Consider the following 69,891-nt stretch of genomic DNA (forward strand, 5'->3'; position numbering starts at 1 on the left):
CCTTCGGCACTCTCGCTGCTTGTAATGTATTTCTCGCGTTTTCCCCTCATCCCTATTTGGACTACTGCTTCTTCCTATTCTAGCCAGTTAGTCATCATCCCCACTTCCCATCATCCTCCTGCCCCTCTGGGCCTCGCCCTCCCTACCTCCTTTCGGACATATCACAGGTCCTGCCTTATGACCTTCGGTACCGCTCTGCTCCTTCTACCCTTTGTTCCCGTTCAGACGTCTTCGTTCCAATTCGGTTACCCTTTGTTCTCCTTGTGCTTTTGCCCCTTCCATTATATATATCGGCGCTTGTACATACTCGTTTTGGTTTAGTCCGAAATCGACCTGAAATGCCCCCTAGAGACTTCCTGCTCACCTACTGTGAAATTAAGGACCAAATGGACAAACAGCAATGGCACAGCGCTCCGCTTGAGTCGCTGAGGCCAAGGTCCCTCCACGCTAAGTCTCCGATTCCACTCCGGAGTCGTCCGAATCCGCCCGTTCTAACACCTGCATGCATGTCTTCAGGTTACCAACTTCATGTCCTTATATCTCACTCATTTCTGAATGGTTTTTCACGTTCTCACCATCATAAATTTTCATTTAATCCAACCTTTCTAACGGTACTAAAGTCGTACTCTAACTTTCGGTATTTGTCAAGTTAGCAAAAGTTTGCACACACAATCAGTGTTAGAACTGGGCAAGGGTGGACGATTCCGGAAGGGAACCAGAGACTTAGCAAGGAGGGACCTTGGCCTCAGCGACTCAAGCGGAGCACTGTGCCATTGCTGTTTGTCCATTTGGTCCTTAATTTCAGAGGAGGCATTTCAGGTCAATTTTAGACTAAGGGCCTAAAACGAGTATGTACAAGCGCCGGTATATAATGGAGAGGGCGAAAGGACAAGGAAACAAGGAGGGACTGAATCAGAACAAAGGCAGTACCGAAGGTCATAGGTCAGAACCTGTGGTACATCCAAAAAGAGATAGGGAGGGCGAAGCCCAGAGGGGCAGGAGGATGAGGTGAAGTGGGATGATGACTAACTGGCTAGAATGGGAAGAAGCAGCAGTCCAAATAAGGATGAGGGGAAAATGCGAAAATACATTACAAGTGGCGAAATTGCCAAGTATGATCCATGGAGCTCGGAGCTTACAGAGGTTACAGAGGTTACAGAGGCAGGGTTGGAAGTCCAAGGAATATTGGCAATGGTGTTTACGTAGTATGAGGTCACCAATGCAATGGAGGTGGAGTCAAAGTCCGAGGTCGGAACTATGATGGAATCTTGGAGCGAAGGTACAAGTGATGTCCGAGTACAGGTACGGGACAGCAGTGGAAGGTTGTAACTTGCCGGAGGGTCGGTGGGAGAGGGTCAGAGGAAGGAGAGAGGAAAGGTGTCAGGTCCAAAGGTTAGTATCGGAGCAGATGGGAGAAGGGTAGGAGAGTGACGGAAGGGTGGAGGTGTCATGAGGAGTAAGAGGAGTAAGAGGGGGAGTAAGAGGAGGAGGGTGGTGAGAGGAGTGATGTTCGGTCCGAGGTGAGTATTGGAACGGACGGAGATAGGGTAGGAGAAGGATGGAAGGGTGGAGGTGGCATGGGGGTAAGAGGAGGAGTGGTGTCAGGTCCGAAGGTGAATATCGGAACGGATGGCGGTAGGGTAGGACTCTGCAGGTGGTGGAGATGGGGGTCCGGGAGTCGGATCGGGATCGGGTATGTATGGATATGACAATCAGTAATCATGTGTGTTGTTCTCGCACTCATTTGTATGTGGGTGACGTTTCTGTTTAATTATTTAGGATTTATTTCAGATTTTTCTGTCATGTTCTAAGGTGTTTTCATGTTCTCTGTGCTTTGTTTTGATTGGAGTCTTCCATATTTGGACAGAAATTGCTCTTCGCAATCTGCTGAAGTGCAGATTTCGGTTCCCACAGCCGGTTCCCTTCACATCACCACCCTCATGTGTCCTTTGACATAGTGCAGAATTGTAAGGGGTTGGTGTAGGTTCCAACCCCAGTTCTCCTCAATCCTCAGGTCATCAATAAAGTTGAGCTGTATGGAGCTTTAATTATCAATGATGGGGAGAAAAAGGAGTTCTGTTCCTTTTCCCAAATTCCCACATTATTGTATATACATTGTTTATACTTGTTTAAATTGAGACAAATATACAATAAGATAATGAATAAAGGGTGGGGTTACCACTCCTTACAAGAATACTCTATTCTCATCACTGGTGTAACTTCACAATGGCTGGGCTGATTGGCCTGAAACTTTGCAGAGTGGTAGTTTTTTATTTTTCATATTTTCCATGTAAATTTCTTCAAATATGGATTTTGCGTTGTTGTGGGGACAACTCCGTGTACCGCAAAAAGTCGGATTCTGCGGAATTTGGCCACCAACATATACCACATACCCTCTGACGCTCCCGATGTTCATTCTATCACTATCCAACACTCCATACACTCATTCCTTATTTTTCCTTATTTTCCCCATCATTCCCGACAACCCCAAGCAAAATTCCCACGCCCAACCACGCCGCCAATTTCACCCCCTCTCCACATCTCAAGAACCACTTCACCAATTGGGACGAATAAGGGCTCGTTGGAAAGCTGGAGACGAGGAGGTTGCTGACGGGAGGATAGGAGGGTGCTGTGGCGAACTGTTGTGGAGTTAATCTTCACAATTCCCATTTCGGACCCGTTGTCACATTTTCCCCATTCACTCATATTTCTTTTATTGTTTCTTTGTTCCCAATTGGATATTCATCATTTACGGTTGCCTAACGGCCCGTTTACATTCCCCCAGTCCATTCATTCCATTTCCAACTCATATAAAATAGATAACAGCTTGTACATAACAAGTTAGTATTGAATAGACCCGTGAAGGGACAAGCAGAAGTTGCATCCAAGTGGCAAAGACGCCATCCACGACCCTAACGCCCCCTCTGAGCTAGTTGCTCACGTCTAAGACCCCTCACATCATAATACTCAGCCTTGACGTCCAAGAGAGATGTAGGTGAGTGTTTGTTTGAGGTTTTTGCAGACTCAGTAGCACCCACGGACCAAAACCCGGCCCAATGAACCACACCCGCGCACACTACCACCCTCCCCCTTCTCTCTGTCTCGAGTCTAGGCGATAGACCCGTTACAGCGTAAACATCGGCTTTTCCTGAGCTATGACTTCATTGTTGCAGAACCCATTATTGAATATCTCCATGATGCATGACCCTTTTGCTATAAAATTTCGAGTAGATTGAGAATAAATCCCTTCCTTCCAATGGGCTATCAAACTCGTCTCAATCATTACTGGTTGTCCATTGCACTTTCCTTTCAAACATTGTCCTTGTTTCCTGCAAATTTTGGCCATTTCTCCATCGTCTATTGGTAGCTTTCCCTGAAATCACTTTTATTGAGTTCATCTAAAAGGCATCTACATTCCATATTATAAACACCACATCGAGTTTTTCATCAGTTCCTATGGAATCCTTGTTCTGTGGTACTTCCAGCCTCAGTTACATGTGCAGGCATGGGAAAGAGTTTCCATGGAGGTTTTTCTGGTTGGTTTTATAGTCAGATCTTACCCAATTGACCTCTTTCCTAGTTTGATATTTGCTATAAATTCTGCCGAGCATTCTGTCTTGTTGATGTTAAGCTTGAAGTATTTTATTAATTTTCTATCTTCATATTTGTTGTATGTAGTGTCAGGGACAGCTCCGAAAGCGGCGAGGTCCCGGCATGTGGGACTCGGTGGGATGAATAGCAGCTGTGCGTAGCGGCAATCCTGTTGTGGGGTGAGTGTCCCCGACCACTTAGTCTGAAGTGGGAATGTGAGAAGAAGGCTACTTCTTCAGTTCCCACTCCAGCTGTTATTATATACATGCGGGATTGGTCACGTGGGGTGCGCCACATCACCCTTGCACACAGCTGTGGTTCTCCGGGTGCCTCCGCGGGAGATCCTGAGAGGGCCCGCTGTGGGTGCGGGGCGAGTGCGGCAGCGGTAGCAGCGATGTAGGGATGGTAAGATACAGGAGGGGAAATGGGCATGCGTGCCAGTGGTACATTGAACAGCAGGAAAGGTGGTCCATGTAAGAGAGAGAGAAGGAAAGAAAGAAAGAAAGAAAGAAAGAAAGGAGAAAGGAAGAGGGAGAGGAGGGAAGCGGAGCAGGGGTCGGGCGGGGCGTGCTGGGGCATGCCCTGACATGTAGTCATTGAGGAGAACTGGGGTTGAAACCTACACCAACCCCTTACAGGCCTTTGGCCTCAGCAACTCATGGCAGAGCACTGTGCCTATGTTCCTTATTAGCATGTGGCCCTTAACTTTCTAGGAAGGAGGGCACAATCTCTGGGGGATTTAGCAGTTGTCAATGGTGCCATCAACTATGGTCTATATACATAAAATATGACCAAAGTGGATACAAAGGGAAACGTAACTGTATGCTACCTACAAGCTAGGTCAGTGAGCTTGTGAGAGAATCACCTTATTAGTAACTGTGGAGCAACTACATGAAGGGTGGTATTAGCAACAGGGGGTAATGGGATGGAAACCCCTTTGCAGACAGCAGAGGTTCCTCAGAGGTCCATAGTGATTGAGGGGGGGTAGAAATATTAATAATCATGGATAGGTGGAGGAGGTACCAGAGATGATACTGGAGATGGGAGGTGGAGGTGGACTGGGAGGTAAGGCAGATGTGAGGAGGCAGGAGGGAGTCAAACTGGAGGCAGACTGGAATGATGGCAGAGTAGGTTGGAGGTTGAGTGGAGTTGGAATGGATATGACAGATATGACAATGTCCCAACCCCTTCAACCCTTCCTGAATAGTAGTCCAAATTTCCGGAAAGTTTGTGTGCTACAATAGATATCCTCAAAGTAAATGTTGAGTATTTTTCTGACTTCTGAATTGTGATCCCAAGCATGCCACTCTACTGCCATTACAGTGCCAAGTGAACTAAGAATCAAACATTTCTCCATCAATTCTCAACCATTTGTATCAGGTCTTTTGAAATGAATTCCCCTCAATATCCTCTTTACTTCATACTATTACTCCAACACATGATTCTGCAATTTCTAGGATGTACACAGCTACAGAGGTGGATAGCAACAGACATACATCATCTGTTTGAATTAAGGATGTCCTAGGATGTTGTTGCTAGAAAGTTTGAATTGAAAGTGAATTGTTGGAACGTCTCAGGAGGTCCTTGGATCTTCCTATACAAAAGAGGCCTCTAGGCCATCTTCAAATGTCCCAAGAACTCCCCTCTATAGGCCTAGATATTGGTTGTCCAAGGCAGAAAATGGGAAATGGTTAATTCAAGCATACCCCACAACACTTTCTGGCTTACCCTGCCAAGTGTCAGGCTGGAGCTTCCAGATGAAATTCCTTGGTCAATTGTCATTACACACATCTCCATCACACCAGCGCACATCAAAGTAAATATACATCTGATATTCTCCACATGTCATAAAATGTGCACTGGTGTTATCTGAAGTTGGGTAACATGTTCCACTTGCTCCATCTGAGGAGTTCCAGCCATCAAGTCCATTATGAATCATGATTACAGCACCACAAAGTGTAACAACCAGTGGTGACCCAAGGCGGACTATTGAGAAGTTAGAGCCATGTTGATTTGCATCAAGGCAACCATCTGTTTGGAAAAACATTTGTTAGACAGGAAAAAAGTTCATTTCCCCTTTGGTTTACTATGATTGCTTGGAAGGATAGCCCAATGCACTCCAGCCTTGCCTGCACCAAGAAAGCTGGCAAGGTGGTCTGTCCAAGCGCCTATTCCAATGTGGAAATGAGCCACTGTGACAATTGGAAGTAGAGTGATGAGAATGAAGGTATTCCAGAATCGCATTCCAAAAGTCAGCCAACTGCTACTTATAGAGGTAAGGTATGTGTTGTGGTAAAGATGTTAGCCAAAAAATTTAAGCTTTGGTCTTGAGTGGAACACCTAGAGGACTGAGAAAACAGAGGTTCTTCACAGGCTTTATAGGAGGTTCCAATATCTCCCAATTTTTGAAGAGTGAAAAATAATTATCCCTAACAGTTCTTGTTCCATGAATTTCCTATGGGTTGCATCATCATCAATATTCCAAAATCATGGGCATATATTGCAAACAGGTATGATCATTGCATTTGAGTTGAGAGATCAAGATGCATGTATTCTTTGTGTTGAAAAATTCTTTCAAACCTATTCAATCACAAAATAGATGCACTTCATATGCAACAAGAAATACTGTATATGATATACAACATGAATGAAGCATAATATAAATTGATGTTCAACATGCCTAAAGGAGAAGTGAAGGCACATGTACTCGGTTCTGTGTTTGTGACCATAAGTGGCATGAATTTTCCATCATCCCTGCCATCATTACTCAACCAGATGTGTGGAAGAGTTCAATCACTCCCCTCTGTGATGCATTAGTGGCTGCCCTGCCAAGGGCCTGCATCCAGATTCTAACCATATACACAGCCATACCCTGCTGCAACAAGTGTGATTGCTTTCACCTGTGATGTCAGTGACACAGCATGGTTATGACGATATCCAATGGGTGTCACAGATCACTTTGAACACATGTCCCTTCAATTTGGTGACATTGGGAATGATTTTCCTGCCAGAATTGAGCAATGTTGCACAATGATTGCACATATTTGCAAGCATCTGCACATGTGAGGTCACTGTATGTCTCAATTCACATGTATTTTGGCAATATTAATCATGCACCAGTGAGCAAGAACTATTAGGAGGATTATTTTTTACTCTTCAAGGACTAGGAAGATATCAGAATCTCCAATAAAGCTTCTGAAGAATGGGCTTTCTCTAGGCATTTCACTCAAGATCAAGGTCAGGATATCTTGATTCATGTGGTTGATATATCTATTCACACAAGAGATGTTTCCTGCCCATATAAGAACAGTCACATGTGCTTGAAATGCACACATTACCAAAATGCACACTTTGCCCATTCACCATGAGTTTTTGGCCAATTCTTGTGAGTCTACCTGTAATTTAATTTCCTTATTAAAGTATACCAAGCCTGAACCCATGTCTTTGGGTGGTTGATGAGAAATGGCCAAATTAGCAACAAATTGGGCAAATTTCAACAAGTGTCAAACTTTTTATTTGTCATAGAGCAACTGATCTAAGTAATAATATACCATTAAATGACTTCAGAGTGATAGCAGTGGCTGTCAGGTTGTCCTTTAACAAATTTCAGACCTGTAGCTTATCTCCAGAATGGTAGGCATTGGTTTGAATTAGCAGGGTTGCAGTGCTCTGCCAGCTGTGAAAATTCCTCAATATCCCACATCTGCACACTAGCATGTGACCTTCCTGGTGCCCAGCATCAAGTTAAATTATCCATATCTCAGCTTCCACTGAACCTGTTATAGAGATGGGAGTTTTCCCATTTTTAGCCTCTTATGGGCTCTGTACAGTATATTATATAAACAATAACAACTTATCCATCTATTATCACTGTCATATCTGTACATACTCGATCCCGAACCGACTCCCGGACCTCCATCTTCACCACCTCCAGAGTCCTACCCTACCACTGTCTGTTCCAATATTCACCTTCGGTCCTGACACCACACCTCCCCTCACCCCTCATGCCACCTCCACCCTCCCATCCTTCTCCTACCCTATTTCTGTTCGCTCCGATACTCATCTCGGACCAAACATCACTCCTCTCACTCCTCCTCACGACACCTCCACCCTTCTGTCACTCTCCTACCCTTCTCCCGTCCGCTCCGACACTCACCTTCGGACCTGACACCTTTCCTCTCCTCCACTCCTCACCCCTTTCCTCTCTCTTCTCTCTTCCCTCTGACCCTCTTCTGCCAACCCTCCGCCAAGTTACAACCTTTCACCGCTGTCCCATACCCTGTACTCGGACACCACTCGTACCTTCGCTCCGAGACTCCATCATGGTTCCTACCTCGGACTTTGACCCCACCTCCATTGCATTGGTGACCTCATACTACGTAAACACCATTGCCAATATTCCTCGGACTTTCAACCCCACCTCCGTAACCTCCATAAGCTCTGCAACCTCCGAGCTCCATGGATCATCTTCGGCACTTTCACCGCTTGTAATGTATCTTTCACGTTTTCCCCTCATCCCTATTTGGACTGCTGCTTCTTCCCATTCTAGCCAGTTAGTCATCATCCCCACTTCCCCTCATCCTCCTGCCCCTCTGGGCCTCGCCCTCCTTACCTCCTTTCAGACATATCACAGGTTCTGCCTTATGACCTTCGGTACCGCTCCGCCTCTGTCATCCCTTTGTTCCCGTTCGGACGCCTTCGTTCCAATTTGGTTCCCCTTCATTTCCTTGTGCTTTTGCCCCCTCCATTATATATATCAGCACTTGTACATACTCGTAGGAGGCTCAGTCCGAAATCGACCTGAAATGCCCCCTAGAGACTTCCTGCTCACCTACTGTGAAATTAAGGACCAAATGGACAAACAGCAATGGCACAGTGCTCCGCTTGAGTCGCTGAGGCCAAGGTCCCTCCACGCTAAGTCTCCAATTCCACTCCGGAGTCGTCTGAATCTGCCTGTCTCTAACACCTGCAGTTCTTCTCATAGGGAAGTTGGGGTCAAATTGTTTGTTGATGGGGGTGTTGACTTTGCCAAGCTCATTGATCTCAGCTGTATTGTAGAGCATGTGGACACTTCCCTCTAGGGTAGCTTGCCCATAGGGTGCCATGGTACTCAATGGCCTGCTGCCTCAGCAGTGGTCCCCACTTGAGGGTCTGCTGTTGGGTGCCTGCTGCTCTCCCATCTCCCCTCAACATGGGTTCACCCTCCTAAGGGTGGGCCCTTATGCAACCCAGACAGGGTCACCTGCCCACAGGGTGGTGGGATAGTCAGTGCCCCATCCCTTGGTGTACTAGTCCCCACTCAGGGTCACAGATCAACGTCTCTCTCTCTCTCTTGGAGAGGCATAGATGCCTTTGGCATCTGTGTGTGCTCTATTATATGTGCCTCAAATGGGTGCAATTGTCGCAAGCTGTCAGGGCACACACCCTGATTAGCCCAGATGCGGACCCATGTTGTAGGCAGGCACAGCTGGTACCATGCAAATGAGCTGATTATCGCAATTCTACCACCCACATCAAGCACCCCACCAAACTACATCTACCACTGTTCCAGATACCCCTTCCACATTTCCCATATTTCTTCCGATTTTTTCAAGCCATTCCTGACCATCAGTTTCCAAATTGGGCAACTGTCACCCGCATATTCTGCCGCTTCCTCTGTATCTCCATCAATTCTCCACCAATCTGGACGAATTTGGTATCGTTGGAAAGCCCTTGTCAACACAAATCGAAAAATGTTACGAGTGACGCATTTGGTTCAGCGGTTGAGGCGATCGCCATGTTTCTTTATTTCCTTAACAATGCCAATATTTGGTCATGAAGGTTCATGCCCAGGAGTCGTCCCCTGACAGTCTGCTAGTGCACCCCCACCTCCGCTGGGCAATTCACTTGCTTGCCCTGCAAGCCTACCTTTGGGCCGATCCCTCCTTTCCGTTTCTGGGTTATAGCCCACCACTCCACTAACCCTGTAACCCAACTTGTCAGTAATATTCAGTTGGCTAATGTTAGACACTGGTCCAGGGTCGGCACCGAAGGTTGCCATTGCAGGCTGCTATAGGCCACAATGGCCATGATGCTGCAAACAAGGCCCAAGGGTAGGGCATTTGGCCTCAGCAACTCTAAAGGAGCGCTGTGCCCCCTAGCTGTCTCTTGGCCCTCATTTCAGACTCACTGGGGTTGCCTTGCTGGGGTCAGGACTTGGGGAGTCATGGTCAAATCGTGTCAGGGTTCAGCACCCTGCCCTAGGGTGCCCCAGACTCCCCAACCAATCCCTTCCTTCCATTCCTTCATTGTTGCCTTGTTGTTGCCTTTCTGTGTTGTGTATCTGCGCGCATGGGATAGTGTGGGAACTTTCTGAGTGAGCAGCTTGCCCAGAATGTTCCCACGGGTCACAGCCACAGTTCTGGGCGAGCAACTCGCCCAGAACGTTCCCATGCTTACTGGGCACTGCCACCTGGATGTTCCCTCTGGGTCACACTACACAACTCTAGGAGCTGTATAGTTGTGGGCATGTGACCCATTCCTTTATATAGCAACCATGCAGTGAAGGAGCGGAGCTGGATCACCTTATGTAACCAGTTTCCTACATCCAATAACGATATTAGAGTTTGTGCTGATTTGCGTACTGACCGTGTTTTGGTTGCCAAATATATAATTGTTCACTGTCTAAACAACAATAAACACCCCCCAACGATCTCACCTGACGTATAGATCGTCTACGGATAAAATTCTATATTGACTTTACTATGATTTCTAGTCAATATTACACCTAGATATACCACTTTTCAGTAGGACGTGATTTTCCTGATAATTTACTGAAGGAAAACTACTAATAACATAATTCTGCAATAAATGTTACTCAATACAGGAGTGACCAAACTGCTCTTTCTATCGCTTAGAGTGCGTGCTAGTTATCTAGCAGGTTCAGGATCGCTCACTTTTCTCCTGTGGTGTGATAACCAAGTATTGCTGAGAGATTATTCAATTAAGAAGTCCCTCCACCAAATTCTCACTAATTCTCACTATGACACTTTTGTTCAGCTGTATCTAACTGACCCTAACTCACGCTTAGAGTGACGTGTTAGTTTTATATTAGCTAACAACTAATATTTGCTTTTATCTTTTGGAGCAAATGAACCAACCACTGGTGAGAATTAAACTTTTATTTCTACCTGAGGTTTGAGAGGGGGCAGAAGCGGCGGCCTTTTATGCTTTTTAGAGACCTCTCTACTCCCACGCCTCGCACTAGTTACATGTGCCACATTTGTATTATAGATAGTTCTAGAATGATATAGGGGCTTGGGCTGTGTAAGCTTAATAATGGACTTAGGACATGACTCAGCAATAAGTAATTCATTTCTTTGTCTTTTGGGCCGATCTTAGCGGGATCTTGTAGCGCTAAAGCTATGCTCTACACCGCCTTAATTACGAACGGTTATCTTTAGAAATGACTCGGCTATAAAGGAACTTTCTAGACTGTTCTCTAATTGACCCCTTTTTTGTGAAGCTGCATCATTACTAATGTTCTAGAGCCTTCCCAATTAATTAACTGATGCGCGGACTTCTGAATCACTTCATGCTTATGATCCGAGATCCAGATCATCAATCATTCCTTTGTTCCGATTTATTTGAGCTTAAAATCAAAAAGTTGTGATGAATCATGGGAAAATATACAAGATCCGGTTTTTTAGCATTTTCTCCTCTTCTGATGCGATCAAAAACTGTCCGCCCGCGCCGGGGAATACTCTGTCATATGGTATTCGGTCCGCCAGACTTCCGGGCGCCAATATATTTCCCTTGAGTCACATTACTTTTTGTAAGAATTAGCAAATAAATATATATGAATTATAAGGTGTTTCACCGTTTGAGCAATATCTCCGTCAGTTTTGAAGCGTTTAGAATGAAACAAAACCGTGGATAAAGTTAAGAAACAGTTCTTCCAGATGGTAAAAATATTACATTCAAAAGCTTACTGGTTCCCGAGATATTTACATTTCTTTCCCAATGTTCCTTCTTATTCTGCCGTCTATGTGCTATTTTCTTGTTGTAGGGATATATTCTTTGAATATTACACCTATGCCAGGTTCTAGGCATGCTTGTAGTAGATTAAATCTCATGCTACATGGGTGTAGATAATTTATAATGATCTTCTAATGTCTGTCCAGTCTCATAAAGATCATGAGATCTGTTAAACGTCTGAACTTGTCACCTGTTCGTTGACTATTCTGATAGATCATTGTTTTATTCTTTGAATATTATTTCTCCTACAGCGGGGAGATGAGACCTTTACCCTTCTTCTCATCTCATGCCCCGCATAGTGTGAGGACAGGATAGATGGGGGTTGAGGTCAGGGAGCCTCTGTGTCAGGGCACACCCACCTGACCCGAGTCCACCTGGACCCACCCAACCACACCACACCTGCTCCCCGCTGTCTATCCCCCTCCCCCCTCCTTCCTCCCTCTTCTTTCCCCTTTCTTTATTTCATTCTTCTCATCTTCCTCTTCCTGTTTATTTCTTCCTATCTACACGGACCACCTTCCTTTGTATCGATGTACTATTGACCCGTCCGGCCCACACACCCCGGACGGCTTCCCGCTGTGCCCAGCACATGCGCATGCAGCGGACGCTCTCGGGATCCCCCACGGGGACACCTGGATGCCTGCGGCTGCCTCCGAGGATGACGTGGCACCCATCATGTGACTCAAGCCGCATGTACATAAATGTACCTGAAGTGGGAACCGAAGAAGTAACCTTCTTCTCACATTCTCCACTTCAGTCTGAGTGGCCAGGGACCACTGTCCCGGATCGGGCCCGCCAGTACGCACGCCCGCTCCACACCCCACGACGGCCTCAGTGCCAGACATTACCCCCGGGCCCTCTCAACCCTGGACGCGTCCCTGACAGCAGAAGAAGGTTTTAACCTTATCTCCCCCATCTCCCCAGCCATGGTGTCAGAAGAACAGTATGACGACCTGCTGGCCCGCTTCCAGGAGCTCCAAGCCATTGTGGAGAGCCAAACCCGCAACCACCCCCCACCCGCACCTGCACCCGCACCCGCCCCTGCACCCGCGCCCGTACCCACACTCGCGCCCAGACCCAAACCACCGAAGGTCGCTGCCCCCACTCCCTTCTCGGGAGCCAGTGAAGACCTCGATTGTTTCAAAGCCGAGTGCGGGATCTACTTCCATGTCCGCGCAGCCGAGTTCCCTACCGAACTGTCCCAGATCCTCTTCGTCCTCTCCTACATGAAGGGAGGACCTGCAGGGGCGTGGGCGACACAACGGACGATCACCCTGTTGACAGCCAGCTCCCCCACCATAACCATGGACGAGTTCAACACGGAACTTGACGCCATGTTTCAAGACCCGAACCGGGAGGCCACAGCTCGGCAGAAGTTGGCAGTCATCCACCAAGGGACTGACTCCGTGGATAAGGTCATCCAGGAGTTCGAGATATTGGGACCCGCCTCGAGGCTAGGCGATGTCGGGCTGGTCGACCGGTTTGAGCAAGCGATTAACTCGTGGCTCAGGGAGAGTATATACCGCCTCCGCCCCATGCCCACCACTTGGACTGAGTGGAAGCGCAAAGCCACGCTTCTGGACAACCAGTGGCGACGTTTCCAAGCCACCCAACCATGCGCACCCCCACCTAGACCCCCATTCCCGCCAGCTCGACCTCCGCTGACCGCGACCCCATCCCAGACCCGACCCGCACAGACCCCCCACAACCTGCTCCCGCACCTCCACCCCCCACCCCAGCAGCCCGTCCTACACCAGGGACGGGCCCCCAGCCGATGGATCTCGACAGGTCGAGGACTGACAGAGATGGTGCTACAATTGTAACACCCCGGGTCATCTTGCGCGAGAATGCCCACACCCCAGGGTCAGCCGAGTACGACATCTCCACCCGGAAGACCTGAGAACGCTGATGGAAGGGCTGAAGAGGCAGTTGACCGAAGGGACAGAGACGGTGGAGGGGGAACCAGAGGAAGAACCTCAGAGGGATTTTCAGGCAGGCGACCGGTAAGGGATGCATCCCGGCCGCCCGTAGAAGATAGCTCGTGTAAATACCGCAGCGCGCGTAAGCCAGCGCCAATGCCAAAGTTGCACCGAGTCATCGCGAAGAAAAAGAGGAGAAACGCATCCTCCACCCGTGAGAACGAGAAGACCTCAAGGGCAGCAACGCCCGAGGTAGCAGTCTCCCCCCCCTGCCATTTACGTCCTTTCCAAGCAGTCCCCCAGATCCCTTAACCTCACAGTGAAACTGACCGCCCTAACCTCCCTCGCGTCAGTATCTGTATCAGCCCTCCTGGACTCAGGAGCCACCGGGAACTTCGTAAGCCCCAAGTTTGTCCGAAAGCACAACCTAGAGACAACCCCCCTTCCCCAGCCCATTCCCATCCGTAATGTCGATGGAACCCCGAACGAAAATGGAGCTATAACAGAAGAGCTAGAAGCCCTCCTGACCTTCGGGCGACACACAGAGCGGGCACGCTAGGAGGGGTGGACCGGCGGGGTACCGGGTCAGGTTGGGCCAGGTGGAGCCGGGTCAGGCGGGTGTGCCCTGACACTAACTTCATTTTGGTTCAGCAGTTGTTCCGATCCCCATGGTTCTTTATTTCCTAACAACATCAATATTTCTTTGATATTACTTTTTTCTTACTTGTTCCTTGTGGATCTGTTGTCATCATAAACCCGTCGGATCATTTGGATCTCCACACATACTTTTTTCATATTTATAACTGCCTCTTTCCTGTATTTACAAGAGAGGACTCCCCCAACAGAGAGGTGCTCCCCAACAGACATGAAGTTCTAGCAAAGTTTACCAGCACCCAGAGTGGCGAATACAAAGCCAAAGAGGCTCAAGACATAGTGCAGGGACAGAGTTCCCATTAGTTTGATTTTTAGTGAGATTTATGAGATTTATCATTTTTATCACATTGGACCCGGACCATTTCTCCCCCCCCCCCTTCCTCTTCATCCGAACCTCCCCTGAGCATTCCCAACACTTGGCCCCCTCTCTTTCTTGTTAGGGTGGTAGATCCCTTGCCCCCTTACAATGTCCAGCACATGGTGTGGCTGTCCAGGTGAGTTGCTTGCCCAGAATCTTCCCACACTCTTGGCTGTGGGCAATTGCCCTTCAGCTTCACTTTTTCTGCCTCCATTTTTAGGGGTGTAGTGATGCCGAGAGTTCCCTATCTTCTTTGATAGGGAGATTTTCCGGTTCCCTCACATTTTGTAATGTGAGGTACTTGTCCAGGTGGACGAGGTCATCTAGGGGTTCCCATGTGGTGTCCCCTAGCTCCCATTTGACCTTAAACCAGAGTTTGTTATGAACCCACATGTGGTTTAAGATTTTGTGAACTACTGCTTTGCAATCAGGGTCTTCCCTGAAATTGTAAAATATGTTTACTTCCCTATTTGGGAAGATTTCTTGGTCATTCGGCTCATGAGGCGTGAGCCGAGATACATGGAATCTTGGGTGGACTCCACATTGTTCAAGTTGTGGTGGCAACTTGAGGATGTAGTTTGATGTCTCTGGAAATATTTCCAGCATTTCATAAGGCCCTATATACATTTGCCTGCCCTTCCTTTGGGTAGGTTCAACTTATCTGTAGATAAGTATGTGAGCTTGCTTTTAAAGATAAAAGGCTATGACACATAAAATTCTCAGACTCATACAAGAGTTCGAAAAATTGAATCGTACCTATGACACGTAAAATTCTGTGTCAACATGTACATAGTTAGAAAGGTGTTGATAATAATAAAGTTATAGCTCTCACCTCAGACTCGTACAAGAGTTCTGAGGGAGAGGATCTACAGAGAGAGCACTCTTTATATGTGAGCCATGTCTCTGACATGTCTCACCACATAAAGAGCACACAGAGAGCAAACAGAGAGACTGAGACAAGACCCTCAAAACTCATTCCACTGTCAGCAGTGAGTTATTGATCATGTCTCAGTGTTTGTAGTGACCCCAAAAAGAAAATATCAAATCCCACACTACTCGGGTGCTGGAACCAGTTGTTGAAATTCCAACACTCGCCTCTCCTCAAAGGCGGGTCCGGGCATCTTTTCTTATTCACCTGGATTGTTTGGGCAGTGTCAGGGCACACCCACCCAACCCGCCTCCACCCAGGTCCACCTCAGCCGGTACCTCCTTTCCTCCCCCTCTTCTCTCATCCTGTGTCCTTCTTTCCTGTTCTTCCTCCTTTCTACCTCTCTTCTATATCTGTTTCTATTTCTATTTCTATTTCTATCTTACACAGATGACCTTCCTTTATATCTATGTATTATCGACCTGCCTGTGACATGCACATGACATGCCCAGCCCCAGATGCCCCAGATGGCTCTAGGGTGCAACCTAGTATGTGTGCATGCAGCATATGCCCTCGGGATCCCCCACAGGGACACCTGGGTGACTGCGGCTGTATGCAGGGTGACATGGCAGACCTCATGTGACCCAAGCTGCATGTATATAAATACACCTGGGGTGGGAACTGAAGAAGTAACCTTCTTCTCAACATTCCCACTTCAGGTAAGTAGTATAGTTTCCCTTTTAATAATAACTCAACATTCCCACTTCAGTCTAAGTGGCCAGGGACCATTGTCCTGAGTCGGGCCCATCAGTACACATGCCCATTCTGCACCCTGTGAAGGCCTCAGTGCCAGGCGATACATTCAGGCCCCTTCAACCCTGGATATGTCCCTGAAGGCAGTGCGATTGTGTATTATTGTGTCGTGTGCTGCCATTAGGTTTTCCTTCACCTTTTGGGCAAAGTCGTTCACTCCCAGGTAGTCTGAGGGTGGTGCTGTTAGGCACATCTTTGGCATATGGCCATAGATTAATTTGAATGGGGCAAATCCTGTCGATGCATTTGAGCTCACATTGATTGCGAATTCTGCCATCAGCAGCTTTGCTGCCCAGTCATGTTGATCTGGTCTGACCATTGCACGTAGTATCTGTACTACTTTTTGTATCATTCTCTCCACTTGGCCATCACCTTGCAGATGGAATGCAGTTGTGAATTTCAACTGCACACCGAGTATTCAGTGTAGTTCACGCTAAAATTTTGACATGAATTTTGAGTCTCGATCTGATATAATTGAGTGTGGTAGACCATGAAGTCTTACAACTTCGTGAAGGAATACAAACACTAGTTCTAATGCATTTGTTGTTGTTTTTATCGGGATCAGGTGATGTTGGATGTCAACCTGCAGATGATTACCCAGAGGTAATCATATCCCAAGCTTGTTGGGAATGGACCTGTGAAGTCCATGGCTATTGATGACCACGGTGTTTCCAGGGTTGGGAGTGGGTGAAGCAGTCCAGGATTTCTCCTGGTGCTTCTCTTTGTTGTCTGACGAGTTCTGCAAGACCTGCAGAACTTGTGAGTGTCCTTCCTCATCGATTTCCACCAGAAATATCAATGGAGGGTTTCCACTGTTTTCTTGGACCCTAGGTGTCCAAGTGTTTCATGAATGTTTTCAAGGATTATTCCTCGAACGGACTTCCTTTTGTAGTTCCCTTTCAGGACTACTATTTGGGTCATCCCTCCTTCTCCAAGTTGGGTTATAAGCCCATCTTTTGTGGAGAAGTTTTTGAAATTCCCAGGATTCTCTAGAATTTCCTGGTGGATCTGGCTTCACATGTAGCCAGATTTTATTGCCTCAATGAGGTCTTTTTCTTCGAATTGTTTTCGAAGGTTCTCTTCTGGAATTATAATTTCTTCCAGGTTTTGGGCGCTCCCCCTAGAGGGTATTTCTCACACATATTGCTGCGAGTCTCATTTTCTCTGAGTTTTCACTCAGAGTACTGCTTAGCAGCAGTTCTTCATATTCCTTGACTCTGTCAGGGATGATGTCTTCTGCATTTTTATCCAGATGGGTATCTGCCAACATGTAGTTGTCGAAATGCAGATCCTCGTTTGTTGACAAGTCATAGTACTGTGAAAGTGCATCTGCCACTTTGTTCTTGTGGCCTTCCATGTATTTTATTTCGCAATTAAAGCTTGTGAAAAAGGCTTGCCATCTCAGGTGTCTGTCATATCCATCCCCGGCCATCGACTTCCGGTCCCTCCGATCCCTCCGGTCTAACTCCACTCCTCCCTCACTAACCTCGGAGCCCCCGTATTCCGCAATCCTCTCGGTACCCCTCGATGGTCACCACCCCCTCATTTCAATTTATTACCTACGCCTCCCTAAGTACGGAGCCCCGAGGACTTCCGGACAGCTCCAACGTCCGCTAGCGCACCCCTGCCTCCGCTGGGCAATACACTCGCCTGCCCTGCAGAGCCCACCTTCGGGCCTATCCCTCCTTTCCATTTCTGGGTTATCGCCTGCCTTTCCGCTAACCCCGCGAACCGACTCGTCGGTAATATTCAGTCGGCTAATGTTTAAACCCCATTAGCTCCGCTCCGTTCGGCTCCGCCAATTGCGGACCCGTCTCCACTGTAACCATATATATATCCCACTTGTACATAGGTTACACCCCAGTAGTAAAATCAACTAGAGTTACCCCCCCTAGGTTCTAATTGCCAGTCAGTAAGTTAGGGCACGGACGTGTCACTAGGCACAGCGCTCTTGGCAGAAGTCGCTGAGGCCGAAGCCCTCCGCTACGGAGACATCCCTTCATCTTGAATCTGGTCTCTGACAGTGTCTACCTGAGTTGTGGTTTTTCGCTTTGAAATATTCCAAGGCTTTGTGATCCATGATTACTGTGAATTCACAGCCTCCCATGAGATTGTCTTGCCATCTCATGAGTGCCTCAAGGACACCAAGTGCCTCAAGTTTGTAGGCAAGGTACCTACATTGTGTATTGGTGACATGAATGCAGCAGGGCAGCAGGTCTGCCACTTTTTGCCTTGTCCAATTAGTGCACCCATGCCCACTGGGCATGCATCTGTTATGACCCAGATGTGGAGTTTACTCCTCTCTTCTTCCGAGAGGTTTTCTGGTGGATTCCACTGGATGGGCTTCAGAATTGGAGCCCTACATGCAAGTTGTTTGATCTCATCAAAGTGTTTCTGGTGGAGTGGTGTCCACCTGAATATCTGCTTGTTGGAGCAGATTGATTTCAGTGGCCCTGTGTAGCCACTGATGTTCGGCATGGATATTCTACCATTCCCAGGCATTGTAGGACTCCTGTGTGGTCTACTGGCTCTCGCCAGTTGCGGATTTTCTCCATTTTGTCCACTTGAGCATGGATGCCTTGTTCATCTACATGGCTTCCTAGAACGTCTAGGGTTGGGGCAAACGGCTGGAATTTCTTCTGGCTTATATAGAACTTTGCCCCTTTGAGGCGAGTGAACAACCACAGTAATGCTTTATTGTGGTTCTCCACTGAGCTTGTGCTGGTCATCGAGCCAGATGTGTAGACGTCTGCCTACTTCTCCTCATAGTTCCCAGGTCAACACATGCTGGAAAGTACAAGGAGCATTGCAGTCTCCTTGCTGCATCGTGTTTGAGTTGTATGTTGTTGTGGGGACAACTCCATGCACTGCAAAGAGTCAGATTCTGTGGATTCTACCCAACAACGCACACCACATACCCACTAACACTTCCAATGATCATTCTCTCACTATCCAACACACCATACACCCATTCCTTATTTTTCCATATTTTTCCCATCATTCCTGACAGCCCCAAGCCAAATTCCCATGCCCAACTATGCCACCAATTTCACCCCCTCTCCAGACCTCCATAACCACACATACAACCCAGCTGTTTTTCTACCTGTTGGTGATGCTCTACCTTCCTTCTTCACCCATGGAGCATTTCCCAGAATGGCAACCCCATACTCGGATGGTTCAGCATGCCTCATGTGGTCTTGAGAGCACCTGTCAATGGCCACATCTCAAGAACTACTGCACCAATTGGGACAAATGAGGGTTTGTTGGAAAGCTGGAGACGAGGAGGTTGCTGACGGGAGGATAGGTGGGCGCTGTGGCAAAGTGTTGCGGAGTTAAGCTTTACAATTCCCATTTCGGATCCGTTGTCATATATTCCCCATTCATTCATATTTCTTTTATTGTTTCTTTGTTCCCAATTGGATATTCCTTATTTTCGGTTGCCTAATGGCCCATTTACATTTCCTCATTCCATTTATTCCATTTCCAATCCATATAAAATAGAAAATAGCTTGTACATAACAAGTTAGTACTGAATAGATCTGTGAAGGAGTAAGAAGAAGTTACATCCAAGTGGCAAAGATGCCATCCATGACCCTAATGTCTCCCCTGATGGAAAGTCCGAACTTGGAAGTCAAACTCTGGAATATTGGCAAAGGCAAATAAATGAAATTAGCTAACCAATACAATGGACATAAGTGGAGGTGGGGTCAAAGTCCGAGGTTGGAGCTAAGACTGGAATTCCAAGATGGAGATGTGAACAGGATTCTGGAGCAGAGGTTTGGAGTTGGGAGCATAGATGTTGCATACTTGTCTGGAAGGTGTCAAGGTAGGGGTTGGACCTGGAATGATGTGGAGTCGGACTGAAGGTGGTGTCAGAGCTGGAGGTGGGATAACCTCTTTGGAGTCAGCAGGGGAGAGGGTGATGGAAGGGAAGTGGGGCTCCAGAGTCAGTTTTGGAATTCTGGGAGCCTGGAGTGGAGGTTGGGATTGTATGGATATGGCATTTTGACTCAATGGTGTGTCTGGAAGGGGGTGAGGAGGGCAAAGCCCAGAGGGGCAGGAGGAAGGATGGAAATGGGGTGGATGGCTAACTGGCTAACTGGAAAGAAGCAGTTGTCTGTCAGGGATGGCTTGAGGGAGGTGGGGGTAGTGATGTAGCGCTTTGTCATATCTGTACATACCCGATCCTGATTTGACTTCCAGACCCTCCACTTCACCACCTCCGGAGTCCTACCCTATCCCTGTCTGCTCTGATATTGTAAGGGGTTGGTGTAGGTTTGAACCCCAGTTAGCCTCAGTCCTCAGTTTGTTGTATATTAAGCTGTATAGAGCTATGATTATTCAATGATGGGGAGGAAAAAAGCTTTTTTGCCTTTTCCCAAATTCCCACATTATTGTAATTACATTGTTTGTACATGTTTAATGTGAGACAAATGAACAATAAGATAAGAAAGTAAAGGGTGGGGTTACCACTCCTTACAGATATCCACCTTCGGACCTGACACCACCTCCCCTCCTCACACCTCTCCTCACTCCCTTACCTTCCATCCCTCTTCTGCCAACCTCCACCAAGTTACGACCTTCCTCTGCCATCCCATACCCCATACTCAGACCCCACTCATGCCTTTGCTCTGAGATCCCATGTTATGGAAATGGGAATTTCCCATTTTAGACTCTTATGGGTTCTGTGTCACATGATTTGTATAGTAATTAAGTTTAACCAATCAACAATTACCAAAAAACCTGCTGTGCTAACATCTGTTAAACCTCATGTTACAACATCTGTGAAACTACCTGTAAACCCTTATGTCCAACCCCCTTCCCTATTCCTGTGCAGAACAAACAAAAATGGGCACCTCCAGCCCCATTTTTGTAACATCCCATCATGGTCTTGACCTCAGACTTTGACCCCACCTTGGCTTAAGTCCATTGCATTGGTGACCTCATTCTACATAAACACTGTTGCCAATATTCTTCAGACTTCCAACCCCATCTCTGTAAGCTCCATAACCTCCACCACCTCCAAGCTTCGCGGATCAATCTCAGCACTTTCACCACCTGTAGTATACATTTTGCACTTCTCCCTCATCCCCGTTTGGACTACTGCTTCTTACATTCAGCCAGTTAGTCATCAATCCCACTTCACCTTATCCTCCTGCCCCTCTGGACTTCGCCTCCTTACCTCCTTTCTGTAAGGGAGATAGGCCACATACTCGCGGCCCTCCCTATTCATTCCTTATTTATCATGTCAGGTTTGTACCCGATGCAATACCTTCATTTTACCATGCAGTCCCAAGCCGCACTAATCACATGTAATTACATTATGTATATATAACCTACATGAGAGGGGATAAAGGCTTTCCCAGCCTTTACTCCCCCATTGATAATATAGCTATATACAGTGTATATCTGATGGACTGGGAGTGTGAGGCAACACTTGACTATCGCGAGATCACTCACGAACTCAACTTTAACAACGCTTACACTTTCGGATGTACCATAGAGTCTAACCCTTGACTGTTAGAACGGGTGGAAACGGACGACTCCGGAGTGGAATCGGAGACTTAGCGTGGAGGGACCTTGGCCTCAGCGACTCAAGCGGAGCGCTGTGCCATTGCTGTTTGTCCATTTGGTCCTTAATTTCACAGTAGGTGAGCAGGAAGTCTCTTGGGGGCATTTCAGGTCGATTTCGGACTAAACCAAAACGAGTATGTACAAGCGCCGATATATATAATGGAAGGGGCAAAAGCACAAGGAGGACAAAGGGTAACCGAATTGGAACGAAGATGTCCGAACGGGAACAAAGGGTAGAAGGAGCGGAGAGGTACCGAAGGTCATAAGGCAGGACCTGTGATACATCCGAAAGGAGGTAGGGAGGGCAAGGCCCAGAGGGGCAGGAGGATGAGGGGAAGTGGGGATGATGACTAACTGGCTAGAATAGAAAGAAGCAGTAGTCCAAATAGGGATGAGGGAAAAACGCGGGAAATACATTACAAGCGGCGAGGGCGCTGAAGGCGATCCGCGAAGCTCGGGGGTTGCGGAGCTTACGGAGGTTACGGAGGCGGGGTTGGAAGTCCGAGGGATATTGGCAATGGTGTTTACGTAGTATGAGGTCACCAATGCAATGGACTAAGACCGAGGTGGAGTCAAAGTCCGAGGTAGGGACTATGACGGAGGCTCGGAGCAAGGTACGAGCGGTGTCCGAGTGCGAAGTATGGAACAGCGGTGGAAGGTCGTAACTTGGCGGAAGGGTGGTGGAGGAGTAGCAGAGGGAGGAGAGAGGGGAAAGGTAAGGGAGAAGGAGTGGCGGAAAGAAGAGTAGTCAGGTCCGAAGGTGAGTATCGGAGCGGACGGAGATAGGGTCGGAGAGGTAAGGAGGAGGTGTGTTGCCAGGACCGAGGGTGGGTATCGGAACGGCAGCGGTAGGTTATGACTCCGGAGGTGAAGAGGGTGGAGGTCCGGAAGTCGGGTCGGGGTCGGGTATGCACGGATATGACATTGACCCTCAGTACCATTCTGCTTGTCCTAATTCCCTTTGTCTCCATTTGGATGCCTTTGTTCCATTTCGGACCACCCTTGTTTCCTTGTGCTTTTGTCTCTCCATTATATGTAGGTGCCTGTACATACTCAATTAGACCCTCAGTCTAAAATACGACCAGAAATGCCCCCTAGAGACTTCCTTCTAGCTATGTCTGAAATTAAGGACCAAATGGACAAACAGCAATGGCACAGTGCTCCCCTTGAGTCGCTGAGGCCAAGGTCCCTCCTTGCTAAGTCTCTGGTTCCACTCCAGAATCGTCCGCACTTGCCCCATTCTAACACACTTGGCACTAGCAGCCTGGGTGGTGGCAGGGCAGTGGGAACATATAGTGGACAGCCCTCACTCAGGCTTGCATCCCTGTGTGGCTTCTTAGACTGAAGCAGAGATGAGAAGAAGGCTGCTTCTTCAGTTCTGCTTCGGCTTAGTTTATATACAGGCAGAGACAGGTCATGTGGGGGTGCCATGTCAGCCTCAGACAGGGCCAAGCTATCATGGGTGATTCTGCAGGTGATCCCAAATGCTGGAAAGGAAAGGTACAAGTAGGGATGTGCAGCATGTCCAGTGGCATGGTGCCTGCATGGGGTGCCTGGCATCAGACATGTCTGTGCTACAGGTGTGAGGGAAGGGGGTCATTTGTTTAAAGGTGGGGGGGAGGCAAAGGGAAGAAAGAAAGAAAGAAAAGGAAAAGGAAAGGAAGGAGAGGGGGGAGCGGCATGGCATGGTGTGGCATGCCCTGACATCACCCCCCCTTAGGCCACTTCACCTTGAAGTCTCTTGTTCTCTCCCCAGGGCGTCTGGGTGCACTCTGTAGAACTCCTCAATCCAGTTGTATGCATTGGCCAGGTTATCACAAGGGAGCCATTCATTCTCAGAGTTTGGCCAGCCTGTTAACTTCACTAAATACCAGAGCTTTCTGCAGCACCAGTGAGAGTTGAGGACCTTCTCAACTTTGTACTCTTCTCCTCTGTCTACTGGGGCCTGGGTGGGGGTCAGCAGGTCGTTTGGCAATCTCATCTGGGCATAGGGTCAGATGTTCATTACTGACATCACTGGGTGGACTCCTTTTTGCTGTGCTGTGAGTTGGAGTTTGATGGCTGCAGGGGATATGACCTTAAGGATGGGGCCCATCCATTTGGCCAGACTTGATTGCCTTCCTTGTACTCAGGCGCTACTTCTTGGTTTCAGTTGTAGTAGTGGGCCATCTCCTCTGCTGTGTGCTCCAGCACTTCTTCCTGCATTTTCATCATCTTTGAGGTGAACACATCTGTGGCTTCGACTTTTGATGCATGTGTAGGTTCCATCCCCATCCTGGGGTGTTGGCCGGTGTTGAGTTTGAAGGGGGTGTGGTGGGTCAATGCATGGATGTGGTTGTTGTGGGAGAACTCTGCTAGCAGTAGCCAATCTGCCCAATCGTCCTGGCAGTGGTGGACAAATACTTGGAGGTAGGCTTCTATCTCTTGGTTCACCTGCTCCACCTGTCTGTCTGTCTGGAGGTGGTAAGGCACCAAGGGGTTAGCTTGACTGCTAGCTCTTTGGAAAACTGAGAGACAAAGGTGCTCCCTCTGTCACTGAGAATCTCCTCAGGGAGCCTGTGATGCTTCCAGACATGTTTGAGGAAAAGTCAGGTGATTCCTGCTGAGTCTACTGTGGTGACTGTGGGGATTGTGTGGATGCACTAGGAGAGATGATCCACCACAACCAGGATGGCATTGTAACCTTTTGACTTGGGGAGCTCTCCAACTATATCCATGGAGATTACCAGCCAGCAGCAGGTGGGGACCTTGTTTGGCATGAGTTTCCTCACTTTCCACAAGGGAAACAATTTGACTCGGTTGCAGGCATCGCACCCTGCTACATAATGGCCTATGTACTCTGCCATCCAGGGCCACCAGTAGTTGTGGGAGACGAGCTCCAGGGTCTTCCATCGCCCCAGGTGCCCCATCAACTGTGCATCATGGTGTAGCCACACCAGGCTGTAGTGGAGTTGTAGGTCCTTTGGGACATACTGTCACGACCAACAAATCCCAGGGCTCTGTCAGTGGTACATCAATGCTGATAGGTGAATCTGCCAACCCAAAACCCAATCTAACCAGCCCTCAATCTGATGTCTGGCCCCCCTGCCCTATCAAGTGAGACTTGGCCAACAATCAGACCCTGGACCCTGCTGGCATTCCGACTTTGCCTCCAGTTCCTGAGCCTTTGGTGCTCCTGGCATCCAGTCCCTCCAGTTCCTCCTAGGCTTATGGCACAACTCAGTCTCACATCCCTGCCTCCTCTGCATCCTCTGCATATTTTGCATCTTCCATATTCTCTGCATCCACCACATCCAGACTTCTGCCCACATCTGGACCTCCACCCACCTCCACACTGTCATATCCATACATACCCGATCCTGATTCAACTTCTGGACCCCCCTCTCCACCACCTCCAGAGTCCTACCCTATCCCTGTCTGCTCTGATCTCCACCTTTGGACCTGACACCACCTTCCTCTCCTTCTGACTCTCTCCTGACTAACCTCCACTAAGGTACGACCTCCCACTCCTGAACCATACCCCAAATTTGGACACCATTTGTACCTCTGCTCCAAGCTCCCATCATGGTCCTGACCTCAGACTTTGACTCCACCTTGGTCCATTGCATTGGTGACCTCATTTCATGTAAATGCCATTGCCAATATTCCTCAGACTTTCAACCCTGCCTCCATAAGCTCCATTACCTCCAAGCCTCATGGACCTACCTTGGCACCTTTGCCACCTGTAGTGTATATTTTGCACTTCTCCCTCACCCCTATTTGGACTACTGCTTGTTTACATTCAGCCAGTTAGTCATCAACCCCACTTCCCCTCATCCTCCTGCCCCTCTGGGCTTTGCCCTCCTTACCTCCTTTTGGATACACCTGTTAGAACTAGGCGAGGGTGGACGATTCTGGAGGGGAACTGGAGACTTAGCAAGGAGGGACCTTGGCCTCAGTGACTCAAGGGGAGTGCTGTGCCATTGCTGTTTGTCCATTTGGTCCTTAATTTCAGAAGCAGTGAGCAGGAAGTCTCTAGGGGGCATTTCTAGTGGATTTTAGACTGAGGGTCCAAAACGAGTATGTACAAGCACCTGTATATAGTGGCAAGACGAAAGCACAAGGAAATCAAAGGGGGTCCAAATTGGAACAAAGGCGTCCGAATGGAGACAAGGGGATGACGGAAGCAGAGTGGTGCTGAAGGTCATGGGTTAGGATCTGTGGTACAACCAAAAGGAGGTAGGGAGGGTGAAGCCCAGAGGGGTAGGAGGATGAGGTGAAGTGGGGTTGATGACTAACTGGCTAAAATGGAAGGAAGCAGTAGTCCAAATAAGGATGAGGGGAAAGTGCAAAAGCTACATTACAAGCGGTGAAAGTGCTGAGTATGGTCCATGAAGCTCGGAGGTTGCAGAGGCAGGGTTGAAAGTCCAAGGAATATTGGCAATGGTGTTTACATAGAATGAGGTCACCAATGCAATGGACTTAAGCTGAGGTGGAGTCAAAGTCTGAGGTTGGGACCATAACAGGATCTCAGAGCAAAGGTACGAGCAGTGTCTCAGTATGGGGTATGGGACTGTGGCAGAAGGTCATAACTTTGGTGGAGGTTGGCGGAAGAGGGGAGGAGGGAGGAGAGTGATGAGAGGGGTGGGGAGAGGAGGTGATGAGAGGAGTGGGGTCATGTCTGAAGGTGGGTATCGGAGCGGATGGAGGTAGGGTAAGAGAGGGACAGAAGGTGAGGGGTGATAGGAGGAGTGAGAGGAGAGGTGTCACATCCGAAGGTGGGTGTCAGAGCGGATGGGGGTAAGGTAGGACTCCGGAGGTGGTGGAGAGGAGGGTCTGGAAGTCGGATCGGGATTGGGTATTGTACAGATATGACAACACCAGAGAGTCTAATCCTTGACCCTCAGTGCAGTCCTGCATCTGTATTTCCCTTTGTCTCCATTCATTCAGACACCTTTGTTCCATTTGGGACCCCTGTCAGAAACTGGATGCGGGACAAAGGAGATGTCCCCATGGCGGAGGGCTTTGGCCTCAGCAACTTAGACCAGGAGTGCTGTGCCTAGTTACACGTCTGTGCCCTAATTTACTAACTGGCAAAGAGAACTAGAAGAGGGAAACTCTAGTTGATTTTATCACTAGGGTGTAACCTATCTACAAGTTATGTATATATAGTTATAGTTACATACATAGAGGGTGGGCCCATGAATGGTGGGACTGAGTGGAGTGGAGCTAACAGAGTTACATGTTAGCTGTCATGGCCATGCATTCCAGCCTGTTCCCCACCTGTCCTGATGCTGCCTGAGCCCATCCCACTGTGCGAGTGTGAGCGTGAGCCCTGACCCTCATCCCTATTCTCCTTGAGGACCCCCTGCTCACCCCCCTGCTTGCCCCTAGGCTCCCCTGCACCTGGCCGACTCCCCTCCAGCCACACCAGCCTTCCCACCCTGAGTCTGCCTCCAGCACTGTGCCCAGTGCAACTCCTACTCCCCCTGCTTGGCCCTCACCAGGCCGCTACCATTCCTGCACCTGACTCTGGCCCAACTCCGAGTCTGGCACTGCTTCGATACCATCGCCACTATCGCAGCCCTATGCTCCTTCCTGTTTATCTATTATTGTTTGTTTTGACCCATGGTCATTGCCAGCCGCTATGCAGCCAACTCCGTTCCCTATTCATAATTGCTTCCAGACCCTTTGGCCTGGGTCCGCTTCCATTCATTCATTCTCCCTATATATATCCTGTATGATACTTTATTGTACCTTAGCTCTAATATCGATTTGTCAGGGCCTGACCTCAGACTCAGAGTGTCAGGGACGCGTCCGGGGTCGAGAGGGCCCAGGGGTAATGTCCGGCACTGAGGCCGTCGCGGGGTGTGGAGCGGGCATGCGTACTGGCAGGCCCGATCCGGGACAGTGGTCCCTGGCCACTCAGACTGGAGTGGAGAATGTGTTATTATTATTAAAGGGGAAAACTATACTACTTACCTGAAGTGGAGAATGTGAGAAGAAGGTTACTTCTTCGGTTCCCACTTCAGGTACATTTATGTACATGCGGCTTGAGTCACATGACGGGTGCCACGTCATCCTCGGAGGCAGCCGCAGGCATCCGGGTGTCCCCATGGGGGATCCCGAGAGCGTCCACTGCATGCGCGTGTGCTGGGCACAGCGGGAAGCCGTCCAGGGTGTGTGGGCCGGACGGGTCAATAGTACATCGATACAAAGGAAGGTGGTCCGTGTAGATAGGAAGAAATAAACAGGAAGAGGAAGATGAGAAGAATGAAATAAAAAAAGGGGAAAGAAGAGGGAGGAAGGAGGGGGAGGGGGATAGACAGCAGGGAGCGGGTGTGGTGTGGCCGGGTGGGTCCGGGTGGACTCGGGTCAGGCGGGTGTGCCCTGACATCACCCCCTCCTTAAGCCGCTTCGCCTCGAAGCGGCCAGGGGGTTCGTTCTCTCCCTTCCTGGGGCGTGGGGGTGTGTTTGGTGGAACTCCTCAATCTGGTCAGGGGCATGGATTAGTTGGTCTCGGGGGAGCCATTCATTCTCTGAGTTCGGCCAACCCGCGAACTTTACTAAATACCAGAGCTTCCGGCGTAACCACTTAGAGTCCAGTATTTTTTCCACTTCATATTCCTCCTCTCCATCTACGAGTTCTGGGCCCGGGTGGGGGTCGGGGGGTCGTTCTGCGATCTCGTCCGGGCGGTAGGGTCTTACGTTCGTCACAGATACGACTGGGTGAATTCCCTTTTGCCGTGCGGTGAGCTGGAGCTTGACAGCAGCCGGGGAGACGACCTTGACAACTTTGAAGGGGCCTAGCCACTTATGGTCTAGCTTCTTGGTCAGGCGGTCAGTCGTATAGTTTTGGGCGCTGAGCCAGACTCGGTCACCCTCCTGGTACTTGGGGGCTGTCTCTCGACCTCGGTCGTAGTAGCGGGCCATCTCGTCCGCTGCGTGCTCCAGGGCCGCCTTCGCCTCTTCCTGCATCTTCATCATCCTGGACGAGAAGGCGTCGGCGGCTTCTACCTCGGACGTACATGTGGGCTCCGTCCCCATCCTGGGATGCTGCCCGGTGTCAAGCTCGAAGGGGGTTCGACAGGTGGACGAGTGGACGCGGTTGTTGTAGGCAAATTCTGCCAGTGGGAGCCAGTCCGCCCAGTCGTCCTGGCGGTGGTTGACGAACACCCGAAGATAGGCTTCGATTTCCTGGTTAACCCGCTCTGTCTGTCCGTCAGTCTGGGGGTGGTAGGGTGTTGAGGGGGTTAGCTTGACCCCCAGGAGATCTGCAAGTTCTTTCGAGAAGCGCGAGACGAAGGCGCTCCCTCTGTCGCTAAGGATCTCTTCCGGGAGCCCGTGGTGCTTCCAGACGTGCTCTAGGAAGAGCCGGGCGATACCAGCCGAGTCCACGGATGTCACGGTGGGGATCGCGTGGATGCGTTTGGACAGACGGTCCACTACAACTAGGATGGCATTATAACCTTTCGATTCTGGGAGCTCTCCCACCATGTCTACCGAGATTACCTGCCAACGGTGGGTGGGGACTTTATTTGGGGTGAGCTTCCCAACCTTCCGTGCGGGGAAGGGTTTGACGCAGTTACAGGTGTCGCATCCACGTACGTATCGCCCGACATATTCTGCCATCTGAGGCCACCAGTAGTCGTGGGAGACGAGCTCTAGGGTTTTCCATCGCCCTGGATGTCCCGTCACCCACGCGTCGTGGTGTAGCCGTACCAGATCGTGGCGGAGTTGTGGGTCTTTTGGAACGTACACCCTGCCTCAGTAGAGGACCAGCTCTCCCTGTCTCTCCCACTCGTCCGACCTTAACGTTCCTTCTCCCAGTTCCCTCATGGCCTTTACCACCTGCTCGTCGTGATCTCTCGCTCCTCGTACCCTCTCTAAGATATCCGCCTCCTCACCGTCCACTGAGACTGCTTCCGTCGCACGGGCCTCGAACCAGGCTGGTTGGAGGAGGGTCAGCCCCTCGTTGTCGTCCCTTCCCTTCAGGTGGTCAGCGCGGTGAGAGAGTGCGTCTGGTTTCCCCATGAGCTTCCCTGGGCGGTGGACGAGGGTGAAATGGAAGTGGGAGAGGAAAAGGGACCATCTGGCCTGACGTCGATTTAACCTCTGGGCCGTCCGGAAGTAGCCCAGGTTACGGTGGTCGGTGTAGATCTCGACTTTCTCCTCAGCACCTTCCACGAAGTGTCGCCATTCCTCGAGGGCTCGGACGATTGCAAGCATCTCTTTATCGTACACTTCGTAGTTGCGCTCTACATCCGTGAAACTTTTGGACATGAATGCTACCGGGTGGAACTCTCCATCCGGTTGGAGTTGGGAGAGGACCGCGCCGGTTGCAAAGTTGGATGCATTGCACTCGAGCCTGAAGCGGCCGTGGTCGGTAGGGAAAGAGAGGACGGGGGCTGTGGTGACGGCTTCCTTGAGGGCACAGAAGGCATCGTCTTCATCCGGGCCCCAGTTCCAGGTTTGGGTCTTCTGGGTCAGCCTGTGAAGGGGGCGGGTGTCAGAGACCAGATTCGAGATGAAGGAATGTCTCCGTAGTGGAGGGCTTCGGCCTCAGCGACTTCTGCCAAGAGCGCTGTGCCTAGTGACACGTCCGTGCCCTAACTTACTGACTGGCAATTAGAACCTAGGGGGGTAACTCTAGTTGATTTTACTACTGGGGTGTAACCTATGTACAAGTGGGATATATATATGGTTACAGCGGAGATGGGTCCGCAATTGGCAGAGCCGAACGGAGCGGAGCTAACGGGGTTTAACATTAGCCGACTGAATATTACCGACGAGTCGGTTCGCGGGGTTAGCGGAAAGGCAGGCGATAACCCAGAAACGGAAAGGAGGGATAGGCCCGAAGGTGGGCTCTGCAGGGCAGGCGAGTGTATTGCCCAGCGGAGGCGGGGGTGCGCTAGCGGACGTCGGAGCTGTCCGGAAGTCTTCGGGGCTCCGTACTTAGGGAGGCGTAGGTAATAAATTGAAATGAGGGGGTGGTGACCATCGAGGGGTGCCGAGAGGATTGCGGAATACAGGGGCTCCGAGGTTAGTGAGGGAGGAGCGGAGTTGGAACGGAGGGATCGGAGGGACCGGAAGTCGATGGCCGGGGATGGATATGACAGCGGGCTTTCTCAGAGAAGTCTCTGATGAACCGGCGATAGAAGTTTACGAATCCTAGGAAGGATTGTACTTCTTTCACCTTGGTTGGGGGGGGCCAGTCGAGGACACCCTGGATCTTCACCGGGTCCATCGCGACGTTACCCTCCGAGATAACGAGGCCCAGGTACTCGATCCGGGTTCGCTCAAACTTACACTTCTCTGGCTTAAGGAAGAGCCTCCTTCTCCTTAGCGTCTCTAGGACTTCTCGGACGACCCTTCGATGTTCCTCCAGGGTGGCCGTGAAGATCAGGATGTCGTCCATGTAACAGATGACAACCTCCCGGTCGATGAAATCCCTCAGGATGTCATTCATCATGGTCTGGAAGGTTGCCGGGGAGTTACACAGGCCGAAGAACATCACCATGGGCTCAAACAGCCCCCGGTTGGTCGCGAATGCCGCCTTCCACTCGTCTCCGTCCTTGATCCGGACGTTGTTAAACCCCCAGCGTAGGTCCAAGGCTGAGAAGTATTTGGCGTTGCGGAGGCGGGCGAGGACGTCTGAGATGAGGGGGAGCGGGTACGAGTTCTTCACCGTGATCTCGTTCAGCTTCCTGTAGTCCTGGACCAGGTGTAGGGACCCGTCCTTCTTCTTGACGAAGAAGACTGGTGCTCCTATGGGGGATTTGGACGGCCGTATGCGCCCGTTCTGCAGGTTCTCGCGTAGGAACTCGTCCAGCTCTTTCTGTTCCAGGCGCGAGAGTGGGAAGGTCTTCCCCCTGGGCAGTTTGGCATCCGGTACCAGGTCTATAGCATGGTCCCAGGGCTTCCGGGGGGGCAGTTGGTCAAAGGCTTCTTTGGAGAACACATCCCAGAAGTCCTGGTAGTGCTCTGGTGCTAGCGTCTCAAATGACGCAGGCTCAGCCTCCGGGTCGCAGGCCTCTTGGGCCATCCGCTGCGAGGGGGTCGTGGTGGCTCTCAGGTCATGGCCCCAGCTTGGGGGAATGATGGCAGCGTAGATCCCATCCCCAGGCTCCAGTACTGGGTCCTGATCATCTTGTATTCGCGGTTGTCTGCAGGAGGACGGGCAGCGGGACATGACGACTCTCTGTCGTACCCAGTCCACTTCTGGGTTGTGGTGCAGCAACCCCAAGTGTCCTATGATGAGGGACTGGCGCCCGAGATTTGCAACCACGATACCTCCTCCCCCTTTCCCTTCTTCCCCCTCATCCTCCCCTCCTCAGTTTCTCCTTATCTTACTTCCCCTTTATTCTCTCTTTATTCTACACGGACGACTTTCTCTGTATCAATGTACAACTGACCCATCTGCAGCGCGCCCACCATGTACCCGGCCCGGGCACCTCGGGCGACTTCCCGCTGTGCCCAGCACGCGCGCCTGCACCGGATACCCTCGGGATCTCCCACGGAGACACCCAGGTGGTTACGGCTGTGTGCGAGGGTGACGTGGCACCCGTCATGTGATCCAAGCCGCATGTATATAAACGAACCTGAAGTGGGAACCGAAGAAGTAGCCTTCTTCTCAACTTTCCACTTCAGGTAAGTAGTACAATATTTCTCCTTTAATAATAATAACAACTTTCCACTTCAGTCTAAGTGGCCAGGGACCGCTGTCCCACATCGGGCCTGTCAGTACGCACGCCCGATCCGCCCCCACCAGGCTCTCGGTCCCGGACGCTATACCCGGACCCCCTCGACCCCGGACGAGTCCCTGACAGCAGAAGAAGGCTTCAACTTCATCTCCCCCGCCTCCCCTGCCTCTCCTGCCATGGTGACGGAAGAACAGTACGATGACCTCCTAGCCCGGTTCCAGGAACTGCAGGCTATTGTGGAAAACCAAGTCCTTAACCACCCCCCACCTGCTCCTGCGCCTGCACCCGCGCCTATCCCCGCACCCGCTCCCACACCTGCCCCCAGACCCAAGCCACCTAAGGTCGCCCCCCCCATGCCCTTCTCGGGAGCCAGTGAGGACCTGGACCGTTTCAAAGCCGAATGTGGAATCTACTTCCACGTCTGTGCGTCCGAGTTCCCCACCGCCCTCTCCCAGATTCTCTTCGTGTTGTCCTACATGAAGGGAGGGCCGGCAGGAGCATGGGCAACGCAACACACGATCTCGCTGTTGACGGCAGGGTCCCCGGCACTCACCATGGACGAGTTCAACACGGAACTCGACGACATGTTCCAGGACCCAAATCGGGAAGCCACCGCCCAGCAGAAGCTGGCGGCCATCCGACAGGGGAGCGACTCCGTGGACAAGGTCATCCAGGAGTTCGAGATATTAGGGCTTGCCTCAAGACTGGGTGACGTAGGGCTGGTCGACCGCTTTGAGCAAGCGATCAACGCCCGGCTCCGCGAGAGCATTTACCGTCTCCGCCCCATGCCCACCACCTGGGCTGAATGGAAACGCGAGGCCACCCTCCTCGACAACCAGTGGCGACGTTTCCAGGCCACCCAGCCATGAGCACCCCCACCTAGACCCCCACTCCCACCAACCAGACCCCCTCTAGCCACCACCCCCCCCCTACGCGCGGCCCACACCCACCACCTCGCGACCAACACCCGCAACCCGTCCCACGCCAGGAACAGGTCCACAGCCAATGGACCTCAACCGATCGAGGACTGACCAAAGACGGAAGGGGTTGTGCTACAATTGCAACGCCCCAGGCCATGTCGCACGAGAGTGCCCGCACCCTAAGGTCCACCGAGTCCGACACCTGCATCCAGAGGACCTACGAGCGTTGATGGAAGGGCTGAAGAGGCAATTGGGTGAGGGACCAGAGGCAGAAGAGGGAGAGACGGGGCCAGACCCCCAGGAAGAGGATTTTCAGGAAGGCGACCGGTGAGGGATGCGCCCCGGCCGCCTGTAGAAGATAACCCGTGTAAATACCGCAACGTGCGCGAGTCAAAGCCACTGCAGAAATTCCATCGAGTTATCGCAAAGAAAAAGAGGAAAAGCGCATCCTCTACCCACAGAAGTGAGAGACGCCCAGAGCTAACACCCGAAGTAGCGGTGTCTCCACCCGCCATTTACGTCCTTTCCAAACAATCCCCCAGGTCACTCAACCTCACGGTGACGTTGACCGCCCTGACCTCTCTCGCCCCCGTATCAGTGTCAGCCCTCCTGGATTCAGGGGCCACCGGGAACTTCGTGAGCCCTGAGTTCGTCCGGAAGCACAGGCTCGAGACCACCCCGCTCCCACAGCCCATACCCGTCCACAATGTCGATGGCACCCCGAACGAGAATGGGGCCATAACGGAAGAACTAGAAGCCCTCCTGACGTTCGGACGACATACAGAACGGGCCCGCTTTGCAGTTGCAAACCTGGGACGCCAATCCCTCATCATAGGGCACTCGTGGTTGCTGCATCACAACCCAGAGGTGGACTGGGCACGACAGAAGGTCGTCATGTCCCGCTGCCCATCCTCCTGCAGGGGGTCGCGAGTGGGAGATGACCAAGACCTCACGGTAGAGCCCGGGGACGGGATCTATGCTGCGATCCTCCCCCCGGGGTGGGGACATGACCTGAGAGCAACCACGACGCCATCCCAGCGGATGGCCCAGGAGGCCCACGACCCGGGGGCAGAGCCCGTGCCCTTCGAGATGTTGGTACCAGAGCACTACCAGGACTTCCGGGACGTGTTCTCTAAGGAAGCCTTTGACCAGCTACCCCCCCGGAAGCCCTGGGACCACGCCATAGACCTGGTGCCAGACGCGAAGCTACCCAGAGGAAAGACCTTCCCTCTCTCGCGACCCAAGCAGAAAGAACTGGACGAGTTCTTACGGGAAAACCTGCAGAACGGGCGTATACGCCCGTCCAAATCCCCGATGGGGGCGCCAGTCTTCTTCGTCAAGAAGAAGGACGGGTCGTTGCGCTTAGTCCAAGACTATCGGAAACTGAACGAAATCACGGTCAAGAACTCGTACCCGCTCCCCCTCATCTCAGACGTTCTCGCCCGCCTTCGCAACGCCAAGTACTTTTCGGCCCTGGACCTACGTTGGGGGTTCAACAACGTCCGGATCAAAGATGGGGACGAGTGGAAGGCAGCGTTCGCGACCAACCGGGGGTTATTTGAACCCATGGTGATGTTTTTCGGCCTGTGCAACTCCCCCGCGACCTTCCAGACCATGATGAACGACATCCTTCGGGATTTCATCGACCGGGAAGTCGTCATTTGCTACATGGACGACATCCTCATCTTCACCGCGACCCTAGAGGAACACCGGAGGGTAGTACGGGAGGTCCTGGAGACGCTGCGAAGGAGGAAGCTCTTCCTGAAGCCCGAAAAATGTAAATTTGAGCGGACACGGATTGAGTACTTGGGCCTCGTCATCTCGGAGGGCAACGTGGCGATGGATCCTGTGAAAGTCCGTGGAGTTCTTGACTGGCCGGTCCCAACCAAAGTGAAGGAGGTGCAGTCCTTCCTAGGGTTCGTGAACTTCTATCGCCGGTTCATCAAGGACTTCTCAGAGAAAGCACGCCCCCTCCACAAGCTGACCTGGAAAACCCAAGCCTGGAATTGGGGCCCGGATGAGGACGGTGCCTTCCTAGCCCTTAAAGAAGCCGTCACTACTGCACCCGTCCTCTCCTTCCCTTCAGACTCCGGCCGCTTCAAGCTCGAATGCGACGCTTCGAACTTCGCAACCGGTGCAGTCCTCTCCCAGCTCCAGTCGGATGGGGAGTTTCACCCGGTAGCGTTCATGTCCAAAAGCTTCACGGATGTAGAACGCAACTACGAAGTGTACGACAAGGAAATGCTGGCGATCGTCCGAGCCCTTGAAGAGTGGCGGCACTTCCTAGAAGGCGTTGAAGAGAGGGTTGAGATCTACACCGATCACCGCAACCTGAGCTATTTCCGGACGGCCCAAAGGCTGAATCGACGCCAAGCCAGATGGACCCTCTTCCTCTCCCGCTTCCACTTCACCCTCGTCCACCGTCCTGGGAAGCTCATGGGGAAGCCGGACGCACTCTCCCGTCGTGCTGACCACCCGAAGGGGAGAGACGACAACGAGGGGCTAACTTTTCTCCAACCCGCCTGGTTTGAAGCCCGCGCGACAGAGGCAGTTTCGGTAGAAGGTGAAGAGGCGGGTATTCTGGGAAGGATACGTGAGGCAAGGGATCATGATGAGAAGGTAGTGAAGGCCATGCGAGAACTGGGTGAAGGGACATTAAGGTCGGACGAATGGGAGAAGCAGGGTGACCTGATCCTGTACCGGGGAAGGGTGTATGTCCCAAAAGATCCCCAGCTCCGCCATGACCTGGTACGGCTACACCACGACTCACGGGCGACGGGGCACCCAGGGCGATGGAAAACCCTGGAACTCGTCTCCCATGACTACTGGTGGCCCCGGTGAAGGAGCGGAGCTGGATCACCTTATGTAACCAGTTTCCTACGTCCAATAACGATATTAGAGTTTGTGCTGATTTGCATACTGACCGTGTTTTGGTTGCCAAATATATGATTGTTCACTGTCTAAACAACAATAAACACCCCCCAACGATCTCACCTGATGTATAGATCGTCTACGGATAAAATTCTATATTGACTTTACTATGATTTCTAGTCAATATTACACCTATATTTACCACTTTTCAGTAGGATGTGATTTTCCTGATAATTTACTGAAGGAAAACTGCTAATAAAATAATTCCGCAATAAATGTTACTCAATACAGGAGTGACCAAACTGCTCTTTCTATCGCTTAGAGTGCGTGCTAGTTATCTAGCAGGTTCAGGATCGCTCACTTTTCTCCTGTGGTGTGATAACCAAGTATTGCTGAGAGATTATTCAATTAAGAAGTCCCTCCACCAAATTCTCACTAATTCTCACTATGACACTTTTGTTCAGCTGTGTCTAACTGACCCTAACTCACGCTTAGAGTGACGTGTTAGTTTTATATTAGCTAACAACTAATATTTGCTTTTATCTTTTGGAGCAAACAAACCAACCACTGGTGAGGAGAATTAAACTTTTATTTCTACCTGAGGTTTGAGAGGGGGCAGAAGCGGTGGCCTTTTATGCTTTTCAGAGGCCTCTCTACTCCCACGCCTCGCACTAGTTACATGTGCTACATTTGTATTATAGATAGTTCTAGAATGATATAGGGGGTTGGGCTGTGTAAGCTTAATAATGGACTTAGGACATGACTCAGCAATAAGTAATTCATTTCTTTGTCTTTTGGGCCGATCTCAGCGGGATCTTGTAGCGCAGAAGCTATGCTCTACACCGCCTTAATTACGAACGGTTATCTTTAGAAATGACTCGGCTATAAAGGAACTTTCTAGACTGTTCTCTAATTGACCCCTTTTTGTGAAGCCACATCATTACTAATGTTCTAGAGCCTTCCCAATTAATTAACTGATCCGCGGACTTCTGAATCACTTCATGCTTATGATCCGAGATCCAGATCATCAATCATTCCTTTGTTCCGATTTATTTGGGCTTAAAATCAAAAAGTTTTGATGAATCATGGGAAAATATACAAGATCCGGTTTTTTAGCATTTTCTCCTCTTCTGATGCGATCAAAAACTGTCCGCCCGCGCCGGGGAATACTCTATCATATGGTATTCGGTCCGCCAGACTCCCGGGCGCCAATATATTTCCCTTGAGTCACATTACCTTTTGTAAGAATTAGCAAATAAATATATATGAATTATAAGGTGTTTCGCCGTTTGAGCGATATCTCCGTCAGTTTTGAAGCTTTTAGAATGAAACAAAACCGTGGATAAAGTTAAGAAACAGTCCTTCCAGATGGTAAAAAGATTACAGTCAAAAGTTTACTGGTTCCCGAGATATTTACATTTCTTTCCCAATGTTCCTTCTTATTCTGCCGTCTATGTGCTATTTTCTTGTTGTAGGGATATATTCTTTGAATATTACACCTATGTCAAGTTCTAGGCATGATTGTAGTAGATTAAATCTCATACTACATGGGTGTAGATATTTTATAATGATCTTCTAATGTCTGTCCAGTCTCATAAAGATCATGAGATCTGTTAAACGTCTGAACTTGTCACCTGTTCGTTGACTATTCTGATAGATCATTGTTTTATTCTTTGAATATTATTTCTCCTACACCGGATGGCTGAGTATGTCGGACGATATGTACGCGGATGCGACACCTGCAATCGCGTCAAACCCTTCCCCTCACAAAAGGTTGGGAAACTTACCCCGAATAAGATCCCCACCCATCGTTGGCAGGTCATCTCAGTGGACATGATAGGGGAGCTCCCAGAGTCCAGAGGATATAATGCCATCCTGGTCGTAGTAGACCGGCTGTCCAAACGCATCCACGCGGTCCCCACCGTGACGACTGTGGACTCGGAGGGTATCGCACGACTCTTCTTGGAGCATGTCTGGAGACACCATGGGCTCCCGGAAGAGATCCTCAGCGATAGAGGGAGCGCCTTTGTCTCCCGCTTCTCGAAGGAGCTGGCAGACCTCCTAGGTGTCAAGCTGACCCCTTCAACGCCCTACCACCCCCAGACGGATGGACAGACGGAGCGGGTCAACCAAGAGATCGAGGCCTACCTCCGGGTGTTCGTCAACCACCGCCAAGACGACTGGGCGGACTGGCTCCCGCTAGCAGAATTCTCCTACAACAACCGCGTTCACTCCTCCACTCACCGAACCCCCTTTGAACTCGACACCGGCCAACACCCCAGGATGGGGACAGAACCCACGCGCACATCCGAGGTGGAAGCCGCCAATGCATTCTCGTCAAGGATGATGAAAATGCAAGAGGAGGCAAAGGCAGCCCTAGAGCACGCAGCGGACGAGATGGCACGATATTACGACCGGGACCGTGACCCGGCCCCTAAGTATCGAGAGGGCGACCAAGTCTAGCTCAATGCCTACAACTACACGACCGACCGTCCGACTAAGAAACTGGACCACAAGTGGCTTGGCCCCTTTAAGATCACCCAAGTCATCTCCCCGGCCGCCGTTAAGCTCCAGCTCACCGCCCGACAGAAGGGAATCCACCCAGTTGTGTCCGTGACGAACGTCAGGCCACACCTCCCGGACGGTATCGCAGAAAGACCCGCTGACCCACGCCCAGGCCCGGAACTGGTAGAAGGAGAGGAAGAGTATGAGGTCGAGAAGATACTGAACTCTAAGTGGCTACGCCGGAAACTCTGGTATCTGGTAAAGTTCACTGGCTGGCCGAACTCTGAAAACCAATGGCTCCAGCGGGACCACCTAACCCATGCCCCCGACCGAATCGAAGAATTTCACAGGACGCACCCCCAAGCCCCAGGGAGAGAAAGGGAGAACCACCTGGCCGCTTCGAGGCGAAGCGGCTTAAGGGGGGGTGATGTCAGGGCACACCCGCCTGACCTGGCTCCACCTGGCCCAACCTGACCCGGTACCCCGCCGGTCCACCCCTCCTTACCTCCTCCCCCTTTCCCTTCTTCCCCCTCATCCTCCCCTCCTCAGTTTCTCCTTATCTTACTTCCCCTTTATTCTCTCTTTATTCTACACGGACGACTTTCTCTGTATCAATGTACAACTGACCCATCTGCAGCGCGCCCACCATGTACCCGGCCCAGGCACCTCGGGCGACTTCCCACTGTGCCCAGCACGCGCGCCTGCACCGGATACCCTCGGGATCTCCCACGGAGACACCCGGGTGGTTACGGCTGTGTGCGAGGGTGACGTGGCACCCGTCATGTGATCCAAGCCGCATGTATATAAACGAACCTGAAGTGGGAACCGAAGAAGTAGCCTTCTTCTCAACTTTCCACTTCAGTCTAAGTGGCCAGGGACCGCTGTCCCACATCAGGCCTGTCAGTACGCACGCCTGATCCGCCCCCCGCCAGGCTCTCGGTCCCGGACGCTATACCCGGACCCCCTCGACCCCGGACGAGTCCCTGACAGTTAGAAACACCCTAAAAGCCGGCCTTAACACCAAGCTCCAGCAAAACATCACCCTAACCAACCGAAAGAAGTATGGTAGTAAGGCCCTCCCAACAAATCTAATACTACACACGGTAACTTACTGAATGAAGAGAGGCAACTGGACAACTGGCTGAACAGCAGCGGGGTTTTAGTGGGTATACCGGACCCCCCATGATTGGGGGCACCTGAGAGTCCCACACAAGCGTGCATAATCGCATTCCTCACAGCAGCAGTTCCAGTCCAAGCCCGATTCCATTCCCGGGGATCACCTGACCCCAACACAAACCCCAAATACAACATATTCGCGAAAGCTACTGGGGTTCCACAAAAAAAAAAGAAATGCTCGGTGTCAAGCTCAATTCAAATTTGACTTAGATAAATTCCAGTGCACCTGGATACCTTCAGCTAGTTCCGAAATGGATTTTTTTTTACCACTTTTTTTTTCTGGCACATGACCGGTTGCATCACCCACTGGGGGATGGAGTTAGGTTTAGTTGCACGACACAAACCAGGAGCCCACGCAAAATGATAAATAACGCCGGGCTCCTCTTTGCACTAAGGATAAGGGATCTTACTGTATTTACACACTCGTGTAAAATTGAACTTACCTGGTTCGGTGACTTCTCTAGCTACTTCATGAGTTCATGAAGTCTCTTATCGGCTTGAGCCGGTTTATGTAAGGCCTTCAGACGCGTCTCGGTTCCGAGTCTCAAAAAGTCAATTCATGCGCGCACGTCAGAATATGTTACTTATATCATCTAGGTAAGGCTAGCGTCCCTAGAGTCTAGACTCAACCCCCCTACGAGATACAGTGTGGGGCAAACCACACATTTCCCGTAAGGCTCTAAACAAACAAAAAACGGCCACAAAAAAAAAGAGATTTGATATCTATCGAGGGTTAAGTGCTTCTGTGAATCTAGGAAGACGATGCTCTTGGAGGAGACCACCACATCCAAAAGAACGATTTGAAGATAAATGAAGGAGTCAGCAAATCTATACCGGGACTGAATCCGCCGAACACATGAACAAAGATCTCATATCCACTTGGATCCTACAGACAACACGGGCAACAACGTACCCCAGACCCGATTCGTTAAGTGTGTTTCTTATAACACAAAAGAGAAAAGCACTTACATAAGCAAGAGAGTGTAATAACGCCTCAAAATATCTCCTAAAGCCTTTGCCAGTCTCCAACGTCTCCCCAGGCTGAGGAACGGTAGACTCGTAGCCATAATCGAGAATACGATTGGTATCGAACATGCCCTTGTCAATGCGAAGAATACGGTCAAAGTACGAACGAGCGAAGCGTTTGGGCAACTCCACTAGTCGCTTTGTTGTTGTTGCCTTCTGTAAGATGGAATTGAGAACGGTTGCGTTATACAAGAGTTTGGCTACGCCCTGCCCGAAGATCGGGTTTACTCCTTTAGTAATAATAACGTTTAGCAAGTATTATGAAAAAGCCATGCAAGAGGGGTTATTTAATGTTGTTCAGGTATATGTAAGGGTTTGAGGAACTTACCCATCACGGAATCACCAATGGCGATGAAGTTGTTCGGGACGGTTTTAGACCCATAATCGATCCAAAAGGAGGAAGTCTGAGCAGAAAAAGAAAAAGGAATATATAAGAATTCTTGTTCATTTTATCTTCAATGTAGCACGCGCGACGCGAAGAACTCATGTTTTCAAAAATCTTACCATGGTATGACCATCCCACTGGATAGGTTCGTCGAGGATATCAGCATCTTCTCCAAGGAGTCGTAATACGTCGAAAAGCCATTCATCTTGCTGGTGGCGCTCCTTTGAAATACTCTTGTTGTGCAATTGTCTCGCTGTTTCAATGTACTGAGCCAAGGTCTTAGGGCAGCTGTCGACATTCCACCCCGAATACCCAATGAGTACTGCCGCAAAAAAAAAAGGAAAGGAAAGGAAAAGGACCGTAAGCCAAGGGGGGAAAAGTGTACTAAGCAAGCCTGGGTGGTTGGGGGAGGGGGGAGAACTCACGTCTGTTCCCTTCGATTCGCTGATAAGCGAAAAGGTCTCGACTAATTTCAGGCGTTGGAGAAAAAGCACCGATGACAGCGCACTTATCCCACCTCCCAAAAGACCGGTCATCTTTGGGTAACGCCCTCGATACCTTTTCTTGCGTTTCGGGAGTAAGAAGAAAAGAGGCAGCATAATGTTTCGCATTGGGATTGTACGAAGTACGGGTGTAAGGACCCCATTTCTCGCTAGCGGCTGGTAATAATTTAGAGCCAATAGTAGACGGGCCTGCGCAATCGACGAAGAGTATGCATGGTATGGTATTGGAAGTTGCCTTGGTGGTGGGTGCTTCTGAGGAGGGGGAGGCAGAACGGTAAGAAACTGATTGGATGGTTGTTTTGTCGGGCGAAGCTTTGAGGCCGGTGACGGTTCCTTGAATGACTTGAAGACGTTTACCGCAGTATGCAATGGACAAGCGTCGACAGAGACGTTCAAGGCTGGAAAGAGAACGTGACCCCGACGACAATCGTCTCAGTTTTGGGAGGGAAAAAAAATACGATGAGCATAATGAACAAACTTACGAGATTCGCGAGCCACCAATCTGTTCAGGCCTTTTTGATTTAAAGTCCCCGAAGTAATTCCTACCGATCCACCAATGTCTCACTCCAGGAAAAATGTAAACATCATCCTTTGGCGCTTCGTTATCGAAACTTGGGTAAAGTTTACGAAGAATTTTGAGAGAGATGGCTAAGAGAAGATGGTAGAGGGGACGTTGTGGAACTCTTCCATTAGCCACTACACCGCTTTCAGGGTCGATCAGAACGATTGTCTGAAAGTAATCGGCTAAAATCCTTGCGGAAACGTATCCGGAGAAACTAATAATAATAATAATAATGCAAGATGGTGTTGTGCTCAGGACATTGGGTTTGTGCGTGTGTAGAGAAGACTGGTTATTGGGGGGGCCCTTACTCACCTGCCTCCAGCGATAACGACGGTTCCTGGAATCTTCTGGGCAGGTGGAGCTTTGCCTAACAGCTCAATGTCATCGAGCGCCGTGTTGTTACTGATAAAGTAACGTCGAAGGAGGTTCCACGACAACCTGTACCACCCGTAAGACAAGATAGCCACCCAGATAAGCGCTTCAGTCCAAGCCATTATGGTGAGAGGACGGGAGAGAGGGGGGCTTGAAAATAGCGAGGGGCTCTATTTGTATCTGCAGGGTCTGCGCGAGATAGATGCATACTGTATAGTGAGTGATTCTGAATCATTCGCTTCCCTGCGCTTGTCGAACAGCGGGCAGCACTCCCTGGCCGACTCATTCTATGCGTCGTGAATCCATGCGAAGGATGAGTATTCCTATGCGAAGGATATGTAAGTACACTTTTGGCAAATGCATCTCGTGTGAGCGATTTGCAATGGGGTACCAAATCGAGTTCACGTTTCTCATGGAGGTTGAAGCAAATTCAGTGAATCGGAAGAAAATCTCCGAGAGGTGTCTTTGATTTCAATTCATTTTCTAAATAAAAAACGACAATAATGGTGTTTGCCCGATTCAGACAACCTGAGGGGCCCTAACGCCGCTGACAAGATTACACAATCCTGCATATATGTATGTATCACTCCGTTGTTCTTGTTATACCGTGATGTATGTAGATACATTTCATCAATTTCCAGCGCGTTGCAGCTGGTCGGGACCTGGGGCTCATAGATCTCATTTTTTTTTGACGTCTGCAACCGGAGCAGGCATCCGGCAGCGAAGATCATATCACCCGCTGAACCCTTCAACACCCATTTTTGGGAATTGCACATGCAGTTTTGGACACTCAATTGCAAAAAGGCGCTCTTTGTATTACGTATATCGAGATTGTACCCCTTGGGCCACCATTCATTTTGTGCCTTTTTGGATAGTCACATGACAATCTCGATCATTTATGTAGAATCAAGCAGAGTTGACAGAATTTATTCGTCTATTCGTCTATTACGGAGTTGCTATCAGTCAGTCAAAGGAATCCGAGCACTCTTCTGCTTCTGACACGAAAGAACACAACGAAACGAAACCCGTGTTTCGTCAGAAGCATGGAGAACCACCTTGAAGCTACCACCTATCCAATCGATCGCGGTTGCGCTTGGGCGGTGAGGGTGGCACATTGAACCCCGTGGTGCGGAACTGCGGAGCCGTCCTTTGAAGGGTCAGCTCCGGAGAAGAATCTGCGAGAGCAATCAATTCATTGGCAAACATACTTCAACCCCCACAGTTCGAATCTTTAGTTTTCCTTCCCAACCCTCTTCTTTTTACACATAAAGCTTCGAGATAGAGATGATGGTCTTCACTGCGATTTTGCAACTTCTTGCTTATATCGGCGTCATCGCCGCCGCCCCTGCATCACCATTCGATGCTAACCATGGTCTTGCCCTCCTGGGGAACGGCTTGCTAGCTCATAATAAAGATGGCGCGGCGCCAGCTCTCCCGGCTGAATATTGGGGTGGCGTCAACTTCATCTACGACTTTAGCAAGATTAATCCTCTCAATGCTACTGAGGGGCAAAGAGTCAACATAGGGCTTCTCGGGTATGTTTCTTTTTCTTTTTCTTTTATTTTATTTCGTGGCTAACTCGCATCTTGGTTGCGCGATAGAGGGAAGTGGACGGATACGAAGGGACGGGTGATCGCCAAAGTTCTTCCTGCTATTGGAGGTGATCAAGGATACACTGATAAGGAGGGAATATTCCACGTAGGTTAGTCAATGCTTTCTTTCCCCCCTTCCCGTCCTTCCGTATCGTTGAAATATTTGCATTTTACATTTTGCATACATACAACATAAGATATCCGACAAACCATCCAATTCGTGAGCGATGGAAGGTTCGGTTACGTGCAGTTGACAGGCTACAAGAGGGGTGCCTATGCCAGCACCACCGTGTCAGTCGAGTCATCTCTTTCCTACAGGGGGTTTCCATCGTAGCTGACCCGGACTCTACACGTGCATGCCTGGTTTATACAGATCCGTCGAGACAGACTCGGCCGCTAATCTCAAATTTAACAACCAGATCTTTTACGCCCTCGGTTCATTCTCCGGTAACATCCTAACAGGTTCTATTTGGGCATTGGTGAGTTTTGAACTCCCGGATTCGTCAATCAATCAATCCGTCCCGCTCCTCTTCACCCCGCGCGCGCAACTCCTTTTTTGCTCATGGACAACATCCTATTTTGTAAATAGGGACCATCTGCACCTCCCAAGATTATGTAACGATCAAGTGGTTGAGAAGCGAGCGACCGTTTTTTTTGTTGCGCCCCTTTGTGTAAACCTGTGCATGTGTGTTCCAAAATAAATAAATAAAAATAAAAAATCGGGGCTTACTTTTGTAAATATTCATCCATGCAGTACACTTGCATTTCTTGACCTTAGTGTCTCTTCGATCAAATTTGTTTTCATTACATGTTGCAAGGCGGTGGTACAACATGCATGATTTCCTTGATTACACCTCATGCAATGGGCGCGTCTAAGAAGGATGAGTAGATCGATCACTGCTTTGAATTGTGCGTGGTGGCTTCACGATTGAGGATATCTAGCTCGATTTTGCGCCAGATGTGTGTATATGAGAAGCATAGTCAGGTCAACAACGGTCATTGCACAACTACTAACTACTGTGTGAATAGATAGCTTCACAGATGAATGACTCGAATTGACCACACGGTTTCAAAGAGTAGTAGGTACTTGTGCTTCCATCCCGGTTGACATCATGTGTAGTACACGCCAAAATCAATAATGCCAGGGCTTCTCGCTTAGTGGACGTTCTTTCCAAGGGACCAATCATCATGCATTCAAACCAATGGACAAAGGGTCCCAAACGGACGTTGAAAAGCCTAAAATGGATATTTTTTACAAGAGGCACAAAGTGCAAGCACACGGGCAAAAGAACGCTGCCTTGTCGCGGGGCATAAGAACGCCCTCCATCATCATAACGGACGTTCACTCTTCCTTACTCGGGGACCCCAGGCGGACCCTGTTGTGTGGAAAAAAAGGATTTGGAATGCATGAGGGAAAAAAAAAAAAAAAAAAAAAGCAGTTAACCTGGGGTGGGGGATCCGAGATTGAAATCCGATTTCGACTTACCACCGCCCAGATAGGAGCTGACACGCCAGTACTGACGAAGCCGCCAAGGGCATACAAGATTTGGTTGTTCCATTTCTGGTGATCGGCCGAGTCTGTCTCAATGGATCTGTAATCGAGCAAAAGAAGGTCAAGTCAGCTACGACGCCCCCTTCCCAAAGGAATGGTGTGAAGAGATGATGTGCGTGAGTGAGACTGACATGGTGCCGGGACCTTTGGTTTTAATTCTGAAGCCTTTCAATTGGACGTAACCGTACTTTCCATCGCTCACGAATTGTATGGTTTGTCGAACATCTATTTATCAATGGGATGGCACGGTCAGTCACGATTTTTTTGTGTTCATTTCAGTTGGGGGGGATCCGGAATTGCTGCACAAATCGGAGCAAGCGACTAACCTAGATGGAAATTGTTTTTCTTGTCCCAGTACCCTTGCTCTCCACCGATGTTAGGAAGAACCTTGGCAATTACGTGTCCCTTCGTATCCGTCCAATTCCCTCTGTGTAGAGGCAAGAAGAAATTCAGCAACTCTAGTAGTTTCACTATCCCTCAAAAAAGACATACCCGAGAAACCTGACGCTGACCCTTTGCGTCCCAGAAATGTTGACGGGATGGAGCTTCTTGAACTCGTAATCGAAGTTCAGGCGTCCCCAATACTCATATGGGAGGAGGGGTTCACTCGCGGGATCAGACAGCAGCCCCAAGTTGTTCGCAACTAAACCCTGATCAACCTCGAATGGTGAAGGGGCAGTAGAGCTGAGACCGATGTATGCAAGAACATGTAAAATAGTAGAGAAGACCATCTCTCTATCGCGAAGCTTAGTAGAGCGGGGGATGGGATGAACTATGGACAAGAAACACCCTTTCAACGGGGCGCATTATAGCGATGGATTAAATTGATGATCTGGAGACTCGTCTCCGACGCTGACGACCAGCCTGAGGGTCAAACCCTTCAGCAGAAAAAAAAAGTGTGTGATAAATCCACAAGTAGACAGTTGTCCGATGTCACATTTGCGGGATCGACATCCCACAGCTCCTTTTTTCAGTAAGGGTGGCAACGATCCGGCACTCGTGGCCACTGGGGTTGTTTCTCACCCTCCCCTTATGTGAAAAGAACAGGGACCAAGGCTGGTGTCCTGTCCATTCGCTGCAGGTCCAGTCAACTTGCGCGGCCGCCACGGCAAGCGGGTACTTGAATGCATTAGTAGGGTAACTCTGGCAGCGCAAGATTTTGGGATGTTTGCATTTAAGAATCAACCTGGGGCGACCGCAACGTCGTTAAACTAGACTAAGGATAGTGAAAGAAACCCCCACCGTCGTGCTAAGCAAATGTAGACAACATCAGCAAAAGTCGGGTCACAGATTCTCACGGGTCGCCGATCGCACTATGCAAGTTACTACGCTCACAACCTCTTACGACTAGATAACCTTGGGTGCCAAATCCACATTCCTCCCGTCCCTTATTCTTCGTATCCCCCTTGCTTCAAGTCGTATTACTACACCCTCCTAAGCGGGTCAGTTGATGACATGAACTGAATTTCGTTCTATCAACAAAGATTCCAAAGGGAGGTCCAAGGTTAGTTTCAGTTCAACAGCGTTTATTGTTCGTCATGTGCTCATTTAGGATCTATGTGTTGTGTCATTTTTGGTTTCTAAGCGTTATACCCTTTACCAAGGCAGGCTTCGTTTTTGCTATCTTTAGCGCAGGCTACCACGTCGAACTTGCTGGGGGAGGTCATTAAAATGCTGCTGCTGTTCACGCTAAGGTTGCCGAGGTCCAATGTATGGAGTTGGTATCACTTTGAATTCTTTATACATCAACCCCCGCCAGTTTGGATTCCAAGGCAAGGGCTGAAGCGCGAGGGCTTGCCCATTGGAGGTCTCTGCGCTGCTGCGGGTATTCCTAGCACTGAGAAAGCTGCTGAAATCATCGATGCACTTCGCGTCGCTGCTTCAAGTCTTCATTTCCTTGTCATTTTGCAGTGGACTGGCGGTCGTGCGGGTGGGCACCACTCCTGTGAGGACTTCCATCAGCCTATCATATGGTGCCATTCGTCAGCAACACAACATTTCGCTTATGGCTGGTTCCCGGTTTCGGAGACGCTGAGAGTACATGGCCGTATATCACTGGTGATTGGTCCGTGGAAGGGTGTGGCGTCCAGCCAATGTCTTTCGGTGGTATTCTCTTCGCTTCGTGGGTTATGATAGCCAAAGAGGCGCACACATCCGATTCTGTTAAGGAGCTTATTGTTAAGGCGGGAAGGGACGTACCAGAAGGAGACCGGTGGCATCCTTACTGTGCAGTCCGAGCTCGGGGAGCCGATTCACAAAATTGCGACTTGTGCCGTTCGGCTTTGGAAAGAGTTTGATAATACTGTGTTCAAGTTGCCAAAGGAGAAGCGTGCGGCGTGGCTGGAGCGGAATGAGGATTCTGTCATCGAGAAGCTTAATCGCGATTCCAACAAGCCTTGGTTTGCGCAGAAGAAAGATGGGGAGGTCGTGAGGGATCTTGGGGATCTGACTATGAGGAGACAGTCCTTCGGCCCGTTTGTCTGATGTACATCGAGCACCAGAAGAGGTGGATCGACCTTACGCTTCGAAATCCCCTTGGAGACCGGCTCCGTCGTGTCGAGGAGCGATTCACGGGAGTCAATGGCACGCCGAAAGATCGATTCTGCAAAGTTATTCATCGCTTGGTGAGCCTGAGGTTTTCTTGAAGACGTTCTTTGAGATATATTCCGAATCTCAAGAGCAGTTAAAGGATACTTGTCGATTGCCCAACGGCCTGGTCAGAAGCCAGTACCTTTCATTCCTGATCTCGATGCTGGATTCGAAGTCTGGTTCAAGAAGGTGCGTACTCCCACTTTTCTTTTGAGTGTACCGGGGTATGAACTCTGCCGCTCTCAGGACTCTCTTTGGGCAGCGGAAGACATCTTCGATCAAGATCATCGATGTGTCTGGATTCTCCAGGGTCCCGTTGCCGTCAAGCATGCCAAGATCGCTAATGTCCCTATCAAGAATATGCTTGGTGGTGTCCAAGATGCAGTCAACGTAATTCTAGTTGTCAGCGCAGGGAGAAGAGAGGGCTGCTGATTCCAAAGTCCCTGGTCCGACAGTTCCCGGTAAATTCGTGCCAATAGAACGGGAGGGTGGGGAGCCCACCACATACATAGGAAGCGGGGAAGTTTTTCAGCAAGCCAGCGTGGCCTTGGCCTGCCACACATCCTGCCATGCAAGCCAAGCAAAGGGTATTCCTGGCCGAAAACAGCTTAATTTGCCAATGTATATTTAATAAGTAGATAGGCCCTGGAACCAAACCCAAGGCCGATCACGTTGTTGCTCACAACAACTTGCTTGTTCGCCTTCACCTCATCGTCTCACCTATCGACATTTCATACAACCTGGATCTTGTATCTCCAAATCCTCACTGTTTCAAATGAGACAGATGGTGTTAGATGTGCCTGTCCAGGCGCTTTCAAATGCTATTGGTCTCATGTGGAACGGTTTAGAGATTGGTTCGTACCACAAGAAGGGGATAATGAATCCCCAAAGTCAACACCTGGATGACAGTGGGACTGGGATCCCTTTCCTCGTTGTCAAGCAATCCTGCAATAACCCGGCCACGAATCTCTGGATTTTGTTCTGTTTATGTCTAGAAGGAAACTTCAGGCATTCCCCCGAAGTCTATAGTAATGGGAGTGGGTGTCATGGCCATGCATTCCGGCCCGTTCCCTGCCTGTCCTGATGCCACCTGAGCCTATTCCCGCTGTGCAAGCGCGAGTGCGAGTGCCAACCTCAGCCCTATCCTCCCTGAGGACTCCCTGCTCACTCCCCCACAGCCACACCAACCTCCCCACCCTGAGTCTGCCTCCAGCACCGTGCCGAGTGTGACTCCTCTACCCTGCCCACTTGGCCCCACTACCATTCCCGCACCCGACTCTGGCCCAACCCCAAGTCCAGCACTGCTACAATACCCATCACCGCTATTGCGGCCCTATGCTCCTTCCTTTATTTATCTGTTATTGTTTGTTTTGACCCTCAGTCATTGCTGGCTGCTGTGCAGCCAACCCCGCTCTTTGTTCCCTTTTGCTTCCAGACCCTTTGGCCTTCGGCCTGGGTCCGCTTCCATTCATTCTTTCTCCCTATATATATCCTGTATGATACTTTATTGTACCTTAGCTCTAATATCGATTTGACCATGACCCCCAAGTCCTGACCCCAGCAAGGCAACCCCAGTGAGTCTGAAATGAGGGCCAAGAGACAGCTAGGGGGCACAGCGCTCCTTTAGAGTCGCTGAGGCCAAATGCCCTACCCTCAGGCCTTGTTCATGGCATCATGGCCATCGTGGCATATAGCAGCCCACAACAGCGATCTTTGGTGCCAACCCTGGACCAGTGTCTAACAGTGGGATGAGAAACAATTGATGTGATACCATGAAAATCTGTCGAAGCAAGTTTCCTTGCTAAGTGCTAGAGGGCAATCCTTTTCAATTGTGGGAGTGAGTGGATAGAGCCCCTTAATGGCCAATAATTCTATGACTCCTGCTTTGCATTCTTTGTGCATGTTGACTTCTTGACAAACTTCGTACATCTGAGTCTCATGGTTGGGCTGTGAAGGGATTTTCAAATACCACAAGACAACAGCATACTTTATTGCAGTTGCATCAGGATGTTGCAAACACTTGCATGGTTGGATAATGAGGCATACCTCAGCTGGGCAATAACCTGACATATTTTGTAAGCCTGGACTCATGAGGTCTGTGAACTGCTTACGATGGATCTGTCAGGGACGCGTCCGGGGTGGAGGGGGCCCAGATGTAGCACCTGGCAGAGGGACCCTCTCGGGGAGCGAAGTGGGCGCACATACTGATGGGCCCGATCTGGGACTGTAGTCCCTGGCCACTTAGACTGAAGTGGAAAACGTGAGAAGAAGGTTACTTCTTCAGTTCCCACTTCAGGTACATTTATGTACATGCAGCTTGGGTCACATGACAGGTGCCACATCATCTATGGAGAGAGCCGCAGCCATCTGGGTATCCCTGCAGGGGATCCTGAGGGCATCTGCTGCAGGCGCATGTGCTAGGCATAGCGGGAAGTTGTCTGGGGTGTCTGAGCCGGATGGGTCAACAGTACAATGATACAAGGGAAGGTGGTCTGTGTAAATAGAAAGAATAAACAGAAAGGGAGAATGAAATAAAGGAGAAAGAGGAAAGAGGGAAAAGGGAGGAAAGGGAAGAGGGGGAAGAGGGAGGATGGAGGATGGAGGAAGGATGGGTAGTGGGGAGCGGGTGAGGTGGGCCCGGGTGGGCCTGGGTGGAACCAGGTCAGGCAGGTGTGCCCTGACAGGATCCCTGAGAGCATGGGATTGACTTCAACAATGATGGGAGTGAAGTGGGAATTTGCAATATATGAGGTGTACTCCTCAGGTGAATGGTTGTTGATTGGGGCAATGGAAAGGTGAAAATAGGTCCAAACATCAAGGTATTGGAATGATGATGGCAATTGTTCAATGTTATATTCCCATATGCATGCTGAAGTACCATTGTCACCTAGTTCCAGCATCCAACAAATAGCTGAACCTAGATGTGGAACAGAAAACCTTTGTGCGAGCTTGGAAGTATGCATTGCATACATATGTGGTTTATGTGAGATTTTAATGTGTGCTGAATATAGTTGTGTTGTGAGGTGGGACACCTCAGCTTGGCTTGTGTCTGTTGCTGATGATGCAGAATGAGGGTTGGTAGCATGGATCTTTAAATCGATCAGTACTCAAGGCAACCTTCCCATACAGGAGATTTGCTCTTACCCCAACCTGGTGCTGTTCATAAAGCTGGCGCAGACTGAGACAGTCCTAGATGTCAAGATAATTCAAGATTTGTTGATCAAAGTTGCATCAATTAGATGCTTTATATGGGTTTTTGCACATCTGGATATGCAGTGATTCAGGAGTTTCAGTAGAGAAGTTGTCAGGAACACCAAGTTGGTATGAGTTTTCAATATAATGGACAAGAGCATGCAACTTTGGGATTCTAAGGTGTTCTTTTGCTCCCCTCATGCCACTCTGAACGAAAATCCCCTTATGGGCATGGAAACTTCCCAAGTGTGCAGCCATTGTCTCTATATTGGCTTCCGAGACATATGGGTAGTGTGCCATGAAGATGTAATCAACAAGTGATCAGATGGCCACAAGAACCTTTCTGTTGGTGAAGGAGAGAACGAAGGAAGGTCAGTTGGGAGGTTCAAACGAGACCACCACCAAGCTGTTCCCTGGTTCTTTAGTTAGGATGGGGAAGTGTGCTAGTATTGTTTATTGTAAATATAGTACCAATCCGAGTGCTTTGGCTAATTCTATTTTTATGGGTTAGTTTTAAAGTTCCTGGGAATTTACTTACAGATAAACCGAGCCCTGTGGAGCTGTTTCTTTATTGAAATTTCTTAATTTGTCTAGGTGTAATTCTGTGTAGCGTTGTTTAATTTGGATTTAAACTTGAATTTAATCTTCTACTTGGTGAAGTTTCAAAGATTCTATTCAGTTAATGGATTTGGATTGTGTCTGGAGTGTCCCTTGGGTTTGTTTTATTTTTGTCTTATTTTATTGCTTGTTTTTAACAGTAGCAAGATAACTGTTTTGTGTTTACACTTTGAAATCTGGAGTGTTAACCAGCTCTCCTGTTGAAATATTTACTTAATATTTCTCTCCTGAATTGCTGCCTTTTACTACAGTGGCAATCTTAACTGTATTTCACTTTTTCGCACTGGAGAGTTCAAATGTTTAACAGATCTCATGGTCTTTATGAGACTGGATGCACATTAGAAGCTCATTGTAGTCAAAAACTTCCATTGGAACATACTCCATCTTTCCATCCAGATTGGACCATTGGAATATATAGTGAGCACACTTGATGGGGTCATGATAATAAAATGTTTGTGGCTCATTTGGGGCATCTGGTAACATGACAATCTCAGATTTCCATGCTGGTGGGCCAACTGTATCCTTCACATTACTTCGGTGGGTGGAAAACTTGGCAGAGTAGCATGATCTTTGACCTAACTGGAGTTGAGTCTCATTTCACTTAATACTGAAGGACGAACTTGACATACCCACTCTAATGTTAGGAAATCATTGATATCACTGCGCAACAACTGGTGTGTGCTCAACCAATGGACAAGCTCCCACTCTTTCTTTGACATTGCAAGCGGGAAAGGAAGGCAAGACCACAGTAAAGGGCTCACCTCTCTTCAGCTGCTCCCTCACCAAAGGGAAAGAAGAAGGGGGGTGGAAAGGGCACCTAGGGTTTCAGACTCACTGTGACCCCAGTCCCGACTAACTCAGCCTAAAAATCTCAACACTAGGTGGACCTCCCTGGAAGACAAGCTAGCAGTACTGCCTGCAAAGCACTGTCCCCAAGACTACAAGCACTCAGACACCACCCCAGGCACACAGACCTAGTACTTAGCAGAGCAGAGGGGAGAATCTCTGTATCATACTAGATACATCTTGTATATAAACCCAAGTTATACTGAGCTAATGTCCGAGCAATCTGACGGTGTTAGGGATGGATAGAAATGGACAGAACAACATAGAACAAAGGAAACAACAGAAAACATAAAAATATATAGGAATGGCCACACAATCGATAAACTCCGACGATCTCCACAGCGGCTGCACCAAATCTCCCGATATTAGACTCGTTCTACTTGTCTTGATGGTAGCTTTCCAACAATACCAAGTGCGTCCGGATCGGAGAAGAACTGGGGGAGTTATGGTGAAAATACTGTGAAAGCAGCCTGGTAACATGTCCGGGTGGGCTGTAACTGTCATATCCCGGAATCCCGACCCCACGCACTCCCACCACACCACACCTTCCTAACAACCTCACCATCCCCTACACCATGCCTCCCCACTCCCCAGGTCACCTTCCCTCCTGACTGTCTCAGCTCCAGTCTGGTTGCGGCACACCGAACCTTGGCCACTCCCATCCCGGAAGCTCGGTCCCGAGTCGGAACATTTGGAGACCCCGGATTTGCTCCGATATCCTGACGGACCTCCAACATCCTGTGACATGCCCTTAAACCATTCCTCCACCCATTTCATTTATTTGAGTCACCTAACATCCTTTGGATACGCAACTCCGCTTTCAGAGCTACCCGCATCCTTCAGTGATCTCCCTCATGTTATCACTTATTAGTCACCTTCCATTCTTAGCACGACTACCTTCTTCCTACCATTCAGTCGGCTAACCCCCTTTACCCATTTGTCTTCCCCATTCATTTTCCGGCCTCCAACTCCGCCCCCCTTGGCCTGACACCTCGGTTCCCCGTTTAAGATATCGTTCAGGACCTTTTGGTACCTCTCGGTATCATTCGGCACCTTTTGGTGTTGCCCCATTGTCATTCGGACTTTGACTAAGTCCTTCCCATTCCCCTTTATAAATTAGAACCTGTAGTTCCTCAGTTCTAATCTCAACTAAAATGCCACCCAAAGTCCCTCTGAGTGAATCCCATTCCTGTTCTACAAGATACTTCAGACATAAGAAATACAAGGACTAACTGAGACGTAACAGAGGCACAGCGCTCCCTCCGAGTCGCTGAGGCTGCGTCCTTCTTAGAGCCTCTTGTACCACCCAGCAGAACCAGGCTCCCTGAGAAGCTTCGGTTCACTACCGGAGCCCTCGGACCCCCCTCTGGTTGAGCCTCGCCTGCATTCGGACTCACGCATTTACCCTACGATCCGGGTTTTCGACAGTAACCTGGTCTGAAAAATTATCAAAAAATACAACGATGATAGGGGAGGTTCAACGAGCTTTGAGGGACTAGGGGACTGTGTGTCAGGCGCTAGGTAATGTCTGTAGGCCATGATATAGTGGTGTCAGGGTACTACCAGCGTTTCCCTCCTTCAACGTTGTTGTGGGGACAACTCCGTGTACCGCAAAAAGTCGGATTCTGCGGAATTTGGCCACCAACATATACCACATACCCTCTGACACTCCCGATGTTCATTCTATCACTATCCAACACTCCATACACTCATTCCTTATTTTTCCTTATTTTCCCCATCATTCCCGACAACCCCAAGCAAAATTCCCACGCCCAACCACGCCGCCAATTTCACCCCCTCTCCACATCTCAAGAACCACTGCACCAATTGGGACGAATAAGGGCTCGTTGGAAAGCTGGAGACGAGGAGGTTGCTGACGGGAGGATAGGCGGGTGCTGTGGCGAACTGTTGCGGAGTTAATCTTCACAATTCCCATTTCGGACCCGTTGTCACATTTTCCCCATTCACTCATATTTCTTTTATTGTTTCTTTGTTCCCAATTGGATATTCATCATTTACGGTTGCCTAACGGCCCGTTTACATTCCCCCAGTCCATTCATTTCATTCCCAACATATATAAACTAGATAACAGCTTGTACATAACAAGTTAGTATTGAATAGACCCGTGAAAGAGAAAGTAGCAGTTGCATCCAAGTGGCAAAGACGCCATCCACGACCCTAACGCCCCCTCTGAGCTAGTTGCTCACGTCTAAGACCCCTCACATCATAATACTCAGCCTTGACGTCCAAGAGAGACGTAGGTGAGTGTTTGTTTGAGGTTTTTGCAGACTCAGTAGCGCCCACGGACCAAGACCCGGCCTCACGAACCACACCCGCGCACACTACCACCCTCCCCCTTCTCTCTGTCTCGAGTCTAGGCGATAGACCCGTTACAACGTCCAAGGTGCATATGGCTGGCCAGCCTTCTCCTGATTTTGAAAGCATTCCCACAAAGTTTCCTGATGTCTGGGGAAGATGAATCCAGCATTTCCTTCATCATGTATGACCCAGAACCTCTGCCCAGTGGCATCTGGTGTGCTGCCCATTGTCAGAGACTGGATGTGGGATGAAGGAGAAGTCCCCATGGTGGAGGGCTTTGGCCTCAGTGACTTAGACCAGGAGCACTGTGCCTAGTTACATGTCTGTGCCCTAATTTACTAACTGGAATGAGAACTTAGAAGGGGGAAACTCTAGTCGATTTTATCACTGGGGTGTAGCCTATCTACAAGTTATGTATATATAGTTACATAGAGGGTGGGCCCATGAATGGTGGGACTGAGCGGAGTGGAGCTAATGGAGTTAAATGTTAGCTGACTGAATATTACCAATGAGTCAGGTTATGGGGTTAGCGGAGTGGCAGGCTATAACCCAGAAATGGAAAGGAGGGATTGGTCTGAAGGTAGGCTTGCAGGGCAAGCAAGTGAATTGCCCAGCAGAGGTGGGAGTTGTCATATCCCAGAATCCCGACCTGCACTCTCCCACCACACCACACCTTCCTAACAACTTCACCATCCCCTACACCATAACTCCCCACTCCCCAAGTCACCTTCCTTCCTAACTGTCTCAGCTCTGGCCTGGTGGTGGCTGTCAGGGCATGCCCGCCTGACCCTGCGCCGCACCCCACGCCATACCGCACTACCCCGCTATCACTCCCTGTCTCCCCTCCCCCACTTTCCCCTCTCTCTCTATCTCTATTTCTATTTCTATTCTACAGTCGATTCCCCTTTCTCTATGTACCACTACATACTTAACCCTGCCCCCCCGATCGCTGCACGCACCGTGCACACTCCTGCTTACTGAGCGGCCACCTCCAGGATCTCCCATGGAGACACCCAGGGAGGTGCAGCTGTGTGTGGAGGTGATGTGGCTCCCTCCACGTGACCCTAGCCACATGTATATAATAGTGCCTGGGGTGGGAACAGAAGAAGCAGCCTTCTTCTCAACTTCCCACTTCAGTGGTCAGGGATGCTCACCCTGCGATGGGATTGCCGCTACACACAGCCGCTACTCGTCCCACTGAGTCCCGCACGCAGGGACCTCACTGCTTTCAGAGCTGTCCCTGACAGCAGAAGAAGGCTTCAACCTCATCTCCCCCGCCTCCCCTGCTATGGTGACTGAAGAGCAGTACAATGAACTGCTGTCCCGATTCCATGAGCTCCAGGCCATCGTAGAAAGCCAAGCTCAGAACCAACCTCCAGCCGTGCCCACACCGGTGCCGGTTCCCGCACCAACACCTGCACCCGCCCCCAGAACCAAACCGCCCAAAGTTGCCCCCCACTGCCTTCTCTGGAGCAGCCGAAGACCTTGACCGCTTCAAGGCCGAATGCGGGATATATTTCCATGTCCGAGCAGCGGAATTCCCCAACTCCCTCTCACAGATCCTCTTTGTCCTGTCCTATATGAAGGGAGGGACTGCAGGGGTGTGGGCAACGCAGCGCACCATCATGCTACTGACAACGGGCTCCCCCCAGCTCACCATGGACGAGTTCAACACGGAACTCGATGCCATGTTCCAAGACCTGAACCGCGAGGCCACAGCCAGACAGAAGCTGGCCACCCTGTGGCAGGGCAGCGACTCCGTGGATAAAATCATCCAGGAGTTTGAGATCCTTGGACCCACCTCATGGCTAGGGGACTTGGGGCTAGTGGATCGCTTTGAACAGGCGATCAACTCCCGCCTCCGCCCCATGCCAACAACCTGGGCTGAGTGGAAACGCGAGGCCACCCTCCTTGACAACCAGTGGCAGCGTTTCCAGGCAATGCAACCCCGCTTAGCCCCCACCAGACCCCCCACTCCCTGCCACTCTCCCACTGCCATGCCCCTTACCCACTGCCGCCCTGCCCCAGCCACCCGCGCCCCACCCTGTGGCAGGAGCAGGGCCACAACCCATGGACCTCGACTGCTCAAGGATCGACCAGAGGCGAAATGGGCTGTGTTACAATTGCAATGCACCAGGGCACATCGCACGGGATTGCCCGCAACCGAAAACCCGCTGAGCCAGATGGATGCACCCTGAAGACCTCAGAGCACTCATGGAGGGGCTGAGAAGACAGCTGGTAGATGGACCAGAGGCAGAGGGAGAAGGGCAGGAAGCAGAGGCCCAAGAGGATTTTCAGGAAGGCGACCGGTGAGGGACGCGTCCCGGCTGCCTGCAGGCGATAGTACCAACCCGTGTAGATACCGTGAGGCACCTAAGTCGGCGCCAACGTCTAAATTCCACCGAGTCATCGCCAAGAAAAAGAGGAAAACCGCATCCTTGAACACAGAGATACCAAGTGCAGTGCCGGAGGTAGCGGTCCTGCCACCCGCCATCTACGTGCTGTTGAAGCAACCCCCGGATCCCTTAACCTAGCAGTAAAGCTGACCACCTTGACCTCCCTCACTACTGTCTCTGTATCAGCCCTCTTAGACTCAGGAGCCACTGGGAACTTTGTGAGCCCCGAGTTTGTCAGAAACCACAGGCTTGAGACAACCCCACTCCCCCAACCCATCCCTGTCCGCAACGTTGATGGGACCCCAAACGAGAATGGGGCCATAACTGAGGAACTAGAGGCCCTTCTGACATTTGGATGGCACACGGAGCAGGCCTGCTTCGCCGTTGCAAACCTAGGGCAGCAGTCCCTCATCATAGGCCATTCGTGGTTGCTGCACCACAACCCAGAGGTTGACTGGATGCGGCAAAAGGTCAGTATGTCTCGCTGCCCATCCTCCTGTCGGTCGATGCAAGGACATGCCAACCAGGACCCCATAGTGGAACCAGGGGACGGGATTTACGCCGCTATCATCCCTCCGGGGTGGGGACACGAACTGAGAGTGACCACAACCCCATCTCAGCGGATGGCCCAGGAAGCCTGCGAACCGGAAGCAGAGCCTGTGCTGTTTGAAGTGCTGGTCCCAGAGCAGTACCAGGACTTCCGGGACATATTCTCGAAAGAGGCCTTCGACCAGCTGCCCCCACGGAAGCCCTGGGACCACACAATAGACCTGGTGCCAGATGCCAAACTCCCAAGAGGGAGGACCTTCCCCCTGTCATGACCAGAGCAGAAGGAACTAGACGAGTTCCTGCACGAGAACCTGCGGAACGGGCGCATACAGGCATCCAAATCCCCGATGGGAGCCCCAGTCTTCTTTGTCAAGAAGAAGGATGGAACGTTGCGCCTGGTCCAGGATTACTGGAAACTCAACGAGATCATGGTCAAAAACTCGTACCCCCTCCCACTCATTTCGGATGTCCTTGCACGCCTCCGAAATGCCAAGTACTTCTCGGTGCTAGATCTGCGCTGGGGATTTAACAACGTCCGTATCAAGGACAGTGATGAGTGGAAGGCGGCATTTTCGACCAACTGTGGGCTATTCGAGCCCACTGTCATGTTCTTTGGCCTGTGTAACTCCCCAGTGACATTCCAGACAATGATGAACGACATTCTCTGGGACTTCATCGACTGGGAAGTCATCATCTGCTACATGGATGACATTCTGATCTTCACTGCCACCCTGGAGGAGCACCGGAGGGTTGTCCGAGAAGTCCTGGAGACGCTGCAGAAGTGGAGACTCTTCTTGAAGCTGGAGAAGTGTAAGTTCAAGCGGAAATGGATTGAGTACCTCGGCCTCATCATCTCCGAGGGAAGCGTCGCGATGGATCCCATGAAAGTCCACGGAGTTCTCGACTGGCCAACCCCAACCAAGGTCAAGGAAGTACAGTCCTTCTTGGGGTTTGTCAACTTTTACCACTGGTTTATCAAAGACTTCTCCGAGACCGCCCGCCCCCTCCACGCGCTGACTCGTAAAACCAAAGCATGGGCCTGGGGTGTCAGGGCATGCCCCGACATGCCCTGCCCGATCCCCGCTCCGCTTCCCCACTCCGCGCCGCCTCCCTCCTCTCCCTCTTCCTTCCTCCTGTTCTCCTTTCCTCCTTTCTTTCTTTCTCTCTTTCTCTTACATGGACCACCTTTCCCCCTGCTCAATGTATCACTGGCACACACGCCCATCTCCCCTCCTGTATCTTACATCCCTATACCACCGCCACCGCCGCCGCACTTGCCTTGCACCCACAGCGGGCCCTCTCGGGATCTTCCGCAGAAGCACCTGGAGAGCCGTGGCTGTGTGCAAGGGTGATGTGGCGCACCCCACGTGATCATTCCCGCATGTATATAATAACAGCTGGAGTGGGAACCGAAGAAGTAGCCTTCTTCTCACATTTCCACTTCAGACTAAGTGGTTGGGGATGCTCACCCCGCGACGGGATCGCCGCTACGCATAGCCGCTATCCATCCCCCAAGTCCTGCACCCCGGGACCTCGCCGCTTTTGGAGCTGTCCCTGACACTAGTGTTAGAACAGGGTGAGTGCAGATGATTCCAGAGTGGAACTGGAGACTTAGCCAGGAGGGATCTTGGCCTCAGTGACTCAAGGGGAGTGCTGTGCCATGGCTGTTTGTCCTGTTGGTCCTTAATTTCAGATATAGTGGAAAGGAAGTCTCTAGGGGGCATTTCTGGTCGATTTTAGACTGAGGGTCTAATTGTCATGGCCCCACAAAGTCCCCACCTTTACCACTTCTATCACCTGCACCCCACCACCATTCTTGCATCCATTATTCATGCCATTGTCCATCATGCAGTGGTGCCAATAGTGGTTCCTGTCTACAGCCCCATAGCAGTGCCCCCTCCTTTCCTGCCACCACTTTAGTTCCTCAGCCATTCAGCCACACTCAATTCACTCATGGCTGAGTACACTGTTTTATTCTTATTCATTTGCTTAACTTACTAGCAGTCAATATTTGTCAGGGCAATAGCCCTGAACCCCGAGTCACATGTAAATTAGATACATATAGTCACGTGGGCAAGCGGGAACCTCTGGGTAACTGCTTACACACCACCGTAAAATACACTATCTTGTATCACTTATGGCCTTGTGTGCTGAGCCACCCTAAGACCTCACAATATTGTCACCACTGATCCGCTCCTACATTGACATTTAGTTATTCCTATATTGACATTTGATCTGCCACTATATTGACGCCTAGATTGTCGGCCCTATTCAGTCTGCCTCCCAACTTCACCTTCCTTTGTCCATTCACTCCTCACTTCCATTCTTTCCTTCTGTTCCATTTCCCTGGTCCTCATCACTCATTTAGTTTTGTCACACTTACCATTCCACCCCCATCCTGCACTGGACTGACTGGCCCCTTCTTTGTTCTCCTTTCATATTTATACTTGTAGTTTACTGTCAATGTACCTTAGTTTGAATATCGACTAGAAATCCCCCCAAAGTACTCTTGTCTTAAGTTTGCCTCTAAACTTCATCTTTGCCTGAGTCAACATCGCCACAAGGTCCCTCCCACTAACTTGAAATATGGGACAGCCTAGAACATGTGGCGCAACACTCCAGCTAAGTCATTGAAGCCGAAGTCCCAACCCCCACAATGCCTTGCAATGGAGTGGCCCACTAGCTAAGTGTCCACTCACACCGCTGCACTTCCCGTGAATACTCAAATACTGTTTCTGACACTAATTGAGTATGTACAAGTGCTGACATATAATGGAGAGACAAAAGCACAAAGAAACAAAGGTGGTCCAAATTGGAACAAAGGCGTTCAAACAGAGACAAAGGGATTTACAGAAGTAGAGTGGTACTGAGGGTCAAGGGTTAGACTCTATGGTACATCTGAAAGGAGGTAAGGAGGGCAAAGCCCAGAGGGGCAGGAGGATGAGGTGAAGTGGGGTTGATGACTAACTGTGTCATATCCAGCCACAGCCATCACCTTCCATCACCTCCGGTCCTTCCAGATTGCCTCTGCTCCTTCATCACTAACCTTGGAGCCTCCAGTTTCCACAATCCCCTTGGGCTACCCTGATGGTCACCACCCCCTCATCTCAATATATTACCTATGCCTCCCTAAGTACAGAAGTCTGAAGGTCTCTGGACAGCTCTGACATCTGCAAGCACACCCCCACCTCTGCTGGGTAACTGTCAGGGCACACCCGCCTGACCCGGTTCCACCCGGGCCCACCTGGGCCCACCTCACCCGCTCACCCGCTCACCCGCTCCCCGCTACCCATCCTTCCTCCCTCTTCCCCTTTCCTCCCTCTTCCCTTTCCTCCCTCTTCCCCTTTCCTCCCTCTTCCCCTTTCCTCCCTCTTCCCCTTTCCTCCCTCTTCCCCTTTCCTCCCTCTTCCCCTTTCCTCCCTCTTCCCCTTTCCTCCCTCTTCCCTCTTTCCTCTTTCTCCTTTATTTCACTCTCCCTTTCTGTTTATTCTTTCTATTTACACGGACCACCTTCCCTTGTGTCATTGTACTGTTGACCCGTCCGGCTCGGACACCCCAGGCGACTTCCCGCTACGCCCAGCATGCGCGGACGCCCTCGGGATCCCCTGCGGGGATACCCGGATGGCTGCGGCCCTCTCCGTAGATGACGTGGCACCCATCATGTGACCCAAGCCGCATGTACATAAATGTACCTGAAGTGGGAACTGAAGAAGTAACCTTCTTCTCACGTTTTCCACTTCAGGTAAGTAGTGTAGTTCTTCCTTTTAATAACAATTCACGTTTTCCACTTCAGTCTAAGTGGCCAGGGACTACAGTCCCAGATCGGGCCCGTCAGTACGTGCGCCCGCTTCGTCCCCCGAGAGGGTCCCTCCGCCGGGCGCTACAGCCGGGCCCCCTCCACCCCGGACGCGTCCCTGACAGTAACTTAGTTGCCTGCCCTGCAAGTCTACCTTCAGGCCAATCCCTCCATTCTTCTTCTGGGTTATAACCCATTAATCTGTTAAACCCCGTAACCCAAGTCATCAGTAATACTCAGTCAGCTAACCCATAACTCTGTTAGCTCTGCTCCACCTGGCCCCTGCCATTTATGGGCCTGACTTCTAGACTCCCTCTGTAACTATATATACTAACCTGTAGATACGTTACAACTCAGTGATAAAATCAACTAGAGTTTCCCCCCTCTTTTAGAGTTCCCTCTCAGTCAGTAAATTAGGGCACCAACGTGTTACTAGGCACAGCGCTCCTGGTCTAAGTTGCTGAGGCCAAAGCCCTCCATCCCCAGGGACATCATCGCTTGTCCCAGATCTGGTCTCTGACAGCACCCTGCTTCACCTTCGCTTTGACATTTGTGCATCCTGAATCCTTCCCAGCCAACCAATTACTAAATTTGCAGCAGACTGCCTACGTGCCTAAGCAATATGAAGACAGGTACAAAAAGATGTTGTAAGGAATATGTATTGAAGCCACATTACATCATGTATATACAAGGATATAATATGTGCAGGTAGGAGGAAAGGTAACTTAGCCTCTACTCCTCCGTTAACAATACAGCCTATTACTGTGTATTTGTGAGATGGACTGGGAGTGTGAGGCAACCTTAACAATGTGCTTACAGATGTGCAGGATGGCATCAAAGTTGCACTGAATTCATAGCCAAATGGAAAACACTCCCACATTGTATCAATGATTTCAAGAGGATTGCTGAAGCGTATGGAGATATTGCATGGTCAGTAAGTGTTCTGTCAATCTGGCTTGCCAGTGGCTCATGCTCAAATCAAAGCCAAAGACTTGGACTTTTCCAGAAACCAGCTCCTTGTCTATTCCATGTTCACTCCACTGACTAGCTTTCGTGCCACTCATTCATTTTCCTTTCTCACTTTTCCACATCATTGTCATGCATCTCACAAAGCTTGTATATGTAAATGAATAGGAGCGGACCTGGGCCAAAGGCTGAAGGGTCTGGAAGCAAACAGAAGTAAAGTGGGGTTGGCTGCATAGTGGCCAGCAATGACTGTGGGTCAAAACAAACAATAATAGATAAATAAACAAAGGAGCATAGGGCTGCGATAGCAGTGATGGCAATGGTAATGGCCCCAGACTCGGAGTTGGGCTAGAGTTGGGTGCAGGAAAGGTAGCAGCCCAGTGAGCACCAAGTGGGAAGAGTAGGTGGGGTCACAGAGTCACACTGGGCAGTGCTAGTGGCTTGGGTGGTAGCAGAGTAGTGGGGCGGTATATTGGATAGCCCTCCCTTGGGCTTGCACCCCTCTGTGGCTTCTTAGGCTGAAGCAGAAAATGTATTGTTATTAAGATGAAGGGCTAAACTAGGTTAGGGTACTTGCCTGAAGCAGAAAATGAGAAGAAGGTTACTTCTTCGGTTCTGCTTTGGCTTGGTTTATATACAAGTGGGAATCAGTCATGTGAGGATGCCACATTGTAGGAGGGCACAGCAAGTACCACACAAACAAGGCCAGAAACACGTTTTTCGAGGCTCCAACGAGCACCCTCAAGCCTCCAACACATTCACAATGCCCACAGCACATTTCCACATTTTTTCCAATTTTCTCCATGCTTTTTTCTCAAGACTCATATTGCCACTTCCCCAAAATTCACGGTTATCCACCATTTCCCCCATATCTCCACCAATTTTCCACCAATTCACACGATTTTGAGCTTGAAGGACAGCGACAGATCAGGAGAAGAGGATGAAATAACGGGACGGGAGTTAGAATGATGGATACGTGGTGGAGAAGCGAGATTAATGGTTGATGTTACCTTGCTTGCAAGGTCACTTTCTGGGTCCACAATTTGTGGGAATTTTACTTTTCCCACCCTGTGGTTCTCTCTTCCCATTGGCTATTGGGTTTACTATTGATTGTTTGTAACTATCTCGTGATGTTCTCATGTTGGCTCTTTGGCCGAATATGTCTCTGTCATCGCATGTTATTGGTTTCTCATGATTGATCCTACAAAGCTCTCTGATATCTTTCCCATATCCCCTCATTCACACTCTCTGATCTTTCATCTTATATTTCACATGTTGGTTGTCTGAACAGCTTCTCATCAAACACTCGGATAATATCATGGCCTGAGCTCTGCGATAATGCCATGTAAGCATTGAATGGTGTGAGTTGATCCTCCTGTTGGTGGTGGTACAAGATCAATGATGACATGTTGAATTATTTGGCCTTGGGCTCAGTAGTCCGTGAATCCATAAGCTCCCATCATGGGCAGCTGTCGATGTTTTACTTTCAAGTGCATACCCATCTGCCATGGATGCACCCTTTCAGTAAGAGACCCAATAGGTATGGGAGCTACGCATGGCAGAAGGTCAATTCAGCCATACTCCATCCATTTGAATCGGCGCCTTCTATAACGGGCAAGCCATCATCAACATGGTCTGTATTCTTGGAGGATCTTGACATAGACATAGGTCCAAATGGATATTTTGCATAGTTTTCGAATGCTCAGGTTAAATGCTTGGAGTCATCTCCACCCTCCATAGTGGATGCTATCCTTGAGCTCGAGCCCACAGACATCTCAATATGCATGATGCTCAGTCTTCCTGGATCTGAACCAATCTCAATGATCTCTGCCTCTCCAGGTCTCTATCCTTCAGAGCTTCACCCTTGATGCCCTCTGTAATCGCCCTCAGCTCTTTCGACTTCAACTCACAGGTTCGCAATGTGTCAGCTAAGCTGCTCTGAACTCCTGAAGTCATTGCATGTGGCACCTTCACCTCTTGTTATTCCAGCCATCTTCCCTCTCATCACTTTGGACTGGGCAGCTCGCTCTATTGACAGCCAAGATCTCTCACCCCACTCCAGGTTGCAGTCAGATCTTTTGGCCGCTGAACTCGCTTTAACACAAGACCTTAGACCGGCATCCTTGCTCATGAACTCTGGATGTCATGTTATCAAAATTACCAATAACGATGCTGGGCTCAAGGCCGGGAGGCCTAGGCTTGCCCCATGTGCTCTGGACTCAGCATGGGTAATGCATGGACTAGGGTGAAGGCCCAAAGGCCTGAGCTCTTTAAGCTTGAACTCTTGCTGTGCTCGACTCAACATTGTTGTGGGGACAACTCCATGCACCGCAAAAAGTCGGATTCTGCGGAATTTGGCCACCAACATACACCACATACCCTCTGATGCTCCTGATGCTCATTCTATCGCTATCCAACATTTCATAAACTCATTCCTTATTTTTCCTTATTTTCCCCATCATTCCTGACAACCCCAAGCAAAATTCCCATGCCCAACCATGCCGCCAATTTTACCCCCTCTCCAGATCTCCATACCCACACACACAACCCAGCCGTTTTTCCACCCGATAGTGATGCTCTACTTTCCTTCTTCACCCATGGAGCATTTCCCAGAGTGGCAACCCCATTCCTGGATGGTTCAGCATGGAGTATAGTCTCACATGGTCTTGACAGCACCTGTCAATGTGTCAGAAACTGTGTTCGAGGTGATCGCAGGAAGCGGAGCGGAGTACGGCGGTGTGAGTGGTCACTTAGCTAATGAGCTACTCCGTTGCAAGGCGTCGTGGGGTTGGGACTTCGGCTTCAACGACTTGGCCAGAGCATTGCGCCACACGTTCTAGGCTGTCCCGTATTTCACGTTAGCAGGAAAGACCTTGCGGCGACGTTGACTTAAGTGGGATGAAGTTGAGAGGCGAACTTAGGATGAAAGTACCTGGGGGGGAATTCTAGTCGATATTCAAACTAAGGTACATTGACAGTAAACTACAAGTATAAATAAGAAAGGAGAACAGAGAAGGGACCAGTCGGTCCGGCGCGGGACGGGAGCGGGATGATGAGTATGACAGAACTAAAAGAGCGATGAGGACCAGGGTAATGGAACAGAGGACGGCGAAGTTGGGAGGCAGAATGGATAGGCTGACAATCTAGGCGCGCAGATCAGAATGTTAATATACGTATAAATCAAATATCAATAAAGGAATAATCAATTGTCAATAAAGGAATGTCAATAAGGAGCAGATCAACGGCGACCATAACAACCGCTAGTTAGTTAAGCGAATGAATAGAATAAAACGGTATCGGCCGAATGGTTGAGGAACCCAAGTGGTGGCGGGAGAACGAAGGAGGCGCTGCTATGGGGCTGTAGAACGGGAACCACTATCGGCGCCGCTAAGTGATGGGCAATGGCGAGATTAACGGGCACGAGTAACGGCGCAAGAGTGGGGGTGCAGAAAGTGGGGAAGGGGTGGGGACTTTGCGGGGCCGTGACACAATGGCCACATCTCAAGAAGTACTGCACCAATTGGGATGAATAAGGGCTCGTTGGAAAGCTGGAGACGAGGAGGTTGCTGACGGGAGGATAGGCGGGCGCCGTGGCAAAGTGTTGCAGAGTTGACCTTCACAATTCCCATTTCGGACCTGTTATCATATATTCCCCATTCATTCATATTTCTTTTATTGTTTCTTTGTTCCCAATTAGATATTCATCACTTACGGTTGCCTAACAGCCCATTTACATTCCCTCATTCCATTCATTCCATTTCCAACTCATATAAAATAGATAATAGCTTGTACATAACAAGTTAGTACTGAATAGACCCATGAAGGGACAAGCAGAAGTTACATCCAAGTGGCAAAGACGCCATCCACAACCCTAACGCCCCCTCTGAGCTAGTTGCTCACGTCTAAGACCCCTCTCATCATAATACTCAGCCTTGATGTCCAAGAGAGACGTAGGTGAGTGTTTGTTTGAGGTTTTTGCAGACTCAGTAGCGCCCACGGACCAAAACCCAGCCCCACGAACCTCACCCATGCACACTACAACCCTCCCCCTCTTCTCTGTCTCTGTCAGGGCCCGGCCTCGGACTCGGAGGCTCCCTGACCTCAACCCCCATCTGGCCTGTCCTCACACTATGCGGGGCATGAGATGTATAGTAAAAGGAAAGATAATATATACACTTGCCTATGCGGGGCATGAGATGAGAAGAAGGGTAAAGGTCTCATCTCCCCGCATGGTTGCTATATAAAGGAATGGGTCACATGCCCACAACTATACAGCTCCTAGAGTTGTGTAGTGTGACCCGGAGGGAACATCCAGGTGGCAGTGCCCAGTAAGCGTGGGAACGTTCTGGGTGAGTTGCTCGCCCAGAACTGTGGCTGTGACCCGTGGGAACATTCTGGGCGAGCTGCTCGCTCAGAAAGTTCCCACGCTATCCCGTGCACGCGCATGTACACAACACACAAAGGCAACAACAAGGCAACAGTCAAAGAATAAAAGGGGGTAAAGTAGGTGGGGAGTCCGGGGCACCCTAAGGCAGGGTGCTGAACCCTGACAGTCTCGAGTCAAGGCGATTGACCCATTACAATGTTGATATCAACACTCAGCAACATGGGTACTTTCATCGCTCAAATGTTGGTATGTGGTCACTTGAATCACGTAACTTTGCTTGACTGCCTGGCTTTCCCCTTAGAACCATCAAATCATCACACAGGTTGTTGGAGGACACTTGTTGAATCTTGGAGTCTGCATCCAGCGCTCACAACTTCACGTCATTGTATTTTCTTTGGTGGAATTCTCGGTAGCTTTCACTGGGTGGGGATTGGGGTGCCTGACCATTTGGGCCAGGCAAAGCAGGGGTAGTTGAATGCAGGGGAATCCATTGTTGCATTGGCAATTATCACTGTGTGTGGGGCTTCCCTGACCCAGTGTCACGGCCGTGCATTCCGGCCCGTTAGCCGCCCGTCCCGATGCTGCCCGAGCCCGTTACCGCTATGTGAGCGTGAGCGCGAGCCCCGACCTCAGCCCTATCCTTCATGAGGACTCCCTGCTCACTCCCCCGCTTGCCCCTAGGCTCCCCTGCACCTGGCCGACTCCCCCACAGCCCCACCAACCTTCCCACCCCGAGTCCGCCTCCGGCACCATGCCCAGCGCAACTCCCCTACCCCGCCCACTTGGCCCCTACAGGGCTGCTATCATCCCCGCACCCGACTCCGGCCCAACTCCGAGTCCAGCACTGCTACAATACCATCGCCGCTATCGCGGCCCTACGCTCTTTCCTTTATTTATCTGTTATTGTTTGTTTTGACCCTCAGTCATTGCTGGCTGCTATGCGGCCAACCCCGCTCCTTCTTCTTGTTTGCTTCCGGACCCTTCGGCCTCCGGCCCGGGTCCGCTTCCATTCATTTCTTCTTCCTATATATATCCTGTATGATACTTTATTGTACCTTAGCTCTAATATCGATGTGACCACGACCCCTAAGTCCTGACCCCAGCAAGGCAACCCCAGTGAGTCTGAAATGAGGGCCAAGAGACAGCTAGGGGGCACAGCACTCCCTTTAGAGTTGCTGAGGCCGAATGCCCTACCCTCGGTGCCGACTCCGGACCAGTGTCTAACACCCAGGAGGATCAGGTATTCCCACTAACCACTGGCATATTTCATTTGGCCTTGGAAGCCTTGGGATACAGATACATAGATACTGAGTCGAAATCACATACAAGAAATAGTGTGGGCCTCACAACCACATGGTTTATATAGCCCCAAAGTTGGATCCATGTATATTTATATTTAATGCCCTTTCCAATACTTCCATCGCTTCAAGCAAGGTCATGGCTGCATAAGCGGCCTTTCTAGTTGACCTTATGGGCCTCAATTATTGATTTTATTGTTACCTTGTGGACATTTTTTTTGCCTTATTGTTTCTTAGCCAAGTTCTCAACATTCTTCCTGTTTCCATTGCCACCATCCATCAGCTATTTTTCTTGTTTTTTTTTGTTCTGATTTCTCTTTTTTTCTATATATACACCCAGTTTGTGTTGTACTTACAGTTGTTGGACCCCTCTTCTGTGCTACAAAGAATGTGGTGTTGAGTGATCCCTCCATATGTTAAAGAAGCCTCCTGACAACTGTCCAAGAAGGACCAGGAGTGAGTACAGATTTAGTGAGATTTATTGATTGATTGTCTAGCACCTGGACCATGGCACAGTATCGGCACTGTTGCCACCTGTCCTTTCCCTTCTTCTGACCCAACTCAGACTCTACCCCCCAGGTCCCTACTCTTTTGCCTGGGCAGCCTTTTTGCCTGGTTACAACATCACCCCCAGATGGAGCTGGGCTATCGTGGGTGGCTCCACAGGTGATCCCAAGTGTCAGAGAAGAGAAATACAAGTAGAGGTGCACAGTACCTGGCATTGGATGCATCCAGGCTACAGGTGTAAAGGAAAAGGTCATCTGTATGGAGAAAGAAGGAAAGAAAGAAAGACAGACAGGAGAGAGAGAAGGAGGCAGCATGCCCTGACAGGTACACAGTGAGCGTTTACCCCCGCTGACATACTTTTGATTGGTGGCCCTCCCCACTTGCTTCTATGACATTGACCATGTCAACAGGATCAAATTCCCAGATGCAGCTGCACTCACCTGCAACAAAGAACCTAAGTGGTTCAAGCTGGTTTGTGTCAGGGGATGA

At 50.0% G+C, this 69,891-nt stretch overlaps 5 protein-coding genes across 5 annotated transcripts; 2 read left to right on the forward strand and 3 right to left on the reverse strand.

Annotated features, from left to right (window-relative positions):
* Positions 1 to 40,564: 40,564 nt before the first annotated feature.
* On the reverse strand, positions 40,565 to 42,930 carry EI90DRAFT_3067496 (uncharacterized protein). Its single transcript, XM_039061024.1, is given in 8 exon segments — positions 40,565 to 40,833; positions 40,917 to 41,203; positions 41,302 to 41,377; positions 41,478 to 41,680; positions 41,784 to 42,257; positions 42,331 to 42,332; positions 42,344 to 42,637; positions 42,736 to 42,930. The coding sequence occupies 8 exon segments, from the start codon at positions 42,915 to 42,917 to the stop codon at positions 40,699 to 40,701; spliced, it is 1,653 nt and encodes a 550-aa protein (XP_038913484.1). The 5' UTR covers positions 42,918 to 42,930; the 3' UTR covers positions 40,565 to 40,698.
* Positions 42,931 to 43,688: 758 nt separating this feature from the next.
* Positions 43,689 to 45,229, forward strand: EI90DRAFT_3156156 (uncharacterized protein). Its single transcript, XM_039066038.1, has 5 exons — positions 43,689 to 44,330; positions 44,397 to 44,497; positions 44,585 to 44,678; positions 44,761 to 44,866; positions 44,977 to 45,229. The coding sequence occupies exons 1-5, from the start codon at positions 44,080 to 44,082 to the stop codon at positions 45,004 to 45,006; spliced, it is 582 nt and encodes a 193-aa protein (XP_038913485.1). The 5' UTR covers positions 43,689 to 44,079; the 3' UTR covers positions 45,007 to 45,229.
* A 301-nt stretch (positions 45,230 to 45,530) lies between these two features.
* EI90DRAFT_1788409 (uncharacterized protein) lies at positions 45,531 to 47,068 on the reverse strand. The gene is made up of 5 exons (XM_039052192.1): positions 46,432 to 47,068; positions 46,266 to 46,366; positions 46,071 to 46,164; positions 45,874 to 45,979; positions 45,531 to 45,763 (listed from the first exon to the last, which is right to left on the reverse strand). Exons 1-5 carry the CDS (start codon positions 46,668 to 46,670, stop codon positions 45,740 to 45,742), a joined length of 564 nt encoding a protein of 187 aa, XP_038913486.1. The 5' UTR covers positions 46,671 to 47,068; the 3' UTR covers positions 45,531 to 45,739.
* Positions 47,069 to 47,647: 579 nt separating this feature from the next.
* Positions 47,648 to 48,820, forward strand: EI90DRAFT_3067504 (uncharacterized protein; the record flags this gene model as incomplete). Its single annotated transcript, XM_039061025.1, has 4 exons — positions 47,648 to 48,213; positions 48,334 to 48,563; positions 48,623 to 48,717; positions 48,775 to 48,820. Coding segments are annotated over exons 1-4 (675 nt in total), but the record flags the coding sequence as incomplete, so codon positions are not given.
* Positions 48,821 to 51,759: 2,939 nt separating this feature from the next.
* On the reverse strand, positions 51,760 to 52,041 carry EI90DRAFT_2928220 (uncharacterized protein; the record flags this gene model as incomplete). The annotated part of the gene is made up of 1 exon (XM_039054957.1): positions 51,760 to 52,041. A coding segment is annotated over one exon (282 nt), but the record flags the coding sequence as incomplete, so codon positions are not given.
* Positions 52,042 to 69,891: the final 17,850 nt, after the last annotated feature.

The sequence above is a fragment of the Cantharellus anzutake genome (assembly GCF_015039405.1).
Source record: "Cantharellus anzutake strain C23 chromosome Unknown EI90scaffold_41, whole genome shotgun sequence".
Classification (NCBI taxonomy): Eukaryota; Fungi; Basidiomycota; class Agaricomycetes; order Cantharellales; family Hydnaceae; genus Cantharellus; species Cantharellus anzutake.

What these genes read in the sequence shown, in the direction of transcription:
- EI90DRAFT_3067496 (XM_039061024.1), bottom strand. Translation starts at nt 42,917, where the DNA reads ATGGCTTGGACTGAAGCGCTTATCTGGGTGGCTATCTTGTCTTACGGG. An exon ending in GTCGTTATCGCTGGAGGCAG is followed by an intron (nt 42,638 to 42,735) that starts GTGAGTAAGGGC and finishes TATTATTATTAG; the next exon opens with TTTCTCCGGATACGTTTCCG. An exon ending in TATTACACTCTCTTGCTTAT is followed by an intron (nt 40,834 to 40,916) that starts GTAAGTGCTTTT and finishes TGTTGTCTGTAG; the next exon opens with GATCCAAGTGGATATGAGAT.
- EI90DRAFT_3156156 (XM_039066038.1), top strand. Translation starts at nt 44,080, where the DNA reads ATGATGGTCTTCACTGCGATTTTGCAACTTCTTGCTTATATCGGCGTC. An exon ending in GTCAACATAGGGCTTCTCGG is followed by an intron (nt 44,331 to 44,396) that starts GTATGTTTCTTT and finishes GTTGCGCGATAG; the next exon opens with AGGGAAGTGGACGGATACGA. An exon ending in GCCTATGCCAGCACCACCGT is followed by an intron (nt 44,679 to 44,760) that starts GTCAGTCGAGTC and finishes TGGTTTATACAG; the next exon opens with ATCCGTCGAGACAGACTCGG.
- EI90DRAFT_1788409 (XM_039052192.1), bottom strand. Translation starts at nt 46,670, where the DNA reads ATGGTCTTCTCTACTATTTTACATGTTCTTGCATACATCGGTCTCAGC. An exon ending in ACCAAAGGTCCCGGCACCAT is followed by an intron (nt 45,980 to 46,070) that starts GTCAGTCTCACT and finishes GCTCGATTACAG; the next exon opens with ATCCATTGAGACAGACTCGG. An exon ending in CAGCTCCTATCTGGGCGGTG is followed by an intron (nt 45,764 to 45,873) that starts GTAAGTCGAAAT and finishes TCCACACAACAG; the next exon opens with GGTCCGCCTGGGGTCCCCGA.